The 71,919-nt window shown below is 45.3% G+C and overlaps 1 protein-coding gene and 1 pseudogene across 1 annotated transcript; one reads left to right on the top strand and one right to left on the bottom strand.

Annotated features, from left to right (window-relative positions):
- Window positions 1-13,616: 13,616 nt before the first annotated feature.
- GLB1 (galactosidase beta 1) lies at window positions 13,617-71,471 on the bottom strand. The gene is made up of 17 exons (XM_049766471.1): window positions 71,463-71,471; window positions 71,244-71,413; window positions 66,181-66,331; window positions 64,987-65,047; window positions 62,245-62,339; window positions 53,759-53,939; window positions 46,291-46,349; window positions 41,862-41,983; window positions 41,258-41,298; window positions 37,923-38,035; window positions 32,202-32,276; window positions 29,593-29,682; window positions 27,951-28,061; window positions 25,543-25,674; window positions 22,886-23,137; window positions 14,663-14,875; window positions 13,617-14,065 (listed from the first exon to the last, which is right to left on the bottom strand). The coding sequence occupies exons 1-17, from the start codon at window positions 71,469-71,471 to the stop codon at window positions 14,012-14,014; spliced, it is 1,929 nt and encodes a 642-aa protein (XP_049622428.1). The 3' UTR covers window positions 13,617-14,011.
- Window positions 30,770-30,852, top strand: LOC125998532 (uncharacterized; annotated as a pseudogene).
- Window positions 71,472-71,919: the final 448 nt, after the last annotated feature.

The raw sequence follows: 71,919 nt of genomic DNA, 5'->3' as shown, positions 1-71,919 counted from the left end.
ACAATTTTTCTAAGCTTAGCATTTAGGAGGGAAGCAAACATGTATGTTGTGTGGGGAACGAAGGTAGGTCACCTCCTCAAGAGCATGTTTTCTGCCCTTTGAATTGTCACCCTCTTCTTTATTCTTTGGGTTCTTTATTTTGATATTTTCCCTGACTTCTTAAAAGCAGTGCTTTGTTTATTAACTTTTTTCTTCTTTATTCATCCAAGGGACTAAATATTTCTCTATAATTTTTCTCCACCCTCCTCTCTATATTTTTGACTGTATCTCAAAAGATATCTTTTGGTATTTGGGCTACACCTGGCAGAGCTCTGGTTTTGCTCTCAGGGATCACTTCTTGTGGGCTGAGGAGAAAATAGAATATTTTGTGTGTGTATGTGTGTGTGTGTGTGTGTGTGTGTGTGTGTGTGTGTGTGGTTTTTGGGTCACACCCGGCAGTGCTCAGGGGCTACTCCTGGCTCCATGCTCAGAAATTGCTCCTGGCAGGCACGGGGGACCATATGGGACGCCAGGATTCGAACCGATGACCTTCTGCATGAAAGGCAAAGAAAATAGAGTATTTTCTAAGTGAGGATCAAACACTGTCTGTTCTATCTCTCTGGCTTCATAATCAGCTGTTTTATTTTAATTTTATTTTTTGGGTTTTGGGTCACACCCGGCAGTGCTCAGGGATTACTCCTGGCTCTATGCTCAGAAATCGCTCCTGGCAGGCTCAGGGGACCATATGGGATGCAGGGATTCGAACCACTGTCCTTCTGCATGCAAGGCAAATGTCTTGCCTCCATGATATCTCTCTGTTCCCCCACCCCTGCATAAACAGCTTTTTAAACTGAAGGCAATGTTCTCATTTATCTGTTTTCCCATACCCTCTGCTTTACTATTGCTCCTTAGTCTTCAGAGCCTCTTCTCTAAAAAACATGTTTACGGAGCCCTTCTCTGAGTCTCATCAATAAAACTGTGAATCCCTCCTATGCTGCTTGTCACTTGTTACCGTCCCAAACTGGGCGCCAGGAAATCACTTAGAAACTGTTTACTCACCTCTTCCAATAGCAACCCTTGAAGCTCAGGCCACAGTTTCCATTGTTGTTGCTATACTAGAAACACAATCATTTTTGGGGGGAGGAAGTAGGAGGGTGCAGGTCACACCTGGCAGTACTCAGGGGTTACTTCTGGCTTTGCGCTCAGGAACACTTGTGACAGAGCTTAGAGGACCATATGGGATGCTAGGGATCGAACCTGGAGTGTTTTTTGCAAAGCAAGTCTCCTACCTGCTGCACTATTGTTCTAGCCTGAAACTCAGTCATCTTTTTTTTTTTTTGTCTTTCATATATTTAATCTGTATAACATCAGATACAATGAAATATTTCTTTTTTTAATATAATTTTTTATTTGGTTTTTGGGTCACACCCAGCAATGCTCAGGGGTTACTCCTGGCTGTCTGCTCAGAAATAGCTCCTGGCAGGCACGGGGGACCATCTGGGACACCGGGATTCGAACCAACCACCTTTGGTCCTGGATCGGCTGCTTGCAAGGCAAACGCCGCTGTGCTATCTCTCCGGGCCCATTTTTTAATATAATTTTTATTTTAATTATAGTGGCTTACATATCGTTCACAGTAATATTCCAGGTACATATTTACATTGAGTCAGGGAAATTCCCACCACCGAATTGTCCTCCTCCCATATCCACTCCCATCCTGCCTCCCATATCCTCCACTCTCCCCCCAGGGGCTGCTAGAATGCTTGGTCCCTTCTGTGTCTAGTTTATTACTTAGTGGTCTTATAACTCTTTGGTCTTGGTGCCTCCATTACTGCCCCCTCTAATTGGGAGGTGGGACTAGAAAGCTCAAGTTATGTGGTTTTGTTTGAGGAAGAGAAAAGTAATATAATGGGGTAAAAATCGACTACGCCGACTATGAGCAGAGTCATACAAGAGGCTCTCCTTCTTATTTTGAAAGATGAAGGGGAAAAAAAGAAGGTGAAACACCACAACAGTTCAAAAAAAGGAATCAAATAAGATATCCAGTGAGCAGTACAGCAATAAAAATATGCACCACATAATTGCCATGGTCATGAGATAGAAAATATGACAAGGCGCATAAAGGAAGAAGCGAAAAGAAGAAAGAAAAAGTAAATATATAAATTAAAAAAATGGACAACTACTACAATATCCACCCCAAAACAAAGAAATCGACAAAAACTAGATTTAAAAAAAAAAGGGGGATTATTTAGTGCCTTTTTTTTTTTTTTTGGTTTTTTGGGCCACAACTGTTTGATCCTCAGGGGTTACTCCTGGCTAAGCACTCAGAAGTCGCTGGCTTGGGGGGACCATGTGGGACGCCAGGGATAGAACCGTGGTCCTTCCTTGGCTAGCGCTTGCAAGGCAGACACCTTACCTCTAGCGCCACCTCACCGGCCCCTATTTAGTGCTTTTTGTCTCTCCCCCCACCCTGCATAGGCACAGTAAATATTGGGGTCATCTGAAACGGGAATCCCCTTGGCCTAAGAGATACAGGGTTTCTCCACCCTTGGAATATATTGTCATGGGATTTTCTTTAATTTTTTAATTAATTTTTTATTTTTAATTATGAGAACAAAGATGCAAAGAAAGAGGACAAGGTAAAGTTACAGTGGAAGGACAATCACCCATAAACAGAATTCTCAGTAGTCCTATTGCTGATATCTTAACTTTGAACTTTCAGCCAAAGAACATTAAGAAAAATAAAACAGAACCTATGTACAATTGCTTTGTCCCTCAAGCCCCCAGATTATAGTACATAATATTTCTTAGCAGCACACAAAGCAATCTAAAGCCATAAAACTTATGTAACTCCTTAAACATTGAAGGCAAAGTACTTTTTTACATTTCCATGCACATGCATATTAGTTTAAGTTAACCTCAAAAGTTTAAGTGGTTTGTTTCTCTTAAGGATTAGAGTCAAAGGAGCACAGTAAAAACGGTGTTAGAGTGGCAATTATTGTTTGCATAGGCCCACCAAAATATGAGGGACATGGAACGGAAAAGCTTTGGCCTAAATACAAGGAGACCCTTACCCCTGAAGTTTCCTGGCATAAGACCAACTCTAGGCTCCAGGCAAACTAGTTTGTCCAATCCAGGTCATTGTCTGTAGTGCCAATACACTTATTTTTCACACAGTCTCTGTTGTTTGTATCATGTTTCTGTATTAAAGATCCTGGAATCTGCATATCCTACATTGCAGTCAGGATGGTGCAGAGCGTCCTCTCGTTTCACCTCACAGTTAAAGGGCAATGCAGAGAACCCTGTCCTGTAAGCAGGTCGTCATTGTTGTCAAGTCTTCTTAGTGTTAAGGGAAGTCTCTTTTGAGCAGGTCGATGTCAGAGCCGTGGTGTTGAAATCACTCACTCACAGGCAGGCATCAGGAACCATCAGCTTTATTCATGCCTATTCACCACATGTGTGTGGCCTATTTCATAACCTTTCAAGCATTCAGCCATACTAGGCTACCCTGCATCTTAATTCCTTTCAGCCATCTTCCCTTTGGCCACCATCCTGGTCCAAGACCAAAAGAGGCAGAGACCCAGAAGCCAGAGAGCTCAGCAGGGCCGAAAGGGCCCTAATCCCCTGGCTCCAGGGTTTATCCACCTATTCCAAGACCCCTCCCAGGAATGGGCGGGGTTTTGCAGGTAAGGTTACACCTAATATTCAGTTCCCAAGACCCCTCCCAGAAATGGGTGGGTCTCAGGTAGCTACACCTAGATCCAGGGTCTCAGATAGGTACACTACACCATGGTAGTGTCTTCCTGGTAGAGGATTGCTTCCAGGTGTTGTTATACAAAAATCTTGGATATTTCGTAGATACCTTCCCTGGTTCAGGGGTGAATGGAGGATGCCCATTCTTCTGAGGCCTGTGCCAGGCCATTATATCTATGTTCAGGGTGTAAGGCCCCATTGCACTATGAGATTTGTGTGTTCCGATCTCTAATAGATAAGAACTTATTTGTATGTATAGTATTTCCCCATTTTAATGTGCCTATGCAAACAAGGAACAATGCCACGTGGCATTGTCCGCTCATATGGGGGCCATAAGAACAGTCCAACAATCCCTGTCATGGGATTTTCTTTTTTTTTTTTCTTTTGTGGTTTTTGGGTCACACCCAACAGTGCTCAGGGGTTATTCCTGGCTCCAGGCTCAGAAATTGCTCCTGGCAGGCACGGGGACCATATGGGACGCCGGGATTCGAACCGAAGACCTCCTGCATGAAAGGCAAACACCTTACCTCCATGCTATCTCTCCAGCCCCTGTCATGGAATTTTCTATAGACTTCTGTCAAGTTCATTTACTCTCCCCTTGGTGCTTTTGTGGCATATGGAAGACTTCTGCTCCGATCTGGACGATTAAAACAGACCTCTAGATTTAGAGGTCTGTGCACAGGTCAAGGAATGGAACTTATGATGAAGTCTTTCTTTGTGATTTTAGAAGTTCTGTTTTCTATGTGTCATTTTAATCTGTCTTCTGTGGTTGGTGGTCTTGGTCCTTGCACTGAACCTCTGAGAACCCACACCCCACAAGAAAATCTCAAAAGGCAACGGGGAAACCTATACTTCCATCATAAGTATAAGACCTGTATAACACTACCTCTTTATTTTTTATTTCATTTTACTTAAAATCATTTTTCACTATTCATATGTGAGCAAATATATTATTTTTATTTCTATTTTTATGTTTTTTGGGTGTGTGACTTGTTTCTCTGTTCTTCTCTTTTCACCCCCAAATGCACCTGCAATATAAGGAAGCACCATTTCTTCCTGCAAAGGCACACTAAAAAAGGGGAAATCTCACGTATATAAACAAGCTCTTATCTACTAGGGATAAGAACTCATACTTATTTACAACACAGGGGAATCTCCCACCTTGAAAATATGTCATGTGGATCCATTTTAGACTCTAGGAGATTAGACAGCGACCGTCCAGACTTGAACCCTGAACCCCAGACATAGAAACGACACAGTTCTTCACAACAGCTACAGGAACCAAATCCCATCTGGGACATCCTGAATACTACTCGAACTCCAACATGTGCCACTTCTAATATGATATCCTGACAACAAGGAAATTGGGAACAAATGGACATAAGAACAGGTTATCCTACCTTACCAACGAATGATAAAACAAAATCAGAAGACTTATCACACTGTGGGCTGTGCAAAAGCCAAGAACGTGATCTACAGATGACTGGCTGATAGAACCATGACCGGGCAGTATGTATTCTGGGACCAACAAGAAAGCCCTCGTATAGGATTTGGTCTACGTCCTGCACAACAATCATGACCTCTAATTCCAGAGACCTGACTGAGGCAATTGCAACTGAATGGGTCTTCTGGAAACATAACGAAAGACCATATCCCAGGCTCCATCCGAGGTTCAGCGCAAGGACCAAACTCAGTCATCTTAAAGAGATTAGAGAAATTCTGGTAAAGGGATTGCCATTTATCCTGAATTCCTAACATGTTTTAGATAATCACTAATAAAAGAATGAATGAATAAATAAAAGTTGCTCTGAATTTAACGAAAAGATGAAAACTACAAACACATTTGTAGGCCATCATAGAGGTTAATTTTATGTCTTGGGGACATGCATAGAAGTACTTAGGAGAGATAGCATAAAGGTAGAGTGTTTGCCTTCCATGCAGAAGGATGCTGCTTCGAATCCTGGCATCCCATATGGTCCCCCGAGCCTGCCAGGAGCGATTTCTGAGCGTAGAGCCAGGAGTAACCCCTGAGCACTGCTGGATGTGACCCAAAATCCAAAAACAAAACAAAACAAAAACACACAAAAAAAAACCCACAAAAAAACAAGAAGTGCTCAGGAGGCTATCATCGTTCTGTTCTGGGATGGTCGCTTCTTTTTTTTTTTTTTTTTGTGGTTTTTGGGTCACACCTGGCAGTGCTCAGGGGTTATTTCTGGCTCCAGGCTCAGAAATTGCTCCCGGCAGGCACAGGGGACCATATGGGGCGCCGGGATTCGAACCGATGACCTCCTGCATGAAAGACAAACGCCTTACCTCCATGCTATCTCTCCGGCCCCGGATGGTCACTTCTAATGATGTTTGGGGAAAACATGAAGTGCCAAGAATACAGTCCTGGCCTCCCATATGCAAAACCTGTGTTCAACTCATTGAGCTATCTCCTTGGCCTTCTATTAAACATTGATTGTACTGCTACAATCAATAACGGGTTATTGATTATAGAGATGCAGAACTTGGTATTAGGATTTCCAAAATGAAGAAGCAATAATTCCAAGGTAGAAAAATTAGGGAAACAACAAAAGGATTGAATTCTGTTACTATGGAAAAGAAGAGACAAAAATAATGTTGAAGGACTCTGCTCAGTGAGGAAATAAAATTTGATTTAGACCTGATGAATGATTTTCTTTTTTTGCAGGGGAGGGTCACTGGCAGCGCTCAGAGGTTACTCCAGGCTCTGCACTCAAAAATCGCTCCTGGGCCAAAGAGATAGCACAGTGGTAGGGTGTTTGCCTTTCATGAGGCTGATCCAGGTTGGACCTAGGTTTGATCCCCGGTGTCCCATATGATTCCCCCAAGCCAGGAGTGATTTCTGAGCGCATAGCCAGGAGTAACCCCTGAGCGTCACCGGGTGTGGCTCCAAAACAACAACAATAATAACAACAACAACAACGCCCCTGGCAGGCTCGGGGAACCATATAGGAAACCAAAAATTGAACCACTGTTTGTACTGAGTTGGCTGTGTGCAAGGCAAATGTCCTACCACTGTACTATCTATCTGGCCCCCAGAGTTTCATATTTTATACCAGTTACCATGAAGATATTTATTATGAGCATTGAATTTTTTCATACTAGAGCGAGGAACTGCTTGCTTTCAAAAGTATTGCTTTGTATACCTGAGCCTGGTGGCTCTTCCTTGGCAAATATAAGGTAAAATTCTGGCACTCAGATTAGAAAAATAATCAGATGATTTGGGCCTGGAGAGATAGCACACTATGTGGTGTCAAGGATCAAACACTGGTTGACCACAAAGCACCCTACCCACTGTACTACATCTGTGGCCCTTGATCTTCCTTTCCCTTTATTCTTCTCTGTGCTCCTGAGCAAAATAATTACACATGAAATCTATTACACTGAGTTAAATGAGTCAGAGGTAGAGAGACAGACACTGAATAGTCTCACTCATTTGTGGAATTTAAGAAAAATAAAAGATAGTACAGTAATAATAGCTAGAGACAATAGGGGTAAGGTTGGAAAGGATCAGCCCATGATATGAAGCTTACCACAAAGACTGGTGAATGCAGTTAGAGAAATAACTACACCAGCAACTATTATGCTAATGGTAGTGAGTGAGAGAAATAGAATGCCTGTCTTGAATACAGGCAAGAGGTGGAGGAGGAAGGAAGTGGAGGGGCGTTGGTAGTGGGAAGGTTACACTGGTGGAAGGGGTATATTTTTTGTTTGTTTTTTAAAATAACAAACATGTTTGTAATCATGGTACTTAAATAAATATATTAATAAAAAAAGAATAAAAAATTAGCTGATCAAAAAAAATGTCTAAAGCCCCCCCTCCCCCAAAAAAAGAGTTGCACCTTTAGGGCTGGAGAGAAAGTACAGTGGGTAAGGTAGTTGCCTTGCATCTCACAGACTTAGGTTTGATTTTCAACATTCCATTTGGTCCCCTGAGCACTGCCAGGAGTGATCCCTGAGTGCAGAGCCAGGAGTAAGCCCTGAGCACTGCTAGTTAAGACCCTAAATGAAAACTAAAAGCAAGCAAACAACAACAAATAAAGCACCTTTAATCTTGTTGACTTCTGTACAGACTGTTTGTAGAAATGGATAGAATACAATGACCTCAAAGATGTATTCTTTTTTTTTAATAATTATCTTTATTTAAACACCATGATTACAAACATGATTATAGTTGTATGATTACAGTCATGTAAAGAACACCCCCCTTCACCAGTGCAACATTCCCACCACCAATTTCCCAGATCTCCCTCCTCCCCACCCCCCTAAAGATGTATTCTTTTTTTTTTTTTTTTTTTTTTTTTTTTTTTTTTTTTTGTGGTTTTTGGGTCACACCCGGCAGTGCTCAGGGGTTATTCCTGGCTCCAGGCTCAGAAATTGCTCCTGGCAGGCACGGGAGGACCATATATGGGACGCCGGGATTCGAACCGATGACCTCCTGCATGAGAGGCAAACGCCTTACCTCCATGCTATCTCTCCGGCCCCTAAAGATGTATTCTTGATTATTGGTTTCTCAGTCACAGGATCTTTTTCTTTTTGTCTATTTGTTTTTGGGCCACAAAAACAGCATTACACAGGGGATACTTTTTTTTGTTTTGTTTTTTGAGTCACACCCGGCAGCGCGCTCAGGGGTTTCTCCTGGCTCAGAAATCGTTCAGAAATCACTCCTGGCAGGCTCAGGGGACCCTATGGGATGCCGGGATTCAAACCACGACCTTCTGCATGCAAGGCAAACGCCTTACCTCCATACTATCTCTCCTTATCTCCATGCTATCTCTCTGGCCCCTACAGGGGATACTTCTGGCTATGTACTCAGAAATTACTCCTGACATGCTCAGGGGTGGGAGACCATACGGTATGCAGGGTCAGCCTTGTGCAAGCCCTACCCGCTATACTATCACTGGCCCTAACCAAGAGACTTCTAAAAAGCTCTTCTCTTCTTTTTGGTAGATACAACACACATATCATATTCCAAAAGGCCTTTCAATTGTTGGCCATCTCAATCACAATATAATAAACCATGCAGACTCAGCAAGGTCACCTCAAATTAACTCTCCAGGGACTCTCTGGGATGGTTTCTCAAGTACTTGACCAAGTTTTCTCCTTGGGCCTGACAACTGTGAGCTGGTGTCTACCAAGCATCGCATGAGAAAAACTGTGAGTTCTTGTTACCTGAAGGACTAAAATTGGGGGCCAGTTGGCAGGGCTTGCTTCTTGCTCTCAGGTCCCTCATTGGTCCCGGCAGAACACACCCTACCAGAGCAGGAGCAATAGCACAGCAGTAGGGTGTTTGCCTGGCATGCAGCCAATCCAGGACAGAAGTTGGTTCAAATCCTGGTGTCCTATATGGTCCCCTAAGCCAGGAGCGATTTCTTTTTTTTTTGTGGTTTTTGGGTCACTCCCGGCAGTGCTCAGGGGTTACTCCTGGCTCCATGCTCAGAAATTGCTCCTGGCAGGCACGGGGGACCATATGGGACGCTGGGATTCGAACCGATGACCTCTTGCATGAAAGGCAAACGCCTTACCTCCATGCTATCTCTCCAGCCCCCAGGAGCGATTTCTGAACGCAGAGCCAGGAGTAACCCCTAAGCATCACTGGGTGTGTCCCCAAAACAAAACAAAACAAAACAAACAAACAAACAGAAAGAACACGGTCTACCTGACTGCTCATTTGTGTGGTGGGTGAATTGAACCTATCCCAGAACCTGGCCTGTTGCATCTGGGGAGATGGTGCTTCTGGGGCCAGGAAAATTCAGAAAATGTACCTGAAACTCCCCAGGGAGACTTCTTGGGGTGGGGAAATGCCGAGGGGGTGCAAGTGAAACTGCGTGTGTGTGTGTGTGTGTGTGTGTGTGTGTGTGGTGTGGGGGTGAATTGAGAGTCTGTAGAGACAGCTGGATAACTTCTGGGTCCTGTCACAGACCTCAGGGCTGGAAAGAGGAGGACAAGGCCCCAGCAGACCCAGAATAGCACTGGGTTTCACTTCGGAACTACATAGAGACAAGGCAGCCTTATGTACAGCCAACCCCAGGACTTGAATTAGGCACCATATGTGGTCCCCGAACACTGCCAGGGGTCACTCCGAGCACAGAACCAGGTGTGCCCCTCCCACTCTCAAAAACGTTTTCAAGGCAAGTAATAGAGGCAATTAGAGGTAGTATCTATACAACTCTACATCGATTTTAGAGGTCAGGAAATCATATTGTAAGGATGACACTGGAGAGGCAATATTGACATTGCAGAGGAAGTCCAGAGTTGGAGGGCTGTCAGTGGAGTTCAGGTGGAATACTTTTTGTATAGTTTTGTTTTGTTTGGCCACCACAACCAGTGACACTCAGAGGTTACTCCTGGCTTTTGCCTCAGAAATTGTTCCTAGCAGGCATAGGGACCATATGGGATTCTGGGATTCAAACCACCATCTTTCCTGGATCGGCTGTGTGCAAGGCAAACACCCTACCGATGTGCTATCTCTTTGGCAAAGATTTTTTTGTTTGTTTTTTGGGCCACAGCCGGTAACGATCAGGGGTTACTCCTGGCTATGCGCTCTGAAGTCACTCCTGGCTTGGGGGACCATATGGGACGCTGGGGGATCAAACCACGGTCCGTCCTAGGCTAGCGCTGGCAAGACAGACACCTTACCTCTAGCGCCACCACGCTGGCCCCAGATTTTATTTTTTAACAACAGAGGATGCCCTGGTGTATAGAAAAAAGAGAATCCCAAAAGATTCCTTCATAGGTGTTAAGACAGACTTTGGCTTGCCTGGAGACCCACCAACCTGAAATGTAATTCTATCTTTCACTAAAGCTTGACCTGTTTCTACCTGTAAAATGAACTTCTGTTCCCTGCTGTAGATGTGTCTGGAGGACTGACGGACTGAGAGGAGGTAAGAACAGATGAGATAAAGCCTTCCACACAGGGCCAGCTAGAGATCTTGCACTCGTCTCACAGATGCTGTGGGACTGTGCCTGGGTCCATGCTGCTGTACCAGCATGTCTCTCATTTCTGTCCAAAGCTGATCACTGAGCAGAGTTCTCAAGTATCATTATGAAAGTTTTTGGTAATTGAACGATGGGAAAAGAGTGAGGAAATGAGTCCATAAAGCTCTCCCTAGTCCCTTCTTGACCTGGTGGTAGGTTCAAATATCAAGTGAGGCGGAAGAGCACTGCCATGGCAGGACAGGTGCACCAGGTATGAGCATGTTTGTGCCATGTATGCACTGTGCAACATGTGCCCACTGTATACATGTGATCAGCCTGCTGTGTGGACGGGAGCCATTCCTATATTTACTCATACAAAGTGGTTTTGTTGTTGTTTAGGGTGACATCTGGCAGCGTTCAGGCCTTATTCCTGGCTTTGCACTCGGAACACTCCTGGCAGGGCTCAGAGGACCAAATGAGGATTCTGGGAATTGAACTCAGCATGAAATTTGGGGAATGGCCACATGTAACTCCACCCTGGATTTAGGTGTACTTACCTGAGACCCGCCCTTTTCTGGGAGGGGTCTTGGGAATCGGATATTAGGTGCAACCTTACCTGCAAGACCCCTCCCATTCCGGGGAGTGGTCTTGGAAGGTTATATAAAGCCTTTGACCCAGGGGATTAGGGTCTTTGCCTCTTTTGGTCTTTGACCAGCATGGAGGTCAAAGGGAGATGGCTGAAAGGAGTTAAGACGCAGGGCTAGCTAAGAATGGCTGAATGCTTGAAAGGTTAGGATAGAGACCACACATGTGGTGGATAGGGTATGAATAAAGTTGATGCTTCCTGATGCCTGCCTGTGAGTGAGTTCAATACCCGTCGCTTTCCTGAACCCCAGACCCGCTGGTTAATGGGGGATGAAGCCACGTGGCTGGGGCCTAAGAACAAAGGCCTCCATCCTTCACCATCCATCGCCATCCAGCACCATCTTTAATTATTTAATACAACAGCCACATACAAAGCAAATGCCTTATCAGCTGTACCATCTCTCTATGTCCCTAGTCATGCAATGTGATGTCAAACTTAAGATGATCTGTTTTTTTCTCCCACTGCCTACTAGAAAGGGGTTTTCACATAAATATAGGTCCACGTCATCACTGATAGCAACTTATGTGTCCAGACAAATCTTCTACCACATATCCTCTCCAACTGCCATCATTTAGGATGGAGGCAGGAGCCTTTTGAGTTACATTTATGGGATATTAAGTAGATATCTAGAAACTCAAAAGGAAGTCAAAGGAAGTTCCAAAACCAGCACTCAACTAGGCTGACTTCGACTATTTCCTGTAGTTAGTGAAGAGGCTTGTTAAACATGCACAGGTATAGTTATGCTTGAAGTCAGAATCTGTCATTGAGAGACTGGAGAGATAGCACAGTGATAGGGTGTTTGCCATGTATATAGCTGACCTGGAACAGACCTGAATTCGATTCCCGGCATCCCATATTCCCCCAAACCATGAGCTTGCCAGGAGCGATTTCTGAATGTGGCATAAAAACCATGTATTCATTAATTGTGATCCCTGGTATTTACCAAGTAGGTTGAGAATATATATTGGGGCTGGAGAGATAGCACAGCAGTAGGGCATTTGTCTTGCATGCTACTGAACCCGGAATGGACTCAGATTCGATCCCAAGCATCCCAATGGTTCCTGGAGTCTGCCAGGAGTGATTTTGAGCTCAGAGCTGGGAGTAACCCAACCCCCCCAAAAAGAAACAAAAAACCTGTCATTTAATAACATCAGGTCAGAGATATTACAGAGATTATGGTGTATGTCCTGCAAACAAGCAACCACTCATATGTGGTTCCTGGCATCACATATGGTTCACCCAGCCCTGCCAGGAGTGATCCTTGAGCAGATCCAGGAGAAAGTCCCGAGTCTTCTGGGGGTGACCCAACCCTCCCCCTCACTTCCCCAAAACAGTTAACATTGGAGATTGGGATTGGAGAGTTAGGATAGGAGTTAGCATATAGCATATAGCTAACCTTAATGTAATCAAAGTACCACATGGTTATCCCCAGCACCACTGAGAGTAACTTTCAAACTCAGAGCCAGGAGCAGCGCTGACTGGGTGTTTTCTCAAACTAGAAAACTAGGGCCAAAGCGCCTCGTCGTACAAGGCCAACCCGAACTTGATCCCCAGCACCCCGTATAGTTTCCTGAATGTCAGGAGTAAACCAGTTGTAGCCCCCAAACAAATAAAACAACAAACCAAACCAGTAAGATGATTCACACACAAATTTTATTTACTAAAAAGAAGACATAATTTTTCCAAATAAAATATCAGAGCTTGTACTTCTGTGGAAGCAGACAGAGTTCCACACACTGGCTGGCTCAGACCTGGACAGATGATCTGCGGCTCCGTAAATCCCACCCCCAGCAGAGCTGTGAGGTCTCTGACTAAAGCATAGGAATTGCAAGGAATGTACCAGGATCCTGTGAAGATACCCCTTTGGACCCAGCAGCAATTTTTAGAGGCTATGCAATTGTTTAAATGCCCTTGGAACATTGATTCTCTTCCCACCTAGAAACTTAGGATTTAGGGGCCCAGAGAGATGGCACAACAGCGTTTGCCTTGCAAGCAGCTGATCCAGGACCAAAGGTGGTTGGTTTGAATCCCGGTGTCCCATATGGTCCCCCGTGCCTGCCAGGAGCTATTCCTGAGCAGACAGCCAGGAGTATCCCCTGAGCACCGCTGGGTGTGACCCAAAAAGTAAAAAAACAAACAAAAAAAAAAACAAACTTAGGATTTAGGGGATGATGTGGTGACTGCTCTAGTAACTCAACCACTTCTTCACTTCTTTTTTTTTTACAGAAAGGAAGGCAAAGGCTAGAACATCAGGACTGAATCATCAGGGAATCAGGAACCTGAGGTAGCTGAGCTACTCAGCAGAGATCTTTCCTGCATGTTAATCAAACAATCTGATTGGCAAAGATGAAGATTAAAAGAGGCCTTCGGAAATGCATCGTTCCTCTTTATTGCTGGAGGAGAGAGGGAATATACCACCTATCTTAGGCCACTGGGGGTCAGTTGTTGGGGTAGGAACAGCTCCCCTCACCTCTGAGCAGATCTCCCACGTGTGGGCAAGCTTAAGATGTTGATCCCTATTTGGTGTCTGGAAGTTGAATGTAAAAGGCTGCTCCAGCCTCATGGTTGGGCTTCGTGTTTGGAGCCACAGAGGATGCCTTGGGCTGGCAGCAGCAGACAGGAGGTTCTGCTCTAAGCAGAGCCAGCCGTAGCTGGGGTTTTTCTCAGGGTACAAAGCCAGTCTGTCGCTTCCTAGGGTGCCTGATCAGCTCCGCTGTGCCACTTGCTATCCCGCCGCATCTTTCTCTGTTGAAGAAGGAAAATCATTCATATGGGGAGGAGTTGGACCTGCTTGTAAAGTCCCCGAAGACCAAGAAGGGCAACTGGAAGGCTTTGAGAAACCCCAGTCCCAGTCCTTTGTCTGCCAGGGACCTGCTGTCCTCAAGGCAGGAACATGCCCCATGGTCAGCCCCCCACTTCTTCCCAACTCCTAACACTTTTTCTGGGTGTCATCTGCCCTTCCCAGCAGCTGTTAACCTGGAGTGGAGAGAGGCTGGGAAGAGTCCCTTTCTACAACCAGGACCGGCCAACCCCACTGCAGTTTTCTTCCTGTCTCTGCAAAGGTACCTGTGCCACCACTAGGTCTCCTTCACAGGGAAACCTTAGTCCTTAGTCTGGGGCGAGGGACGAGTCTTGGTTAGCCATATCTGTGAGAGGGTGGGTCAGGGGCCACAGAGATGGTACCACTATTCAGGCAGTTGCTTTGCAAGTGGTCAACCGAATTCATGTTAGTGCAGCATTAGGAGTGGGCCCTGAGCATGTTAGGTGTGGCCCCAAATCCCCCCAATGCCAAAAGCCCAGGAAGAAAAAGAACACAGGGACAAATGTAGGTCTGAGACATACCGTTTCCATGGAGCTGATTACTGGTTTGTCCACAAACTCCACGGTACAGTGCTGCGGGTCATAGTCTCTGCAGGGAGCGCCTTCCAGTTCGAGCAACGTGATGTTATTTGGAGCCGAGGTCACCAGGATGTTCCGAGGCACGAACAAGGTCATCTGAGGGCCCTTAGCTGGCCAGTAGCGGCCGAGGTTAAAGCCGTTGATCCAGACCTGACCCTGGGGAGAGAGAGAAGAAAATATCACCTCTGGCAGCACCACCTTCCCCCAGGCTTGTAGGTCTCCTCCTCAGCAGTTTGCTGAATGACTAGAGAGACCATTTTAGTTTTTGTTTTTGGGCCACACCTGGCAGTGCTCAGGGGCTATTCCTGGCTGTGCTCAGAAATTGCTCTTGGGCCTGGAGAGATAGCACAGCGGCATTTGCCTTGCAAGCAGCGGATCCAGGACCTAAGGTGGTTGGTTCGAATCCTGGTGTCCCATATGGTTCCCCCCCCCCCATGCTTGCGAGGAGCTATTTCTGAGCAGACAGCCAGGAGTCACCCCTGAGCACCATCGGGTGTGGCCCAAAAACAAAACAAAACAAAACAAAAAAGAAATTGCTCTTCGCAGGCTTAGGGGACCACATGGGATGCCGGGCATCAAACCTGGGTCCGTCCTGGGTTGGTGTGCAAGGCAAACGCCCTACCGCCATACTCTCTCTCTGGACCCTTAGAGCTTACTCTTGATTCTGCACTCAGGAATTACTCTTGGTGGTGCTTGGGAGACCCTATGGGATGCTGGAGATTGAACCCATGTTCCATGTTCCATGCTATATGCAAAGCAAATAAATGCTCTACCCACTGTACTATATCTCCAGCTCTCATATGGCATTTTGAATCAGCACAGGGAATCTCTAGTGGGCCAGGCCCTTTCAGAGTGAAACCCCGTGGCCTCTGGGTCTTCCCGGGGCAGCACCTCAAGTGACTGTCCCATAGTCTGACTTTCTCTGACCACAGTGTGACCCCTGGCAGACACACCACCCTCTGCTTTTATCACCACAGTAATACTAACAGTTCCAATCAATGATAGCTTCCCGGAAATGCCTGACCTACTTCTTCGTTAATCAGAAAGAAGCATCAGTCCACCGACAGTTCTCTGGCTAGATCATCTCAAGACCAAACATGTCCAACCTAGACTGCTCTCTGCTATTCTTTCTTTCCTACTCAGTAGCGGAGAGCCCATGTGGAACTTTGAGAATTCTACTTTCCCCATGAAAGTTTCTGCTTTTTGCTAAACTGCTTTGTAGCTTGTATAATCCCTTATTAGCTTCTGTATCTCTTTATCAGCTTCTATACCTATAGGAATGTGCCCTTCAGATAAGAGTTGGAGTTATATAGGGCTATATATATGTATGTACATATATATATTTTTTTTGTTTTGTTTTGTTTTTTGTTTTTTTTTTTTTTGGTCATACCCGGCGGTGCTCAGGGGTTACTCCTGGCTGTCTGCTCAGAAATAGCTCCTGGCAGGCACGGGGGACCATATGGGACACCGGGATTTGAACCAACCACCTTCAGTCCTGGATCAGCTGCTTGCAAAGCAAACGCCACTGTGCTATCTCTCCGGGCCCGTATGTACATATATATGTACAGCATCCATCTAGACCCACCCAGTTACTTTCCTATTAGTACCTGACACGGTTCAAAGAATACGTCTTTTATCCCATTGGGCCCCGCTTAATGTTAAAATTCAGACAGCTTGATTCCATGGTAACTGACCTTGATCTAAGTGTCACCTTTTACCTATCTCTCCCATCCTATACCCACACAGGACGCTCCGACCATCTGGTTGTCTCCTGGCTTGGAGGACCATATGGGATGCCAGGGATTGAACCCAGGTCCGTCCTAGGTCAGCCGCATGCAAGGCAAATGCTCTACCACTGGGCTATGCTATCACTCTGGCCCCTGGATCACTCTTTTTTGACATAATTATAATCGTTTCCCACAGGAGTCCAGGCTTCTAGCTTCTTCATGCTGCAAATCACTTCCCACCAAGAAGTGACCTTCTCAATATAAATTAATTCTTCCATTCACTGTTGAACCATCTCCACCGAGACACTGACTTCATCACCCTCTCCCTCACAATATCTTTCTTGTTCTGGATCTTTTCCTGCTTCTATGGATCATATAACTCAGTCTTATTCTTCAGGTCTTATTCAGTTCTTTTTTTTTTTTTTTTTTTTTTTAGTTTTGGGCTACATCCAGTGATGCTTAGGAGTTACTCCTGGCTATGCACTCAGAAATTGCTCCTGGCTTGGGGGACCATATGGGACACTGGGGATTGAACTGAAGTCCATCCTGGATCAGCCATGTGCAAGGCAAGTGCCTACTGCTGCACTACCACTCCAGCCTCCTTTATTCACTTCTAATCTAGCATTATCCCTGAGGCAGTTTGTATGATACGGTAGTCCAGTGGGGCTGGAGAGCCAGCATGGGGGTGAGAAGATAACTGAGCACAGAGCCAGGAATAAGTTCTGAACCCTACAGAGTGTGGCTCCTTCCAATTTTACTTTTTCTTTTCTTTTTTTGTTACACCCACTAACACTCAGGGGTTACTGCTGGCTATACACTCAGAAATCACTCCTGGCTTGGTGGACCATTTGGGATGCCGGGGGAATTGCGGTTCGTCCTAGGCTAGCGCCAGCAAGGCAGATAACTTACCGCTCCGTGCCACCACTCCAGCTCCCCTCCAATTTTTCTAAGATATTAGGGTTGAAGAGATAGTACAGGGATTAAGGTATTTGCCTTACATGTAGCCACTGGTCCCCAATACCACTGCAAGGGATCAGCATGTACCACTGAGGTGGCCCAAAAATCCTCTGCAATTTTTTGTGTGTGGCCACTCTCAGTGGTACTTGGGGACCATCCAGTGCTGGGCATCAAACCCTGGTTCCAACCTGCAAAGTATGTATTCCAGCCCTCGGAGCTCTCCCTTGGGCCCACATGTGTCTGATATCTTATAGAAATATAATTTGCATAGCATACAACTGGCTCAGCTTTTTCCTACTTCCTGTCTCTTTTTGTTGCTATTATTATAGTCTGGAGGGGGTCATTGGAATGTAACGGCAGTGCCATTGGATGGCATCAGGCTGAATGGAGGAATGTGGGAACAGAGTTCACAGTCTCTCAACTGAGTTACATCCCATATGGTCTCCCAAGTCTGCCAGGAGCAATTTCTGAGTGTAGAGCCAGGAGCAACCCCTGAGCACCACCGGGTGTGGCCCAAAACAAAACAAAACAAAAAGACTATCTGGCAACACAAAATACCAAAGAGCACAGCTGGATAGTACAGTGGATAGGGCATTTGCCTGGCACACAATCAACCTGGGTTCGATCCCCAGTATCCCATATGGTTCCTGAGCCTGCCTGGAGTGATTCCTAACTGCAGAGCCAGTTAACACTTGATCACTGCCAGGTATGGCCCAAGAACCAAGAAAGAATATTGTGTGTGTGTGTGTGTATGTGTGTGTGTGTGTGTGTGTGTGTGTGTGTGTGTGTGTGTGTGTTTTAGGGCCATGCCTGGCAGTTCTCAGGACTTATTTCTGGTTCTGAGCTCAGAAATCATTCCTGGCAATAATGCTCAAAAACTATATGGGATGTTGGGAATAAAACCTGTGTTGGCTGCATGCAAGGCAAATGTCCTACCTGCTGAGCTATTGCTCCAGACTCAAGAATTCAAGAGTAAAATGATAGCCACAATCAGAAATCCAGAGACCTGCACCCTCTGCTTCCCAGGGACCTTTCCAAAGGTTTGAAGTCTAAAAATTGGTTAGAAAAGAAACAGAAGAGGGACACGGAATGATCACACTCATTTGTTGGATTGAAAAAAAATAATATGGTAATAACACTTAAAGACAATAGAGATGAGTGTAACCCCCCAAAAAAAAATCTGATAGTGATTAAAAAAAAAAAGAACAGAAGGGCTATTCATCCCATTCAGACAGACACCTTCTTTCCTGTCCTTTCCAGTGGCTAAAAACACACCCACTTGTCATTCACCCTAGAGGCTTGCTGCAATCTGGTAAGCCGGGGAACCCTAAAATAAGTCTGCTATGAGCAAGGAATACATACATTAAGATCTGTGTAATAGGCAAAGACCAGCCTTCTTCGAAGGTCTCGGCCTGTCACATAAAGAGGGGTAGCAGGGAAAAGGGCAAGGGCAGACATTTATCTGCTAATCTAATGATGTTGGAGAAGAAAAGGGATTAAAACAAAAGAGCAGGTGAGATTTACCATTTACAGGAAGGAATGACTTACTGAGGTTTAAACTTCAACAAGGCATAAAACCAGCTGCTTCCCTTCCTCTAGGTCAGAACAACAGCTATTGAGGTCCTAGGTCTTGCCACTTGGTCCTCAAACAAGATCCTTGGTCTTTGCTGACCCACAGTGTCCAACAGTCCCCCAAATTTTGCACTGATAAATACCCAGACATGAATGGTAGCTGCCCAAGAGGGGTCGAGCTGGACCTCAGGGAAGATGCTGTCAGGAGACATGAAACAGCAGATGAGCATGTCTGAAACAGGAATGAGGAAAAGGGCAGACCTGAAGGACTTTCTTGTCCTAGACTGCCTCTTCCTCTCCCTCCTAACTATCCCTTTGTTTCACTTGTCTTTATGTTTTGTGTGTGTGTGTGTGTGTGTGTGTGTGTGTTGGTTTTTGGGTCACACCCGGCGGTGCTCAGAGGTTACTCCTGGCTGTCTGCAGGCACGGGGGACCATATGGGACACCGGGATTCGAACCAACCACCTTTGGTCCTGGATCGGCTGCTTGCAAGGCAAACAGCGCTGTGCTATCTCTCCGGGCCCCCTTTGTTTCACTTGTCAATGCCTGTGTCTCACTTCCCCATGGCATTCTTTTCATTGTACCACTGGGTTTTTGACTCTTAGCAGGAGCTTGATGTATGGGTTGGGAATGAATAGGTTCATCCAAGGTCATCCAAGGTCAAGGCTGGCTGGGGAAGGATTTCTAGAATGGGATGTGGGGGGTGGTTCAAGGTTGATGCCCCACTCAAGACTACCCGGGGCTAAGAAGCTCTTTTTCCTGTGTGCATTCTGCACACAGCAGGATCTGGGGAAAGATGAAATCCAGAGAGCCCAAACCCTAAGGCTGAGTTGGAGCTATTTCCCAGACAGGAGTTTGCCCTTTCCAGCAGTCCTCAATGAACAATGGCTTTTGGGTCAGGGCCTTCCCTCTCCTGTTTCATTCCTGCTCTTGGGCAAGGTACTGATTCCATGTTCTGGTAATCTGCACCAACAATCTCCTCTTCCAGGCCTGAGCTAGTCTGTCTCAGACTGGGGCAGACCTGGGGTCCAGGGAGCCCCACCACAGACATTTGCAATCATACAGGAACCTCTTTCTGCCCATCTTCAGCTGGAGCATGATGAGAGATTTTACTATAGGTGTTTCTTGTGGTGAGTGCAGAGGCAGTGACTCGAGTTCTGAGTAGGATGAAAAATGGAGGGAGTCCTTTATGATCAATATCCGGTGACCTCCTTTGACCTGCAAAGCCCAGCATGTCCCCTACCCACCTCTCTCCTCTGACGTATTCTCTATATATTCTGTTCTTTAGGTCTGCTTTGAGCCCCAGCCCTTCTCTTCATTCCTGTTTCAGGCGTGCTCTTCTGCTGTTTCATGTCTCCTGACAGCAGCTTCCCTGAAGACCCAGTCTGACCCCTTTTGGGCAACTACAATTCATGTCTGCTTGGCCCTGAATCTAAAGTCTTCAGTCAGACCCAGTATCCCAACCTGAGGACTCACATCCTTCTCCTACTTTTTTTCTGTGGGGATGGTTAGCCATATAGTCTGGACCCCGAGGGAAGGACATGATAGGAATAATATGGAAACGTATGCCTCTCAGGAAGGTGCAAACTCAAAGGGTAAAAACAAAGTGTTGCCCTAATGCCTTGAACCATGGTGATGCCAAGTCTCTGGGAGGGAGGCATGAAGAGGGCTCAGAGGAGACAGGATTAGCCATTTCTAAAATTAAGGGCTTACAGAAGTTCTATCTAGAAGGAGGGATGCCAGATATGGCAATACAGTGGCCAGGTGCACTGAGTGAGCCAATGAAAGGGTGTGAAGAAAGGAAGCCTAAATCTCTGTGAGGTCAAGAAGGAGACTGGGAAAAGGAAGGTGTGTGTGTGTGTGTGTGTGTGTGTGTGTGTGTGTGTGTGTGTGTGTGTGAAACAAGGGGACAAGAATGAACCACCAACCAGTGCAGGAAGATGGGATGTGGTGGGGTGAAGCGTTATTATTATTTTTTTATTTTTTTATTTTTTTAGGGTTAGAGCCTGAGCTATCACTTCTGGGCTATAAATGGTAATAGGACAGAAAAACTGACAAAATGCAGCAGGAAGACCTGTGAGAATAAGATCTTCTGGAGGAAGAAGGTGGGGAGGAGAATCAGAGTTAAGACTCCCTCACCGGAAGTGAGGGTGGAGGTGGAGAGATAAGTTTGACAGGAAGCTGAGGAAAAGGAGCTATACCTGCTAGCAGCCTAGGAGGGGAGCTGTGAGCAGAGAAGGTGGGAGGAGGGTAAAGTGGCAGCAGAAGAGTGGCTTAGGATGGAAGGGCAGCTGGGGAAAGGGGAAGAGAGAGAACAAGAACTGCCAGACAAGTCAGGGATTCTGGGACTGAAGTCAGTGAGGCTCTGATGAAAGCACCAGAGATCCCCTGGCATGCTTTGTAGCTGGTAAACCAACGAAGGCTAATGGTGGACCTATCAAAAAATATGAAATGAGCTGGAAGAGACAGCTCAAAAGGGCTGAAGGATGAGCACCTCTGAGTGTGACTCCTGAACAACACCAGGGATACCCCAAGGAGACAGTATGTATGGGTAAGACCAGAGACGTGGTACAGTGGCTCTTGCGTCACATTTAGCTGACCCATATTTGAGTCCAGATGCCATCTCTGGTCCCTCGAGTACTGCCAGGAGTAATTCCTGAACAGAGCAGGTAGAACCCCAAATGCAAACTCAAACCAAATAGAGTGGAAGGGCAAAAGGATGAGTGGATTGAAATAGTATAGTAGTGGATAGTATAGTGGATATAGCAGGTGGTTAGTATAGTAGGTGGCTCCTGTGTGAGTGGCCTGGAGATGACACAAGGGCACAGGTGGGAGGTTGGAGTGAGATAACTGTATGAATGTCAACTCTACTATAAGTGCAACTCTAATAAAAAATATGAGGGAAGCAGAGATAGTACAGCAGGTAGGGTGTTTGCCTCTCATGTGGGCTTGTATATCTTGTGAGTGTGAGCAGTATGTTGTTGGGAATTTACACTTTGATGATAATTAATAGTCTTGACCTACTGCTCTTTTTGGGGGGAGAGTCACACCTGGCAGTGATCAGGGGTTACTACCAGTTCTGCACTCAGAAATCACTCCTGGCATGCTCAGGGGGCCATATGGGATTCTGGGATTTGAACCAACATCTGTCCTGGGTCGGCTGTGTGCAAGGCAAATGCCCTATCGCTGTGCTCTCTCCAGCCCTTTTTGCAAGCCATTTAGCCATTCCTCTATCTCGGTTGGTGGATTACATTAAGTTATTTTGCTCTGTGTGTGTGTGTGTGTGTGTGTGTGTGTGTGTGTGTGTGTGTGTGTATGTTGGGGTCACACCCAGTGGTGCTCAGGGCTTACCCAAATATACTAAATCCAGCCTCCCATTTATTAAGCTATTTGTCTTCCTATTATTTAGTTGTAAAAAATTTCTTTGTATATTCTAGATATAAGTATTTCATTGATATCTTATTTGAAAACTATTCTCCTAGCCTGTGACTTGGGTTTTCATTTTCTTAATAATGCCTTTCAAAGAACAAACATTTTAAAAGTTTTGATTAAGTCCAATTTATTAATTATTTTCCCTTCAAGAACTATGGTCAGGATGGGCCAGAGTGATAGCCCAGTGGTAGGGCGTTTGCCTTGCACGTGATGACCTGGGATGGACCCAGGTTCGATCCCAGGCATCCCATATGATACCCCAAGCCTGCCAGGAGCAATTTCTAAGCTCAGAGCCAGGAGTGATCCCTGAGCGCCACTGGGTGTGGCCAAAACAAAACAAACAAACAAAAAAAAAAACACAGAGGGGAACCTCTAAGACAGACCCATGGCTGGGGAACAGGATTTTTCTTATTTTTTCACATGCATTGAAATTAGATGTGCAAGGCTGGCCCTGAACCTTCTGCATGAAGACACTTACTTTGGTCCATCCTGGAAACAGCATATAGGTGTCCTGGGGCAGATCTGGGATACCTGTGGGGATGGAAAAGTTTCCCACGTAGAAGGTTGGGAGCATGTAGGTAGATGAATGGGCAGAGGCTCTGAGATGACGGCCACTGTCATGGTCCTCCCAGCCCCCCAGGTGGCTGCGCACTGCCTCCTCTGTGTCCAGTGGGAAGATGGTCCAGTTCATGAGGACACTGGAGCCGAGTGTCAAGTTCTGGACCAGACCCTGTGGAACAGATGCAAAGCGATGAGCTGGGGCTGGGATAGGGAGGCAAGGAATAGTCTTCCTAGGTCGCCTTCCTGCACAAGATTGAAGGGCAGATGCAGCGTTCATGGTAATGGAGATGTGAACCAGGAATTGTTTTGTTTATTTGTTTGTTTTTGTTTTATTTTGGTTTTTGGGCCAGGAGATACTTCTGGCTCTGAACTCAGAAGTTGCTCCTGGCAGGCTTGTGGGACCGTACGGGATGCCGGGGATCAAACCCAGGTCTGTGCCAGGTTGGCTGCGTACAAGGCAAATGCCTTACCGCTGAACCAGGAATTGTAAGAGTCTATGTACTAGGCTTAAAGGAAGAGGCTCCTGGGAAGAGGCCCATTCCCAACTCAGCATTCTCTCTGTTTCTCAGGACAGGATGGCCCCATAGCAGGCCAGAGTTCTCCCTATACAGGCAAAGAATTGACTTTTTTTTGTTTGTTTGTTTGTTTGTTTTTGGGTCACACCTGGCAGCGCTCAGGGGTCCCTCCTGGCTGTAAGCTCAGAAATTGCTCCTGGCAGGCTCGGGGGACCATATAGGATGCCGGGATTCAAACCACCGTCCTTCTGTATGTGAGGCAAATGCCCTACCTCCATGCTATCTCTCCAGCCCCAAGAGTTGACTTAAAAGAGCTTTTATTTGGGAGTGTTGCAAGTGGTTTTCAGGAGGTCCCAGGGACCACTGGTGATTCTCAGCAAACCAGGCCTGAAGTTCAATGCTATGACCTGAGCATATGATGTTGTTTGGGCCTTGTGCTGGCCCAGTAGGACAAACATCAGCAGGAAGGCCACTAACCTAGCTGGAATACATGACTATGCTGGGAACATCGGAGCTGGAGGCCAGGTAGGCCTGCACAGACACTGCCTAAGAGTGTGTCTGAGCTGCCACTCAGGGAGGCAGGGAGTAGCCCCGATATCTGTCCTGTCCTACATGTGATGGCCCCCAATTCCCTTGGGGCAGCCTTATTCCCAAGATCAGAAGACAAGCTCCATGTGGCAGAGCAGGTGTCTCAGCATCTTGTACCCCATGGAACATCTCGCAGAGAGAAGGGGCTTAAGGAACATTTACTAAATACAGTTCAAAAATGTGCTTGAGAAAAATCGACCAACAGAAGTTGGAGGAACCCAGGTAGGGAAAAGCTACTTACATTCCAGATGTCATGAACTGTCCCATACCCATAAAAGAACAGCCTAGGGCTGGGCACTGAAGTGCCTGACACAAAGCACGTGGATTTTTTTTTTTTCTTTTTCTTTTCTGGCTTTTTTGGGCCATACCCAGTGCTTTTCAGGGTCTACTCCACTCAGAAATTACTCCTGACAGTGCTCAGGTGGTGAGATGGAATGCTGGGGATTGAAACTCGGGTCGGTTGCATTCAAGGCAAACACCTTCCCCAGTGCTATTGCTCTGGCCTGCAGGTAGGGGTTTCCAGCAAAGGAAAAACATCGTGAGTTGCTTCCTCTCTCTAGCGTCTCTGCAGAAGGATGGTAAACAAACCCAAGGAAACATGCTTAAAAAGCTCAACTCCTGAGTTTCATCATCTGCAGAGGAAAACAGATCTTCAAAACAACCCAGCCACCTGGCTTCGAAACAAATCAAGGTAGATTAATTAAAATCTGACAAAGAACGTGTAGTCTGAAAAACTGCTTCTAGGACTGGAAAGGCAGCTTAAAGGGTTTTGTGTTGGATCCTTATTCAATCTTTGGTACCACATGGGCTCCTGAGCATTGCCTGGACTAACCTCTGAGCACTAAGCCAGTAGTAACTCCCAAACACAGGATGGCCCCTAAAAAATGAATTTCTGGGGTTGGAGATATAACACAGTGGTAGGGCGATTGCCTTGCATGTGGCCAACCTGGGGGAACTCGAGTTCAATCCCCAGCATCCCATATGGTCCCCTGAGCTTGCCAGGAGCAATTTCTGAGTGCAAAGCCAGAAGTAAACCCTGAATGCCTTTGGGATTACCAAAAACAAACAAACAAACAAACCCAACCAAAAAATACCCCAAACCCCATATTGCTTCTAGGAGGTGATAGCTGAGGGGCTACAGGTACCCATACAAAGAACTGGTTTCAGTCCTTGGTGCTGCATAATGCCCTGAATTTCTCTGAGTTTAGTCCTTGTGGCCCCAGAACACCCCTGGGCCGCCCTGTCGACCTGAACAATGAGCTATATAGCCCAGTTGGCCAAGTATGGGACACCTATCCACTAATTGGGAGACCCTTCAGCTCCCCAATAACATTACATAAAATGTAATTACATAAAATTACATAAATTACATGACATAAAATAGTGGCTCCTGGATCCATATGAAGTCATGAAAACCTCCTTGGACAGCTGAGATGTGGACTCTTCCTCCCAACAGTCTGGCTGGTCTTACCTTAAAATCGTTGATCCCTGAGCCATAGTTTATCCGCCCCATATTCTCCACCAGAATATCCAGCGTGGCTCCTGCATTCCCTGTTATGTTCAGAGTCCACACACCAATTCGCTCCAGGATTCCTTGGGGGGTCTGTGGATTCCATGGCAAGTGAGAAGGAGTTTGGGTAAGGAAAGCGGTAGAGTGAAGCAGGCACAGTCCACCAATACATGTGCCCCCTACCTGCCAGCAAGCGCCCCCAGTTCTTGGGAGGGAAAGCTCACCCCCCCCCAGCCAAGTGGTCAGGCTTCTCTCTCTATCATCGCTTGCTAGGAGGAACAGCTTTGAGCAAGGACAGGTCTCAGCTGCTGTCCTGTGCTTTTACTTCTCATAGAAAGGGAATGGAGGGGAAATTCCAGCAGAGTCCCTATTTCAGGAACTGCTTGTTGTTGTCCCAGCACAAAATCACTTCTGATCAACATGGAGATAACAAATGAAGTCGGAATCTGTTCTATGCTTGGAAAAGGTTCAACAATCATTGTTGGTTAAAGGAATCCAACAGCACCCCAGAAACCACTGTCAAGAGCTCAGTTCGCAGGATGTCTCCAAAATCTGCTCCTATGGCAACTTGATCCACTCAAGAAAAGTTTTTTTTTTTGGTTTTTGGGCCACACCCGGCGGTGCTCAGGGGTTCCTCCTGGCTGTCTGCTCAGAAATAGCTCCTGGCAGGCACGGGGGACCATATGGGACACCGGGATTCGAACCAACCACCTTTGGTCCTGGATCGGCTGCTTGCAAGGCAAACACCGCTGTGCTATCTCTCCGGGCCCCAATTTTTTAAAATCTGTAAGCACCATAATTACAAGCATGATTGTAGTTGGGTTTCAGTCATAAACAGAACATCCCCACTTCACCAGTGCAACATTCCCACCACTGATGTGTGTTCTGTTTGCTTTCATTTCTAAGAAAGGTAAATGTGAACTGAATCTGTATTTTCTTTATGGTTTTGGGGGTCACGCTCCACAGTGTTCAGAGCTCACTCCTGATTCTGCACTCAGGAATCCCTCCTGGCAGTACCTGGCGGACCAGTACCTGGTATTCAATCAATACCAGGGATTGAACTGGTTTGGTGGTATGCAAGGCTGGTCCATTCTACTATTGATCTGGTCTCATGCCTCTATTTTTTTTTTTTTTTGGTTTTGGGGCCACACCTGGCAGCACTCAGGGGTTACTCCTGGCTCTATGCTCAGAAATCGCTCCTGGCAGGCTCGGGAGACCATATGGGATGCCGGGATTTGAACCACCGTTCTTCTGCATGCAAGGTAAATGTCCATGCCATCTCTCTCTCTCTCTTTTTTTTTTTTTGGTTTTTCGGGCTACACCCGTTTGATGCTCAGGGGTTACTGTTGGCTAAGCGCTCAGAAATTGCCCCTGGTTTGGGGGACCATATGGGGGATCCGCGGTCCTTTCCTTGGCTAGCGCTTGCAAGGTAGACACCTTACCTCTAGCGCCATCTTGCCAGCCCCTCCATGCCATCTCTTGGCCCCACTCTATTTTCTTTTTTGATTTTGGACCACGAATAGCTGTGCTCAAGATCTCTCTCTCTCTCTCTCTCTCTCTCTCTCTCTCTCTCTCTCCCCCCCCCTCCCCCCTCCCTCCCCGGTTTTATGGCCACATGTGGTGGTGCTCAGGAGTTACACCTGGCTCTTCACTTAGGAATTACTCCTGGCAGGCTCAGGGACCATAAGGGATGCCGAGGACTGAACCCAGGTCAGCCTTATACAAGTCAAGTGCCCTACTCACAGATATTATAGCTTTGGTCCTTCAAGATCACTCTTATAGTGCTCAGGGGACCATATAGGGTACCAAGAATCAAACCTGGATCAGCATTGTGCAAGGCAAGAGCCCGACCTGCTGTACTATCTTTCTGGATCATCCCCTTTTTAGTTTTTGGGTCATACCCAGCTGAGTTCAGTACTTACTCCTGGCTCTGCACTCAGGGATCACTCTTGGCAGGGGATGGGGACCATATGGGTTTCTAGGAATCAGACCCAGGTTAGTGTGCAGAAGGCAAGAGCCCTGTTGGCCCCATGTCTGTAGTTCTTATGAATTAAATTTCTCGAGGTCTTTTAACTCTCAAGGGAGGCAGAATGAAGCGAGTCATATTTCTGGTGGGTGCAAAAACCCGTTCATAAGGAGCATAGGGAACACTATTGACATGTGTGGTCAGCCGGAAAAGATGGCAATAGATGGAGATCTAGAAAAGTGGGACCTGGTGTGGGTTAAGAGAAGTCTGGGGTCTGCCAGGAGAACTGAGGACAGGGGACAGGTGCAGGACTCCAGGGGAGGGACCGAATCAGGAGAAACACAGGCAATCAAGCTCCCACTTCAGACAACCTTTGCCAGCATGTGTCGTGTGCAATGCTTACCCCATCCACTGCTATGTAGGCCCGATCATGGACTCCGCCTGTTGTGCTGAGGGGTGTTGGGTCACTGTAGTTTTGGGGCAGGGTTGTTCGATAGAGCATGAATCCAAAATACTGGTTAGGAAGAAAACAAGAAAAAAAGAAATCACTCCTGTGGTCCGACAACTCAACAAAGAGGTACAAAAAGTACAGAGCAATGGATATATAAGTGGTTGTGGGCCAGTTATCAAAGGAAAAGCCCTCTAGAAGGGACACCTTCTAGAACTCAAGTCACAATATTTTCTGAACCCGTCCAAGGTAGGAAGCTTGTCACAAATAATGGGGAGTTCAGTTAGGGCAGAGAAGAGACCACTATGATAATGAGTTGGAAATGAATCACTCTTGACAACAACTGCATGCTGAAAGGAGATAAATTTAGTGATATCCATGATACCCTTTCAGTAACAATACTGCAAACCAGAGGCAGCCAGGGGGAGGACTGGAGGGAAACTGGGAACATTGATGGAGGGAAGTATGTACTGGTGAAGGGTATTGGATGTTGTATGACTGAAACTCAATCATGAACAACTTTGTAATTGTATCTAGGGGTGATGCAATTAAAGAATCTATTTAAAAATACAACAATATGGGTCGGAGAGATAGCACAGTGTTAAGGCATTTGCCCTGCAAACAGTTGATCCAGGACCAAAGGTGGTTCGAATCCCAGTATCCCATATGGTTCCCCGTGCCAGGCGCAAATTTTTTTTTTGTTTTTTGTTTTTTGTTTTTGGGCCACACCCGGCAGCAGTGCTCAGGGGTTACTCCTGGCTGTCTGCTCAGAAATAACTCCTGGCAGGCACGGGGGACCATATGGGACACCGGGATTCGAACCAACCACCTTAGGTCCTGGATCAGCTGCTTGCAAGGCAAACACCGCTGTACTATCTCTCCGCGCCCGCCAGGCGCAATTTCTAAGCACAGAGCCAGAAGTAACCCCTGAGCACTGCCAGGTGTGGCCCCCAAAACAAAACCAACACCCCCCAAAATAATAGGGTCAGAGTGGTGTCACAAGCGGTAGGGCATTTGTCTTGCCTGCACTAACCTAGGACTGACCACGGTTCGATCCCCCGGAGTCCCATATAGTCCCCCAAGCCAGGGATGATTTCTGAGCACATATCCAGGAGTAACCTCTGAGCGTCACCAGGTGTGGCCCCAAACCAAAAACAAACAAACAAAAAAGAAATAAAGGGGCCGGGTAGGTGGCGCTGGAGGTAAAGTGTCTGCCTTGCAAGCGCTAGCCAAGGAAGGACCGCGGTTCGATCCCCCGGCGTCCCATATGGTCCCCCCAAGCCAGGGGTGATCTCTGAGCACATAGCCAGGAGTAACCCCTGAGCGTCAAACGGGTGTGGCCCAAAAAACAAACAAACAAAAAAGGGCCCGGAGAGATAGCACAGCGGCGTTTGCCTTGCAAGCAGCCAATCCAGGACCAAAGGTGGTTGGTTTGAATCCTGGTGTCCCATATGGTCCCCAGTGCCTGCCAGGAGCAGACACTGAGAAGACAGCCAGGAGTCACCCCTGAGCACCATCGGGTGTGGCCCAAAAACCAAAAAAAAAAAAAAAAAAAAAAAAAGAAATAAAAGGTAAAGCTTTACCTTTGAAGACTTACCTGTTTCACCTGGTTAAATGTCAAGGGATAAAGGTTTTTGGTGGGCCCGCCAGGGCACAGAACACCCAGAGCATCCTCCACAGTCGTCAACTGAAAAGAAACAAAAGCAGCATTTGCAGTGTGAACAGGGGACACTGTCACTTGTAAATTATCCAACACAGTGCACAGGACTAAATTTGCAAATAAACTTGGTTTTTGTTTTTTGTTTTTTTTTTTTTTTTGGTTTTTGGGCCACACCCGGTGATGCTCAGGGGTTACTCCTGGCTATGCGCTCAGAAGTCGCTCCTGGCTTGGGGGACCATATGGGACGCCGGGGGATCGAACCGTCATCCGTCCTAGGCTAGTGCAGGTAAGGCAGACACCTTACCTTTAGCGCCACCGCCCGGCCCCATAAACTTGAATTGTTAAGAATTCATTCAATGATGCTTTTGATCCTGTTTATCCATTGAACACTTATTGAAAAATAAATGCTGGGCATTTGAAAAGAAGTTTCAAACAGAACAATGCAGAAACAACCTCTTAAGAGACAAGAGTAAAGAGCAGTAGGATGAATGCAAGCATAGCCTCAGAAGTCTTCTCTGGGAAGACTTCCTCATAATGTGTCCTCCTAGGACCTGTCTTAGACATTTCCAGCATCTTCCAGTTGTTTTCTTTGGCCTTTCTCACCACCTGTCATCTCCTTCAGGGCAGGTCTGGACTATAATCACCTCTAAAGCCCAGCTCACTTTCACTTACTAGTTTGTTCTTTCAATCTACACGATCGTATAGCTTTCTTGTAATTATCCTAAAATTATGGAAGTTTAGTTAACAATGAAAATCCATTTTGTTCACACAATGTTCCCTCAAAGTTAATAGCACAGGGGGCCGGAGCGGTGATGCAAGCGGTAGGGTGTTTGCCTTGCACTCGGCTGACCTAGGATGGACCGCGGCTTGATCCCCGACGTCCCCTATGTCCCCCAAGCCAGGAGTGATTTCTGAGTGGATGGCCAGGAGTAACCCCTGAGCATCACTGGGTGTGCCCCCCCCAAAAAAAAATCCAAAAGAAAAAAAAAAGACTACTTGGCTCTAGCATATTGTTGTCTTTAATATTTGTTAAATATCTTTAACATTTAACATTTATTTTATTTGTATTTATTTATTTGTAGTTATTTTTTGTTGCATAAAAATGGATTTTTCAAACTTTGCACAGTGGCAGTACCGTAGCCAATGAGGTTTATCCAAGGCATGATTATTGCTAATTGAAAATGGATTTTTCAAAAAGTGTCTGCCATAGGGGCTGGAGCAAATAGCCCAGTGGGGAGGGGAGGGCATTTGCCTTGCATTCGGCCGATCCTGGTTCAATGCCCAGCATCCCATATGGTTCCCCCAAGCCTTCCAGGAGTAATTCCTGAGTGCAGAGCTATAAGTAACCCCTGGTACCATCAGGTGTGGCCCCAAACCAAAAAATAAATAAATAAGTAAATAAATAAGAGAATCTGCCATAGAGGCAGTCTGAGGGGGTAGGGTGGGGAAGGTCATTGGGGAATTTGGAGGTGGAAAATGAATGCTGATAAAGGGCTGAGTGTTGGGACACTGTATGCCAAAAACCCAACTATCACAACTTTTTAACTCTATAGCTCATGGTGATTTGGAAAGAAAAAACAAAGGATTTCTCAGCTCTAAGCTAAACTAACTAATTAACCAACCAATCAGCCTATCCTCTGATTAGCTGTAGCAATTAACTGCACCCTTCTCGAACATAAGCCACATTTTGTCTAAATCTAAAGATTTCTTTCAGGCAGGCAGAACATTCTTTGTAGAATGTATTTCAATTCTGATGCTAGGTAGAAATATTACAAGACACAGCCAGCAGTCAGGCCTTTATGAACAGAAAAATCACACAATCATGGCTCACATCAAGATAAAAAATCGCTATGCTATTTTAGACTATCAAGATTCTTCAGAAATATCTACATGTTCATGTTTTTTTTGTTTTCTTGCAAGATAACACATGTAGGAGTTAAGGATTCTAAAAGGGGAAAACCTGAAGACAGAGATGATCAAAACAAACTGTGGCTTATGTCACTTCTGACTATTACATGAAACCTCTCTCTCTCTCTCTTTGTTCTTTTCCTAGAAGAAACTGTCCTGAGCTTCTATTTGTGATTAATTTCTAGCTTTTCCTCTGTGCTGTCCCATTACCATAGAAGCTACTGCCCACAAAAATTAGGACATGATTGTAAGATAGAGGAGACTAGATGATTTAGGGCAAAGATTTATCTAAATGCCAATGCTTACGGGAACCCCCTAAGAAAGGTTAATTCTGGAAAAGAAACTCATCAGTCATAACCAGATGGCATGTTAATCCCTCAATGGCTCCTTATAACTGTTTTATAACGGTCACAAGACAACTGGAACGATCCAAGAATGTCTCCTTTCAACACATCCCCCTTTGCTTACCTGCCACCACGCATGGCCCATCCTCTCACCTTGCCTGTGCCTTTTCCAGAAACACCGACTCCTCCAGTATCACAGGAGGATAACAGAATAAGTCCCCAGAAGTGGCACTTGTACTCATGGCTGCCACTTCCCACTCCCACCCCCCAACTCTTCCACTCTTCTTCTCTTACCTTCTTCATTAGAATTCTCCCATAGGCAAATTTTGGTGTAGAGGGAGGGATGAAACCATCTGGCAATTTTTCATACTATAAATGACATTTGAAAAAGAAAAGAAAAAAAGTCTGTCAAAGCTGAAGAAACATTAAAAGGGTGAAACACACACACACACACACACACACACACACAACGATACAAGTGATGGTTTTTTTTTTTTTTTTTTTGCAGGGGGTTGGGTAGGGGAGGTCGTGCCAATAATAGAAATAAGGACCCTACCTGCAAGTGTTTTAGCACTGAGCCATCTCCCCAGACCCCCCTAAAACTGACTATAGGGAACAACTTTCTCTAAAAGGAGATCTGTTGATTTTTTCCTTCTAAATGCATGACATTTTGTGTTTGTTCTTTTTGTTTTGTTTTGTTTTTGGGCCACACCCGGTAACGCTCAGGGGTTACTCCTGGCTATGCGCTCAGAATTTGCTCCTGGCTTGGGGGACCACATGGGACGCCGGGGGATCGAACCACGGTCCGTCCAAGGCGAGCGCAGGCAAGGCAGGCACCTTACCTCTAGCGCCACCGCCCAGCCCCCTGTGTTTGTTCTTTTTGTTTGTTTGCTTGCTGTGTTTTGGGATCACACCCAGTGGCGTTCAGGAGTTACTCCTAATTTTGTGCTCAGAACTCACTCCTGGCAGGCTAGGGGGACCATAAGGGATGCCGGGATTTGAACATGGGTCTGTCCTGTGTTGGCTGTTTGTAAGGCAAATGCCCTGCCACTGTGATATAGCTTCAGCCCCTGGAACCACTCTGTTCTAAATCAAATAATTTAAAACATAGTAAAAACAAACAGACAGAATGCTGGAGCCACAGTACAGCGGGTAGGACTTTTGTCTTCCATGTGGCTGATCTGGGTTTCATCCTCAACATCCCATATGGTCTCCGGAGCACAGCCAGGAGCGATCCCTGAGTGCAGGGCCAGGAATAAGCCCCGAGCACCACCAGGTGTGGTGTAGTTCCTCCCTTCCTCAGGTGGAAAATCTTAGCTTAGTTGTACTATCTAGATATCTCCCGTTTTTAGTCAATGTGATTCTATCACCATTTTCACTTTCTCAACTGACTAACTTTATAGTTGTAGATAATAACCTATATTTCAATTCTTTGTTCATCACTTAAGGTTTTATTGTTTTTGTTTGTTTGTTTGTTTTTGTTTTTGGACCACACCTAGTGGCATTCAGAAATCACTCCTGGCAGGGTCAGGAGACCAAATGGGATGCCGGGAACCACGGTCCATTCTGGATCGGCTGCGTGCAAGGCAGACCCTCTGCCGCTGTGCTATTGGTCTGGCTCCATAATTCCAAACTTTTAAAATCCTTTATTCTGGTGGGGATGGGATCTGGAAGCCATTAGTGGTGCTCAGGAACCACTCCTGGTAGGGTTTGTGGATCATATGCAATGTTGGGAATTGGCTGCATGCAAAGCAAACACACCCCTGTACTATTTCTGTGGCATCTATTTGAGCTTTCTTCTTGTTGTTTCCATTTTTGTCGTAGGGGGTACATCTGATGGTGCTCAGGGACTATTTCTGGCTCTATGCTAAGGAATAATCCCTGGAAAAGCTCAGCAGGCCACATGCAGTACTGGGGATCAAGTGACTGTAAGGCAAGTACTTTACTCATCTCTCTGGTTGTGAGTAGTGTACCCCCTGACCCCCATTATGGTATCAGGGACTAAACCAAGGTCTTAAGCCTGCTTTGTCTCTGAGCATGTGACAACCCATTAAGCCCTCTCTTTACTCCATATACTGAGTTAAGTTTCACATAAGAGGGGGCCAGAGAGAGAGGACAATGGGTAGGTGTTTGCCTTGCATGCAGCTGACACAGGTTTGATCCTGAGCATCCCATATGGTCCCCTGAGTCTGCCAGGAGTGACCCCTGAGCTAAACTATTAAAAAAATTGATCTTCTAACCATCCCTTGGGTTATTATGGGGGCTACAGAGATAGTTCAGGGGCTATGGCTCTTGCCAACAACTCAAGCAATTTGAGTCATGGTACTGCATGTGGTTGGTTCCCTGTCACATACACTGCAGGCAGGAAGCCTGGGATTGAATCCTGGCACTGCATGGTCTCTAGAACACTATTGGGAGTGACTTCTCAAGCACAGAACCAGGAGTTAGCACTCCAGCTCAGCATGACTTCTGTGATCCCACACCAAAACCAAAATAAAAAAAACTCCACAAAACCAAAACCACTTCCTGGGGCCCCAATCTCAGGGGGAACAGTACATTTTAAAAAAGTGAAAAAAAGGTCTTATGAGGGGCCAGAGCAATAGTACAGGAGGTAGGTCCCTTGCCTTGTACACAGGTTCAATCCCTGGTATCCCAAAATAGGTCCCCAGGAGTGATTCTAGCATGCAGAGCCAGGAGTAGCCCCTGACCATGCCAGAAGTGGCCTCCAACAAAACAAAACAAAAAGTTTTAAGAGCATGTAAAGTGCCCCTCTCTGGAATGGGTAGAGAGAACACTGCCCTTCGGTTTCATGTTCATCCTCGAGGTCAAAGTGTTAACCGTAGCTGGCTGAGTTTTGCCCACACCAAAGAGATCGTTTTAGAAAGCACCAATCTGAAGAGCTTTGTCATGCCTTTCAGTCATTTGCAAAGGGCTGTCTACGGTCCTGGCTGTTGTAGTCTGCAGGGAAATTACTCTTCAGGAAAGTTTTGTCTCTCACCTTCAACCTCTTACAGTGAATCAAAGAACTGACTCAGCTCACTTTTATTTTTTAATGTCTGAGCTCAAGGAATCAGCACTCAGGAGGGGTGGAGAGAGAGGTTCTGATGATTCCATTTTTTTCCTTCCACATAAGCAAAAATTCTGAATATCACTTTAGTTAGTGATTAGCAAACTAAATGTCTACAACGTCTCAAAAGAAACAGGCCTAGAGGCCAGAAAGTACTGTGGTTAGGGCACTTGCCTTACATGAGATGGACCCGGGTTCAATGCCCGGTATCATATGTGGTCCCCCAATCCCTCCAGGAATGATCCCTGAGAATAGAAAGTAGTAAGCACTGAGAACTGCCTGGTGTGACCCCCAAAATAAAAACAGGGGCCTGGGTGAGAGATAGCACGGCGATATGGCAATTGCCTTGCATGAGACTGACCTGGGATGGACCCGGGTTCAATCCCTGGCATCCCATATGATCTTCCAAGTCTGCCAGGAGTAATTTTTGAGTGCAGAGTCAGGAGTAAATCCCTGAGCACCACCAGGTGTAGCCCAAAAACCAAAAACCAAAAAAACAAAAAACAAAAACAAAACAGAACCAAAAAAAAAACCCACCCACAAAAAGCAAAACACAAAGAAAATAACCCCCAACCAATGTGCCCCTCCCTCCACCTTCCTGTGTAAGAAATAGTCCACATTCAACATACTTTTTCTTTCCTAAATTTCAAAAATGACAAAGAACAGAGTGGTAGTGGGAATGATGACCACAGATTAACCTGCTATATATCTGCTAAAAACTGTCCAATTACATTCATTTCTTTTTTGTTCCTTTTGGGCCACAGCCGGAAATGCTCAGGGGTTACTGCTAGCTCTGCACTCGGGAATTATTCCTAATGGTGCTCAGGGGACCATATGAGATGCCTAGGATCAAGCTCAGATTGGCACATGCAAGGCTATACCTGCTATACCATCTTTCTGGCCCAAATTACATTAATTTTTGAAGACCTTCAGTAGATCTCTTTTCCTACTGGTTAGGCATTTGAAATCCTAGGGGTTTGTGTCTGGGTTGTCTCTCAGGGGTTATTCCTGGCTCTGCACTCAGAAATTGCTCCTAGCAGGCTCAGGGGACCATGTGAGATGCTAGGATCAAACCTGGAAACCCGGATCTGTCCCAGGTTGGCTGCGTGCAAGGCAAATGTTCTGCCACTGCACTATCGCTTCAGCCCCTAGCTTCTCATTCTTTTTTTCTTCTCTTTTATGGGGGGGGTTTGGGGACCACACCCAGTGATGCTCAGGAGTTATTCTTCGCTATGTGCTCAGAAATGGCTGGGGGACCATATGGGATGTCAGGGATCAAACTGAGGTCTATCCTGAAGCAGCTGTTTACAAGGCCTTACCCAGCTATTGCTCTGGCCCCTAGCTTCTCATTCTTTTTTTTTTTTTTTTTTTTTTTGTGGAGATTTTTTATTCTCATTACACCTCTACATCTACACATCGCATTTTTTTAATTAAGCATCTGTGGATAGCCACTTGGCTATTATAAACCATATTATAAATAAGGGAGTACATATATCTACCTGAATTTATGTAATGTATTTCTTCTTTTCTTCAAGGCTGTTTTCCTTTTTAGGTAGTAGAGATATAATCCCCTTAATTGCATAAGCTTTCTGGAAGATTTTGTACCCTACATTTGACTGTTTCACGGTACCTGACTCACTGTGAACAATGACATACCATTTCCTGCTCTGTTGTGGCTTGAGGGCCTGATCTGCCTTTCTGCCTTTCACATGCTCTAACTTCAGAATTAGGCACAAGAGTTTGAGCTTCAGTGGGGAGGGGCCGAGAGACAGTGCAGCAGTCAGGGCACATGCTAGGTTTGATTCCTGGCACCACATAGCCTCCTGAGCATTGTTGGGTGGCCCTGATCCTCATACTGACTTGGTTGACTGACTTTGTTTTTGCTTTTGTTTTGTTTTGGGGCCACACCACTCAGGGGTTACTCCTGGCTCTGCACTCAGAAATTGCTCCTGGCAGGCTCAGGGGGGCCATATGGAATGCCAGGAATCAAACCTGTGTCGGCTGCGTGCAAGGCAAATGCCCTACTGCTATGCTATTGCTCAGATCTTGGTGAGGTTTTCTTGTTTGTTTGTTTGTTTTGTTTTGTTTTTACTTCAAACTTAGGTGACTAGGCAGAAAAACCATGGCTTATTATTAAAAAAAAATAAATCCACAGCAGATCCAGGAAACCCCACCTGGGTTTTAGATGCTATAGTAGGTAGCAATGCTAGCTCAAGTCTGAGTTCAGGCTGCATAAATAGAATGCAGAATGTAGCTTTTCTCCAGAGAGATCTATTCATAGAACATTTTCTTATCAGCTGTAAGTCCTGGGGGTCAAAGATGGTCAGATACAGGTGGATAAGGATGATCTGAACCTTTATTGATGTTCTTTTAACTTAATTATATGATTTATTTTGGTCTTTGGGCCACTGCTGGCAGTGCTCAGGGATTACTTTTGCCTCTATGTTCAGGGATCACTCTTGGAAGTGCTTAGGGGACCATACGGGATGCCAGTACTGGGGAGTGAACCCATGTTTGGCTTCACACGGAACTCTCTATCTGGCCCCACTCATGTTCTTTTTTTTTTTTGGGGGGGGGGTCACACCCGGCAGTGCTCCGGAGTTACTCCTGGCTCTATGCTCAGAAATCACTCCTGGCAGGCTTGAGGGATCATATGGGATGCCAGGATTCAAACCACCATCCTTCTGCATGCAAGGCAAACCCCTACCTCCATGCTATCTCTCCGGCTCTCATGTTCTTTTTAATCTTACAAGATACGGCGGGGCTGTCATGCCAGTTCTACAAGGGAATAAACCAGGCTCATGCGCTACAGCTGCGCTAAGGCCCATTTGCTCCCTTCCTATACTTTTGAATACCTAGGCTCCAGGAAGTTGTCTACAAGGTGCAGCAAGAGAAAGGCGGGTGCTACTTCGCTCCACACCAGCCCTTATGACCCACAAAAGACTCACCTTTCCAATCACATCTCGCACAGCAAAATACTTGTCAGTGAGGTCCCCTGCCTCGCTCAGCGGGGCATCATAGTCATAGCTGGTGGGTTGGGCTTGGTAGGGCATGTTGGCGCCTAAGAGACAGAGAGCACAGCACTAGTTACTACGAAAGGTGCATTTTTTGAGACTCATGGGCTTGGTTGGCACTGTGGAGGGAGAGAAGAAAGAAAACACATGAATGAGTAGGTAAGTGATAGAGATGGCTTTAGAGAAATGACATTCTTCCTACCTACTGGTGGTGCCTGGCCAAGTTTCTGAGCATCTACACAGCCTTTTCTTCATCTCTGTGCTCAGCCTAAGTTTATAGCTGCAAGGCTAGCTGGGATCACTGCTCCTAGATCAACTCTCCCACAAACCTGCCCCATGTCTCATATCATATCACACTATTCCCCTCTGGTAATCTGGCAGCCTAGGACCTTCCTGGAATGTCAAATAGTATGGATACGAGGTCAGCAGTGGAGACACGCACCAGGTCTACAGAGTGACTGGGAACCATGGTGGTGGTGGTGGTGGTGATGGTGATGGCTACCCAGCTAAACTGGGAAGAGATCTCACCATCCCACAGTGATTTTCATGTAACATTCATGCCTTTGTAATGTCTGCAAAGACATGAGCCTCTAAGGGGGTCTTCCAAATGCCCTTTCAGGACCATCTCCTAACAGGGGCTGTAGGCAATACTTCTCATGCCTGTCTGGTGTTGCGAGTGTTCTAACCTTGGCCAAAACTCTAGGAAAACTCCTAGCTAGTTCCAGATAACAGGATGGATCTGAATGAATGAATAGCCAATGGGCTACCCAGTACTGACCAATGTGGAGAAATGACAGTTGGGTTTCCTTGCTTCATAGGATCTTTTCTCAAACCTATATTATTTTAGAATTGGCAAAGTTTTCTTTTTGGGTGAGGAGGACAAAACCTAACAGTGCTCAAGGCTTACTCCTGATTCTGTGCTTAGGGAATACGCTTAGTGGGCTTAGGGGATCATATACAGTGCTTGGCCATGTACAAGGCAAGAGCTTTCCCTGTTGGTTCTCTCCGAGGTCACTGCTAACACTGCTTCACAGCCCAGTTTTTTCCTCTACCCAGCCTGTACCCACTCACAGGGGCTACTCTGGGAACTCCCCAGTACAATTTCCATAGGGTAATCTCAGAGTCTGTTCCCCAGGGAACACGGCCTGTAAAAGAGACAGATATGTAATGCCAATGCTATTGAAAGAGAAGGATGAGAGAAGCAAAGGACCCAGTGTTCATTTGAGGACAGAGTCTACACTGAAGGCTCCTCACTTGTCATAGATGATGTTCAAGGCCAAGTGGAATATTAGAGACAATTCTGTGCCAGTAGTTAGATCACTGAGCCATGCATAGGAGGCACGGTGGTGATGGTAGAGGCACCTGGTTAAACCCAGATTCCTATCCAGCCTCAAGAAACTAAGTCGGCAGGTCTTGGGTAGGGCACAGCTCTTTCTAGCTGGCTGCAAGAATATGGTGCTAAACTATCTTATATCAATAATCACATTTGATCCATTTTTTACATACATGAAGTACAAAATCTGATAGAGTTCCCTCCAGGATCCATTAAACAGTTTCCTGGACACAGCTCCCAAGTGATGGAATTCCCTTGCATGATCTTATTAGTGGGGATGCAGACAGATAAGCCAAGTATCAGGAACTTACTCAACTCTTTCCCATTAGTTCTCTACACAGAACCTACATTTTCCAAGACCTGATTTTTTCATTGGCCCAGTGCTCCTCCCTCTTTCCTCCTTACTAATCAGGGCCAGCAGTGGGCCACACAAAATCCAATTGCCTATAGAGACAAACAAACCAAAACACACCACTGGCTCTGAGAGGCAAAGAAAACCAAACCACACCCCATGCTGCAAAGATCTCCCCCTCTCAGTTCAGTATGGCAGTGCTGAGGCCACCCCAGGTGTATCTTTAGTTTCATTCACTGCACTTCTGACTGCATGGCCCTGGCTGCTGGGTGTGACTCCAAAACTAAAAATAAACAAACAAAAGACTATATGAACAAGTAACTATGGCTAGAACCTGTGACTGAAACCTACCAAGTAGCCTGAATTATTTAAAACAAAAAGGCTGCTAAGTACACAAGTTATACCCATAACTATATCTTCTTTCTGTTTTTTTTTGTTTTTTGTTTTTTGTTTTTGGGTCACACTCGGCAGCGCTCAGGGCTACTCCTGTTCTACACTCAGAAATTGCTCCTGGCAGGTTCAGGGGAGCATATGGGATGCCGGGATTTGAATCACCGTTGTTCTGTATGCAAGGCAAATGCCCTACCTTCATGCTATCTCTCCGGCCCTAAAATGTCTTTCTTTTATTATTATTATTATTTTTAATTTTGTGTCATACCTGGTGGCACTCAAGGGTTACTCCTGATTTTGTGCTTAGAAATCGCTCTTGGCAAGCTCAGGAAACTACATGGGATGCCAGGGATTGGACAACCACCCCCCTCTTGGGTTGATTGCGTGCAAGGCAAACACTCTATAGCTGTGCTATCTCTCTGTCCCCTCCCCCTTATTAAAAAGTCTTAAGAATAATATTCTAATTATATCTGCACCATACTCTAATATGAGTTAAAGTGCTAGATTATTAGGGTTTTTTTCTTTCTTTCTTTTTTTTTTTTTTTTTGGGCCACACCCGCGGTGCTCAGGAGTTACTCCTGGCTGTCTGGTCAGAAATAGCTCCTGGCAGGCACGGGGACCATATGGGACACTGGGATTCGAACCAACCACCTTTGGTCCTGAATCGAGGGTTTTTTCTTATTATTTTCCTTTTTCTTCTTCTGTGTGTGGTATGTGTTTTATGAGCCACACCTGTGGGTGCTCAGTGATATTGGTGATGCTTGAGAGAAGAGGTGTGGTTCTGCAGATCAAACAAGGGTTGGTCATATGCAAGGCAAGTGCCTTAACTTCTCTTCTATCATTCTGGTCCCTCTTTTATTTTTTCTTGGGGGGGATCACATCTGGCAGTTTTCAGGGACTATTTTTAAATATTTCTTGCTCTGTGCTCAGAATTGCTGCTGGTAGTGCTCATGGATTTTAGTGCAGTGTTGGGAGCTGAACCTGACACCGATAAGCAAAGAAAACACTCCTGCCCATTGAGCTTTCTTGTGGGCCCTTAAAATTTTTTTAATTCTAAAGGCAATTCTTAGATAGTAGAAAATTTAGAAGACAAACAAAAGCTTAAAATAAAAAACTGTCCACAGGCATTCTCCCCACAACATTAAGCACCAGAAGAATTCTAGCATAAGCTTCCACAGACATTGTTGTTCTTACCATTCCAATAGGCAAAATTGGTCCCACCTATAAACATGTACCTACAAGGAAACGAGATAGTATGTCAGGGTCCGAATTGACATCCAAAACAGCACTGAGAGTCAGAGACCACCTCTGATAATGCAAGATGCAAAAGAGAGTTTATTTGGCTGAGGTCCGACCTCATCCAACTAAGGGGGTCATGGCAAGGACCCTGAGTCAAATCTTCAAGCAGTTTATATAGAAATCACAAGTAGTAACAGTACAATAATTAAGTTGTATAGATGTCTTAATCACTGATTTTTCTGGTCCAACTTTAGTTGTCTAGGGATACTCTGATTCGAACCCTGGCTGTCAAGGGATACTCTAATTCATACTTTGGTTGTCAAGGGAGCCTTTCAGATAGAAAATTCCAAGTTCACTCAACCTCCTAGTTGGAAGTTGGTTCCTGGAAGGCACCAACTTTGGTTTTCTTTCTGAGTTAATTCTCTCTGCCTTACCTAAACTTTTAACTTGTCTCAAGAACTACTTCACTGGGATAAGTGTTAGAACCCAAGTGGCTTTGGTTCTTACAAGTGAGCCCACAGCTATGGCGGACCCCCTCTCCTCCAAAATCGGAACTCACAAATTCACATTCGCTCCTTGAGCCAGTATATCAGAGAGAGAGGAGGTCACAGCGCTGGTATGGACTGTTGAGTGAGCTTGGCCCCAGTGGTCTAGCCAGCCAGTGTAGAACTCAGAATTGATCTGTAAAGAGAAAGAGATGTAGACCTTGGCTAAACTTAAACCTTTTTAGGCTTTGCTTCCCTGTAGGTGGCAACGTAGGTTCCCTCCCCCCTCCCCAAGGGCCATACAGAGCTATATAACCTACATACAGAGCTAGGGAGCAAAGAGGACTCTGGAAAATGGTATTGCCCAAACTCAGTTCTCAGGTACCAGTTGTTTCCTTAAACAACCCAGATGCTCTTCACCAGATGAATGGCTAAAGAAACTGTGCTACGTATACACAATAGAATGTTATGCAGCCATCAGGTGCTGAAGAGATGAAGTCATGAAGTTTTCCTATACATGGATGGACATTGAAACTAGTATGCTGAATGAAATAAGTCTGAGGGAGAAAGATAGACACAGGGGCCCAGAGAGATAGCACAGCGGTGTTTGCCTTGCAAGCAGTCGATCCAGGACCAAAGGTGGTTGGTTCGAATCCCGGTGTCCCATATGGTCCCCCGTGCCTGCCAGGAGCTATTTCTGAGCAGACAGCCAGGAGTAACCCCTGAGCACTGCCGGGTGTGGCCCAAAAACCAAAAAAAAAAAAAAAAAAAAAAAAGAAAAAAAAAGAAAGATAGACACAAGTTTCACTCATCTATGGGATTTAAAAAAAATAAGAAATTATTGTGATAATACCCAGAGACAATAGAGATGAGGGCTGGAAGGATTGGCCCACGTTATGAAGCTTACCATAAAGAATAGAGAGTGCACTAACTACTCTCATGACAATCATGACAATGGTAGTGAGTGAGAGAAGTAGAATGCTTGTCTTGAATAAGGCAGGGGTGGGGGAGGTGGGAGATGGGGGACATTGGTGGTGGGAATGTTGTACTCATGAAGGGGGGAGTTCTTTTAGTGACTGAAACCCAACTACAAACATGTTTGAAATCATGGTGCTTAAATAAAGTTATTATTTAAAAAATAAAGACAGTTTCCTAAAAAGCTGATCTTTGTTAACCAGTTCCCCAGTTAAGTATAGTGGGAAGGTGGGAAAGTTTGTTGAACAGAGGAATTGTTCTTTTTTTCTTTCTTTTTCTTTCTTTCTTTCTTTCTTTCTTTCTTTCTTTCTTTCTTTCTTTCTTTCTTTCTTTCTTTCTTTCTTTCTTTCTTTCTTTCTTTCTTCCTTCCTTCCTTCCTTCCTTCCTTCCTTCCTTCCTTCCTTCCTTCCTTCCTTCCTTCTTTCTTTCTTTCTTTCTTTCTTTCTCTTTCTTTCTTCCTTCCTTCCTTCCTTCCTTCCTTCCTTCTTTCTTTCTTTCTTTCTTTCTTTCTTTCTTTCATTCTTTCTTTCTTTCTTTCTTTCTTTCTTTCTTTCTTTCTTTCTTTCTTTCTTTCTTTCTTTCTTTCTTTCTTTCTTTCTTCCTTCTTCCTTCTCTCTTCTTTCTTTCTTTCTCTCTTTCTCTTTCTCTCTCTCTTTCTTTCTTTCTCTCCTCTCTTTCTCTCTCTCTTTCTTTCTTTCTTTCTTTCCTTTCTTTCATTTTCTTTCTTTCTTTCTTTCTTTCTTTCTTTCTTTCTTTCTTTCTTTCTTCTTTCCTTTTCTTTCTCTCTTTCTCTTCTTTCTCTCTTCTTTCTCTCTTCTCTCTTTCTCTCTCTCTTCTCTCTTTCTCTCTCTCTTTCTCTCCTTCTCTTTCTCTCTCTCTCTATTCTTTCTTTCTTTCTTCTTTCTTTCTTTCTTTCTTTCTTTCTCTCTTTCTTTTTTTGCATGGTGGTGGTGGGGGAATAGTCTATTTGCAGATATACTGAGGACTTACTTCTGGCTCTGTGCTTAGAGATCACTCCTGGAGGAGCTTGGGGGACCATCCAGGGTGCTGAGGATTGAGCCCAGGCCAGCCACATGCAAGACAAGTGCCTTAATCCTTGCACTTAACTCTTCGGCCCAACCAAAGGAATTGGATGACATAAAAGCTTTTATTAAACAATCAGCTCCAAATCCCCCTTTGTTTGAATCCAGATTTACCAGATGTCAAGTTCATTTCAAGTGAGTCCACCTGAACAGGTCCTCTGCCCAGCAGCACCAGGCATGTCCTATTTCTTTTGGGTATCACCCTACCAAGTCCTTGGCCTAGAAAAGGTAAGGTCAGGGGCCGGTGAGGTGGTGCAAGAGGTAAGGTGTCTGCCTTGCAAGCGCTAGCCAAGGAAGGACTGCGGTTCGATCCTCCTGCATCCCATAGGGTCCCCCCAAGCCAGGGGCAATTTCTGAGCACTTAGCCAGGAGTAACCCCTGAGCATCAAATGGGTGTGGCCCGAAAAAACAAAAACAAAAAAAAAAGAAAACAAAAAAAAAAGAAAAGAAAAGGTCATTTTGAGGGGCTCAAACATAGTTCCCCTGAGTAAGGTGAGCTCTGTAGTGCTGGTTTAGAAAATGCTGTTCTTTTTCTTTTTTTTTGGGGGGGGGACACCCAAATGGTGACCTAGGGGCCACTCCCAGTGATTTTCAGCCACTGGGTCAGGCAGTTAGGTGAGCTGCCCTGGAAGTGCTTGGTGGCCTCCAGGGCTGTATCTGATAATGTTCAGGGGACCACGAACTGCCAATGATCAAACTGCTCAAGTAAGACACAAGTCTTTTTTTTTTTTTTTTTTTTTTTGGTTTTTGGGCCACACCTGGCGGCAGTGCTCAGGGGTTACTCCTGGCTGTCTGCTCAGAAATAGCTCCTGGCAGGCACGGGGGACCATATAGGACACAGGGATTCGAACCAACCACCTTTGGTCCTGGATCGGCTGCTTGCAAGGCAAAAGCCGCTGTGCTATCTCTCTGGGCCCCAAGACACAAGTCTTGACCCCTGAACTCTCTTCCTGTTCCCCTTTAACCTTAAAAACATTTTTATTTTAATTATAATTGAGGAATCATGGTTTCTAAAAGCTATGCTTTTGGTGTACAAATCACTGCACCTTCAACATCACCAAAGTGTCAAACCTTACGCTATTGTCCTTAAGTCACTGAGTTGATGTCTTCCTCCCCACCAATGGCTTGGTAATCTCAGCTCTGTGGTGAAAGACTAAGAGTTTGTTATCATTAGATACAGTCTGTTTCCTGCATCGTTTCTTTATTTACCACATAGCACCAGCCTATTATCTCTGTCTACCTTTCAATCCACCCCAAGCACCACTAAGCATTGCTCAGCGAGGTCTTTGGGTACTTATCCTCCCTCTTTTTTATTTAGCTTAATTTATTCTTCACTTATACTTATACTTAACTTATACCCCCTACATTGGAGCAAAAGCCAAGATTTCATCTCTTCTTTGAGATATACAGTATTCTATCTTGCATATGCACCATGTTTTGTTTTGGTTTTGGGGCCACCTCGGTGGAACTTGGGTTATTTCTGGTTCTACACTCAAGAATAAACCAAGATTGCTTTTTTTTTTTTTGGTTTTGTTTTGTTTTTGGGTCACACCCAGCAGCACTCAGGGGTTACTCCTGACTCTAAGCTCAGAAATCGCTCCTGGCAGGCTCAGGGGACCATATAGGGTGCTGTGATTTGAACCACCAAGCTGCTGCATGCAAGGCAAACACCTTACCTCCATGCTATCTCTCTGGCCCCACACCAAGATTCCTTTATCCACTCATCTGCTATTGGACATTTGGGTTGTTGTTCTATCTGGGCTATTGTGCTGCAATGAGCACAAGATATTCATCACTTTTCAAGTTCTTGTCTTTGTGTTTTTGGTACAGATGCCAAAGAATGTGTTGGGTCATTGGTAGCTCCATTTTTTTTTTTTTTTTTGGTTTTTGGGCCACACCCGGCGGTGCTCAGGGGTTACTCCTGGCTGTCGGCTCAGAAATAGCTCCTGGCAGGCACGTGGGACCATATGGGACACCGGGATTCGAACCAACCACCTTTGGTCCTGGATCGGCTGTTTGCAAGGCAAACACCACTGTGCTATCTCTCTGGCCCGGTAGCTCAATTTTTAACTTTTTGAAAATTCTCCAAAATTCTTTTCCATAGAGGCTGAACCAGATGATATTTCCAACAATCATGACTGAGGGTTGGCTTTTTATTTATTTATTTTGAGGGTTGTTTATTTTTTTTAACTACATTTCAATAGCACTGGTTCTTTCCAGGCTTTCTGATAGATGCCATTCTCAGTGGTGTGAGTTCAGAGCTCCTGGTCCTCATGGGCTTGAGGGACTGTGTGCTCCTATTCCATCCCAGTTGTTGATCCCAGAGTGGAACCATAAAGCCGACCTTAAGAATGAGCCCAACCCTGCCACCACAAGTTCCCAAAAGCCATGATAAAGCAGGCCAGTTCAAGCCAATAGTCTAATTTAGACATCATTCCAAACTTACCAAGGGACCTTTGGGCTCACTCTTCCTCTGTTGTAGGAAAGCGTTTGTGATGTTATCACCTGAAAATGATAAAGGGGAGAAAAAAGGTCAGTGACCAGAATGACAAGAAATCGAATAAAGAAAGACCTTCAGAGGTGGGTGCCCAAGGCCCAGGCCCTTTTACACACCCCCACGGGCCAAATTAGCTATGGGGGAACTTAGACTGTTCTTTAGAATATGTGTGTGAATCAGACAACCTTCGCTACTTGTCTGAGCAGGTCCCCAGGATCCATACTGAATATATATCACAAGTTTGGCTGCTTCATCTGTGTTTCCCTGGAGTCTAGAATTTTGTCCCATGTTTATTTTGTTTGATTTCTGATTTTTGGTTTCTGCGTCACATCTTGTGGTGCTTTGGGATTACTCTTTTCTTTTCTTTCTTTTTTCTTTTTGGTTTTTGGGTCACACCTGGCAGCGCTGAGGGGTTCCTCCTGGCTCTACACTTAGAAATCACTCCTGGCAGGCTCGGGGGACCATATAGGATGTTGTGGTTTGAACCACTGTCCTTCTGCATGCAAGGTAAACGCTCTACCTCCATGCTACCTCTCTGGCCCCACTCTTGACTCTGTGCTCAATCATCAATCCTCATGGTGCTGGGGTTTGAACCCAGGATGCAAGGTATGCCTTAACCCTGGTACTATCTCTCCAGCCTGTGTATTCTATGTTCTTCTCTCTGCAAGCGCCTTACTCACTGTACTATCTCTCTAGCTCCTGGTTGTTGATCCTTCCTCCAGGATGGGCCTATCTTGAAAACACTTCCTCTGGAGCTGGAGAGATAGCACAGCAGGAAGGCATTTGCCTTGCACATAGCCAACTCAGGACAAATGTAGGTTCAATTCCTGGCACCCCATATGGTGCCCCAGGGGTGATGTCTGAGTGCAGAGCCAGGAGTAATCCCTGAGTGCCACAGGGTGTGACCCTAAAACACACACACACACACACACACACACACACACACACACACACACACGAAAAAGGAAACCCTTCCTGGTAGTCTCTATAGTACCACACTCAGGAAAGTGTCACAAATTGTTGTTGCTCAAAGAGATGAAGGTGATTTCCCTGCTTGAGGCCCTCAATAAATATGCATACTCTGAATTTTCAGTTTGATTTGGGCTTCTTCAGCCATTCCAAGTCTCTTGCTCTCAATTCATCCTCCTGAAGTTTTCCATTCAGACACTTAGGTTTGGCCTGGCTTCCCAGGTTTTCCGTTCTTCCTTTTCGTGTGAGCAAAAGGAAGATTAAAGAGGGCTTGCCTCTACCTGTGAAGGAGACGTCAGAAAAAGCATCTCTCTGAAGAGCACAGGGGACAACATGATACCAAACCTCACAGCCAGGACCCACAATGGAGATTCCGGAGCAACAATAACCCAGCCAGGACATTGAAAAACAAACCCTGGCTGAACTCGGAATGAGGCTTGGCAAGAGAACTAATGCTTTGTATGTGTGAGGCCTAAGGTTAGATCTCCGGTTCTGCAAACTACCAAAATAACAATAGCAACAGCAACAACAACAACAAAAATATCACAAAGAGACATAAAAACAAATAAATGAAATAAGGCTGGAAACAGGTTCATTGGGCTGCAGAGACCTTGGGTCCTTCCCAGCACTTAAGCATGGAGCTGGGAGCAGCCCCTGAGTACAGATGGGCATGGCCCATGAAAGCAAACAAAAATAAATGAATATAACACAAAGGAAAGGAAGTTGGAGCCAGAGTGATAGGACATTAGATTTGGTATATCTTGTATATAGCCAACCCAGGTTTGATCCCTGGCATCCCATATAAAGCCCCTGTGCCCCACCAGGAGTGATTCCTGAGCACAGAGCCAGTAGTTAGTTCTGACCACTGCTAGGTATGGCAAAATAAATAAATAAATAAAAGTGACAAAGGAAAAAAACAGTGCTCTAAGTCCCGGCCCATAAGGACACTGGTGATTTGTCCTGTAAGCCCCAGTGGTAGATGCTGTTACTCTAGGTGCTAACAGTCCAATAATCTTCAATAATTTTTTTTTGGTGGGGGGGGGGGTCACACCCAGCGTTGCTCAGGGGTTACTCCTGGCTGTCTGCTCAGAAATAGCTCCTGGCAGGCACGGGGGACCATATGGGACACCGGGATTCGAACCAACCACCTTTGGTCCTGGATCGGCTGCTTGCAAGGCAAACGCCACTGTGCTATCTCTCTGGGCCCAATCTTCAATAAATTTTTATGCACAGACAAATGTGGTGCATTTGCCCGACTGTGGTGGATGTATGTCAGAGCAAGTAGCAGCTAGCACGATGCTTCCTGTGTAGCTCTCTGGAGATGAGTGATTTCCTCACCAAATGCCCTGAGCAAGCAAAAGTGCAATTCTAGACATACTCAGTTCACATCAAGTCGGTTAAGTGCTTGGGGGACTATGAAGTGTGGGGGACTGAACCTGGGACTCCCACATGCAAATTGTGTGTCCAACTCTTTGAGACTATCTCTGGCTCCAGTTCTACTCCTCGTTTGGTGATGTGGAAGAAATTCTGCAAATATTTCTTCTACGCATCCCTCCAAATACTAACCATCTGGTAATGGGTCTTTATCCTACTAAAAAAGCTGGATCTTTTTATGGGGAAGGGTGGCTGGGAGGTTTTTTTGTTTTGATTTTTTTTTTGGTTTTGTTTTTGTTTTTGGGCCACACCCGACAGTGCTCAGGGGTTACTCCTGGCTGTCTGCTCAGAAATAGCTCCTGGCAGGCACGGGGGACCCTATGGGACACCGGGATTCGAACCAACCACCTTTGGTCCTGCATCGGCTGCTTGCAAGGCAAACACCGCTGTGCTATCTTTCCGGGCCCTTGTTTTGATATTTCAATCTTTTAGAGAAGTTGAGAGAATAGAACCAAAAAAAAATTTTTTTTGGCTTTTGGGCCACATCCGGCAGTGTTCAGGGCCTGCTCCTGGCTTCATATTCAGGAATTACTCAGTGAGTTTGGGAAGGGATGTTGGAGACTAAATTCAGTCAGCCAAGTGCCAGGCATATGCCCTACCCACTGTACTATCACTCTGGCCCTAAAACAAAAAAAATAAAACATTTGTAAGTGTTAAGGTATTCAGGGGATTACAATCAATCAATCAATCAATGTATCTTTCTCCTTTTTTGGGGGGCGGGATCACATCCAGCGCTCAGGGATTACTCCTGGCTCTACGCTAAGAAATCGCTCCTGGCAGGCTGGGAGGGGGGGGGGGGACGACCATAAGGGATGCTGGGATTTGAACCAATGACCTTCTGCAAGAAAGGCAAACACCTGACCTCCATGCTATCTCTCCAGCCCCCAGGCCTCCTTTTTAATCTCTCTCTTTCCTCTTTCTCTCTCTCATCCCCCTGGGCAGACTTCAGATGTATAGCAGTAAAGACAACTTTATTTATACTTCTCTACTTCTTTTCTCTCTCCTTTCTCTTCTCTCTCTCTCTCTCTCTCTCTCTCTCTCTCTCTCTCTCTCTCTCTCTCTCTCTCTCTCTCTCTCATTGCTTAGGCTAAGTTGTGGTTTGGTTACATTGTGGAATAGTCCTTTCTTGCAGATGGCCCTGTTGTCAAGATTTTACCCATGTTTATTAGTCCCTCATTATGTGGGACTATCTATTTATAAAGTATATATAATATATAAGTATATATTTATATATAAAATAATATAAAATATATAGTACTTTCCTCTTAGACATTTGGGAGTAAACTGAAGACACGGTGGCCTTTTTTTGCCTCTAAATGCTTGAGTGCAGATTCTGGCACCCATCACAAAGAACAAGAACCATCAGTGCTGGTGGGGATGTGGAGAGAAAGGCACTCTTATTCACTGCTGGTGGGAATGCCGTCTAGTTCAGCCTTTATGGAAAACAATATGGAGATTCCTCCAAAAACTGGAAGTTGAACTCCCATATGATCCAGTTATTCCACTCCTAGGGATATACCCTCGAAACACAAAAATGAAATACAAAAATCCCTTCCTCACACCTATATTCACTGCAGCGCTATTTACAATAGCCAGACTCTGGAAACAACCAAGATGTCCTTCAACAGATGAATGACTTAAGAAACTGTGTTACATATACACAATGGAATATTATACAGCTGTCAGGAGAGATGAAGTCATGAAATTTTTCTATACATGGATGGATATGGAAACTATTGTGCTGAGTGAAATAAGTCAGAGGGAGAGAGAGTGAGACACAGAATCGTCTCACTCATCTATGGGTTTTAAGAAAAATTAAAGACATTACTGTAATAAGGCCTAGAGACAATAGGGTTAAGGGCTGGAAGGGCTGGAAGTACTGGCTCACAATTTAAAGTTCACCACAAAGAGTGGTAAAACACCTTTAGGGAAATAACTACACTAACAACTAGCATGACAATGTTAAAGAATGAGAGAAGTAGAATGCCTGTCATGAATACAGGCAAGGGGAGGGAAAGAGGGGGCACTGGTGGTGGGAATGTTACATTGGTGAAGGGGGTATTCTCTTTATAACTGAAACTCAACTACATGCTTGTAATTATGCTTAAATAAAGATTTATATTAAAAAAAAACTGGGCCCGGACAGATAGCACAGGGTGTTTGCCTTGCAAGCAGCTGATCCAGGACCAAAGGTGGTTGGTTCGAATCCTGGTGTCCCATATGGTCCCCCGTGCCTGCCAGGAGCGATTTCTGAGCAGACAGCCAGGAGAAACCCCTGAGCACCGCCGGGTGTGACCCCCCAAAAAACAAAACAAAACAAAAAAACAAAAAAAACAAAAAAAAATGCTTGAGTGGTTTTCCCTGAGAGCATGAAACAGACAACACACAGTGATAAAAGTCAGGAAATGTACAGGGACTTAATATTATTCCTTAACTACAGACTTGATTCAAAGATTCTTAGTTGGCCTTTTTTTTTTTTTTTTTTTGGTTTTTCGGGCCACACCCTGGCTAAGTGCTCAGAAATTGCCCCTGGCTTGGGGGGACCATATGGGTTGCCAGGGCATCGAACCGCGGTCCTTCCTTGGCTAGCGCTTGCAAGGCAGACACCTTACCTCTAGCGCCACCTCGCTGGCCCCATTAGTTGGCCTTTTAATCTGTTTTTGTTTGTTTTCTTTTGGGCCACACCTGTCAGTGCTGCATGGGCTCCTGATGGTGTTCAGGGAACCCTGTAGTATTAAGTGTGGAACCGAGGTCTTCTGGATCAAAACATGTGTTCCATCTCTTTGCCCCATAATACTGCTACTAAGAGCAAAAAGAAAGAAAAGAAGAAGGTCCAGGTCTGTGACTCAATGTGACTCAATTGTCTTACGTGTGTTAAAGCTGGGTTCTATCTCCAACAGTTCAAAAATAAAGTAATATTTCAGGGTTGGAGAGATAGCACAGTGGTAGGGCATTTGCCTTGCAAGCGGCCCACTCAGGACCAACATTGGCTCGAATCCTGGCATTCCAGATGGTTCCTGGTGCCTGCCAAGAGCAATTTCTGAACACAGAGCCAGGAGTAACCCCCGAGTGCTGCCAGGTGTAGCCCCAAAATAAAACAAACAAAAACAAAAATAAAGTAATATTTCAATGAAAAGAAAAAAAAAGTCCAAGAGTGAGACCATATAGAACACCTTAATGAAGAGAAAACAGCAACAAATGGATGTAAGGGCAGGTTGCCCTACCTCACCACCTAACAGTGAGATGAAATCAGAAGACGTTCTGTCCTAAGGTCTGTGCAAAAACCAGATCTCTAATCACAGAAGACTGACTAGGACAATTGTGACTGAACAGAACTTCTCCTGGGACCATAAAAGAAGGATTTTATCCTAGGTCTAGGCTTCATTTTAGGATCTGTGCTAAAACCAAGATCTCTAACTACAGTATGCTTCTTAGACCAAGGGAATTTCCTTTCTAATTTCCCCAAAGTTTACTGAGTCTATGCAAAAAAAAAAAAAAAAAAAGCTTGTTACATCTGTCCTCCCCCTTTTCCTCTTCTTTTAAATGTATATCTTCTATATAGGGCTTCCACCTTTATAACTTTATTTTGTTTTTGGGTTATACTCGGTGATGCTCAGAGGTTACTTCTGGCTTTGTGCTCAGAAATTGCTCCTGGCAGGCACTGGGAACCATATGGAATACTGGGACTCAAACAACTGTCTGTCCTAAATCAGCTGCGTGCAAGGCAAATGCCCTACTGGTGTGCGTAGGCTGCACAACTTAGAACTTAGAACTTGAATCATTTTGTGTTATCTCATAGTTCTATGTCTTCCTACAAACTGAGAAAAGAAAAAACAAAATGGATGGGACCCAGGGACCAAGTGTCTCAGGAACATTGAGTGGGAAAAAAAAAGGTCAGATCTAAACAGCCAAGCCAAAGTCAATGACAACAGAATCAAGAGACCCAAACTATAACTAAGCTAAACACAAAATCAACCTGTTACACTGGTAGACCAGGGGAAGGAGGTTAACACTGGCGGTGAGAATGGCTCTAATTCACTGTCATTATAAGCCTGAAATACAATTATGAAAGACTTGTACTTCACAATGGTCTCAATTAAAAAAAAAAAAAAAAAAAAAAAAGGACAATGGGGCCGAAGCAGTGGCGCAGTGGTAGGGCGTTTGCCTTGCACACGGCTGACCCAGGATGGACCACGGTTCGATCACCTGGCATCCCATATGGTTCCCCGAGTCAGGAGTGATTTCTGAGTACATAGCCAGGAGTAACCCCTGAGAGACACCAGGTGTAGCCCAAAAAAATAAAAAAAAAATAAAAAGATAGTACAGAAATTAAGGCACTTACATTACACATAGGCCAACCTTAGCTCATCACTGGCACTGCATATAGTCAGTCCCCTGAGCACTTCCAGGAGTGATCCCTGAGCACTGGTGGGTATGGTCCAAGAACAAAAAAGCAATCAAACAAACAAAAACAAAAAGGGTAATGCTCTGGGGACTGAGAATGAAGCTTCTGAACAAATCAGCTTATAATAACTTTGCAAAGGAAGAGTCTTTGATCAATAGTTCCATTTTTACCTGTCACTGTGGAAAGGCAAATTGGAGACATCTCGTTAAATATGCTCATTGAAACAGATTTAAAACAGGCAAAGATAGTATAGCTGGTTGGGTGTTTGTCTTGCATGTGGCCAACCCTAGTTCAATCCCCAGCACCCAATATGGTCTCCTGAGTCCTGCCAGAAGTAATCCCTGAGTGCAAAGCCCTGAGCATTGCTTGGTGAGGCCCAACATCTCCCTAGATAATCAAACAAAAACAGCTTAAAACCGGGTCAGTGGTAGATCACATCTATTATCTCTCCAGCCCAAAACCACATGCATCTTGTATGTGGGAGGGATGTGTTCAATCCCTAGAACTGCAAGTAAATGTAAACTGCTGTTCAGAAGAACTGAATGAAAAAGTCCCTGGAAAAGCTCCTTGAAGGCCCTCGCTGGGTTTTCTATTACTCCAAATACCAACCTGTTCCAAAGTCAACTGTGGCAAACATCCCCTGTAGCGCCCCGCACTGCAGAAACTTTTCACTTGCACCATCAGTGGTGAAGAGAACCACGTCCTCACCCAGGTAGTACCGGAAGCGTTTTAGCAGAAAACGCAAGTAATCATAATCACAAGCAAAATAGCTGCCATACTCATTTTCTACCTGCAAAATGAAGATCAGGAAGAAAAAAAGTCAGGAGATTCCCAGGCTGTGAACCTAAAGAAAATGTGAGTTTCAACAGTGTCTGCTGAGACAAGGGTTAGTCCTGGTTAAAAATATCTCCTATACTCAGCTCAGTCCTCAAAATTCATTTCTCAAAGTGGCTCAAATTACCCCCACCCAGAAATTAGCCAAAGAAAACAAAAATGATCCAGTTTTCAGAGTGTAGAATTTCTCCCCTACCATGGATGACTTAAATGTTACCTAAAGAAGATCTTCCCCTGGCAGAAATATTAGAAACTGGAGAAAAATAAAACAAAACAAAACTAAACTAAAATATACCCTGTTAACTCAATTATTCATAGATAACTAGCTGTAAACATTTTGGCAGTCTTCCTGAGCCTAAATATACTCCCTAAATATACACGGATAATATATATAGTCATTGTTATGACAATATTATAGTCATAGGTGATAATAAAAATAATTATGGGGGCCGGGAAGATGGCGCTAGAGGTAAGGTGTCTGCCTTGCAAGCGCTAGCGTAGGACGGATCGCGGTGTCCCATATGGTCCCCCCCAAGCCAGGGGCGATTTCTGAGCGCATAGCCAGGAGTAACCCCTGAGCGTCAAATGGGTGTGGCCCAAAAACCAAAACCAAAAAAAAAAAATAATAATAATTATGTACTTTTTGCACCATAAGACACACCTTCCCCCCAAAGATGTGTCTTATGGAGCAAATACTGCCTGGAGCTGAAGTCTGAGTACAGGGGAGGAGAGCATCTAAAAACTATGTGCGTCTTATGATCAGGTGCATTTTATAGAGCTAAAAGTATGGTCCATTAAAAATAAAAATTTTACATAATATATAAATCTTTATAATTTATATAAACTAGAACATAACATTTATATAAATATAATGTCTTATTTTTATATAAAATATGAATATAATTGTATATGAAATATGAAATTAAAATACAAAATAATAATCATTATAGGCTCTCCTATAGTCCTCAAAATGGGATGTCATGCCATATGAACCAGCTAGAACATTATTTTCCCCTGGCTATGTTAAACAAAATGCCTGTAGAAAAATGCTGGATATAGGTGATTTGTATTACCGCCATGATTTCAACCAAGAGTGATTTTTTACCCCCCCCTCAGGGACACATGGCAATGTCTGGAGGTATATGCAAGGATCACAGCTGGAGCAGGTGTGCTACTGGCATCTAATGGATAGAGGCTGGGAGGTGCTGCTGAAGATTCCAACTAATAATGATCAGTCTCTACAAGTGCCAATCTTCAATGATGCTGAAGGCAGGAAACCCTTCTGTGATGCATAAGGCATTCTCAAGAGTATCTTCAAGGAGGTTGCCCCAACTCAGAGAACAAAGAATAATATTCTGCTATGCATGAGGCACAAGGAAATGTCCTGAACATAGCAGATATAAAGTTTATCTCAGGTATTAATATTTCATGGGAGGTAGTTAGGAACAAAATGTTTAAGACTCTTCAGAGGGTAACAGTGGGGAAACAATTTAAGCAACATTGCTTTAAAGCGAGCAAATGGTTGTCCTTCTGCTCCACCCAACAAACCCAACAATCCTCGAGCTATGGTGTGAAAAGCAGGGAGACGTTAAAAATGCCATACTGGCCAAGATAGCACAGAGGTTCGAGCACATGCTGGGGAAGCTTAGATCCCTAGCACCCCAGGAGCAACTACTAAGTGTGACCCCACTGAGTGTGACTAGATGGCCTGGGTAATCTGCAGCACTGAATCCTGGGGCCCTTGCCTTGAACCCACAGTCTGGTTTGTGGGAAATCACCAGTGAGGTCCCACAGCTTCTTGAGAGTCTCTTGGGAGATCCCCTACCCCATCCTCCAAAAAGGAAAAAATATTACATAGAGCAGAATACCGTATTTTTGAATACAGGCAATTCAAAACAGTGTATAAAAAACATCAAGGACAGATACATCCATGGGTAGCAAGAAGTCGAGATGGTCTGAAAGCCAGGACAGGAGGAAGAGATGGAATGTGACTTAGGACGTCAGCAAAGTGATGAGGGTCCCCTCCCATCCCTTACCCTATATCCTGCTGTGAACAGTAGTTATGTGGGTGTTTCTCATTTCTTTTATGGCTTGTTTTGAGGGGCACTTTTAGGCCACATCTTTGCTACTCAGGGGATACTTCTGGTAGTTCTAAGGACCAAAAGGTGGCCAGTCATTTGCAAGGCAAGCCCCTTAACACCTATCTCTCCACCTCCCCTCCACTGTTCTGATGCCTAACATCCTAGTATACGGCATATTTATAAAGGTGCTATGCCATTTTAGAGAAACATTTAAAAATAATCAAAACTTACATTTCAATCCATACATTATACAAAACAGAATCTTGTGACCCTAGAGACACTGAGTCTTTAAATAAAAGTACTGGGGGCCAGAGTGACAGCACAGTGGTGGGGCGTTTGCCTTGCATGCGGCCCACCCAGGATGAACCCATGTTAGATCTCTGGCATCCCATACAGTCCCCCGATCTGCCAGGAGTAATTTCTGAGCGCAGAGCCAGGAGTAACACCTGAGCGCTGCTGGATGTGGCCCAAAAACCAAATAAAACAAAATAAAAATAAAAGCACAGGAAACTAGGAGGAGCTGGTGTGTGGCCAGGTGTTAGTACAAGTGCAAGGCCCTGGCTCCCACACCAGTAGAGGGGTCAAAGAAATAGGAGAGGGGGCCCGGAGAGATAGCACAGTGGCATTTGCCTTGCAAGCAGCCGATCCAGGACCAAAGGTGGTTGGTTCAAATCCCGGTGTCCCATATGGTCCCCCGTGCCTGCCAGGAGCTATTTCTGAGCAGACAGCCCGGAGTAACCCCTGAGCAACGCCGGGTGTGGCCCAAAAACAAAAAAACAAAAACAAAAAAAAAGAAACAGGAGAGGAGCTCAAGGCCTTTGCCTTGCATCCTGCTGACCCCAGCTCGAATCCCAGCACCACACCATCACCATCAGGGCCCACTTCTGAACACAGAGCAAGGAATAGCCCCTGACCACCTCCAGGTATGTCCCTTCTTCTCTACCTTTGTCCCCCCAAATCAAATCATGAAAATATCCGAAATGAATATACATCCTTTTTTAAGGTTTTGAGAAAAGGGAAGAATAATCTCAGTATTTGGGGCCAGGGAGATGGTTCAAAGGAGCACATGCTAATGTATAGGAACTCCAGTTTTGGTCCCTGACAGCCCTCTGCAGTGACAACTGGGGCCAGAGAGAGCATAGCAGGAAAGAAGCCTGCCCTGCACATGGCGGCACACCTGTTGGTTGTGACCCCCCAAAAAAACGAAAAAGAAAAAAAAAGAGGAGTAAATGAGGAGGAAGAAAAGGTGAAAGGGAGGAGGATGAGAAGGAGGAAGATGAGGAGGAGGAAGAAGTAGCAGCAGCAACAGCATTAGTAGTAGTAATTCCTTTGCAAAGGAGAACTAGAGAGATAGTGCAGGGGTTAAGACCTTGCATCTGACCATGACATCTAAAACCATAGTTTGAATCCCTGGCACCACATAAGGCCCCCTGAGTACTGTCAGCGGTCACTTATGAGTACAGAGACAGAAATAATCCCTAAGCACTGCCAGTTATGTCTTTGACACCCCTGCTCACCAAAAGGGAAAGGGGGGGCATCAACATTTTTCCAGAAGCTCAGAGCTATGGCTATGGACACCAGTGTCACAGACCATGGTCCAGGTGACAATATCACTGCTGCCAGTTCTCCTGCTCCTTCACACGACCCCACCAAAAGAGTTTCTCATCTGTCAGGCACTTCCCAGACCCCTCATTGTGCCCGCCTCCTTGGGTTGTTGGTGTTGAGAATTAACTGAGTCAATGCCTGATTTTACAGATTAATTTATCCCAAAGCCAGCACCAAAAACCTGTGCCAAGGGATGTATCCAAGTCCTTTGTATTGCCAACTGTGAGGGGAAATAAAGGGCAAGTGGAAGGAGGGTCAGAGAAGAAGGACTGAAAGACCAAGACTGGACACTTCTTAATAAAGAGCCAGAGAGTAAATTTGTTGTTGTTTATTTGTTTGTTTTGGAGCCACACCTGGCAATGCTCAGGGAATCACTTGGGATGCCAGGGATGGAACCTGGGTCAATCATGGTAAGAAAGCATCCTACCCGCTATACCGCTATATCTGGCCCCAAGATTAAACATTATAGGCTTTTGGGTCATGTGTCTGACTCATAACTCAGGTTATATCAGAGACCCAAGCAACCAGGTACTGTAAACACAACAAGGCATAGCGCTGATAATGGGCTTCCTATGAGGTCACCATCTGCAGAGCTGCAGTCCAAAGATATCATCCTGCTTCTTTTTTTTTTTGTGTGTGTGTGGTTTTTGGGTCACACCCGGCAGTGCTCAGGGGTTATTCCTGGCTCCAGGCTCAGAAATTGCTCCTCGCAGGCACGGGGGACCATATGGGACACCGGGATTCGAACCGATGACCTCCTGCATGAAAGGCAAATGCCTTACCTCCATGCTATCTCTCCAGCCCCCATCCTGCTTCTTTTTTGGTGGGAGGTCACACCAGGTGGATCTTAGGTGTTACTCCTGGCTGTGTGCTCAGAAATCGCTCCTGGCAGTCACGGGAGACCATATGGGATGCTGGGATTCGAACCACTGTGTCCTGGATTGACAGCGTGCAAGGCACACACCCTACTGCTGTGCTATCTCTCTGGCCCCTCATCTTGCTTCTTAATGAAGCCACAAAACACTTTAACAATCGCTGCTCTTCTGCAATATGGGGTACAAACAGGGCTATTATCCCTTGGAAAATATTTCAGTCATTGATAGAGCAATTAATGGGTGGATTAATATAAAAAGATAAAGCAAACTAAAAAAATAAAATAGAGCAAATTAAGCCTACGCTTAATTATGTTCACCCTGGATACAATCAGTAAGCATTTGCCACTTTATTTATTTAAAGTGCAGCCTTGGCACAACTGATCTAAGTGTCCACTTAAGGGGAAAAATATCTGAGTACATGTGACTGAATCATTAGAATGAATCAAGGTGGACATCCAGCAGCTCTATTGTATCGAGCGTCCCAAAGACCTTCACAAGAATCATTCTGGTTGCTGACACATAACATACTTCAACCATGGCTTCTTTTTTTTTTTGGGGGGGGTCACACCCGGCGGTGCTCAGGGGTTCCTCCTGGCTGTCTGCTCAGAAATAGCTCCTGGCAGGCACGGGGGACCATATAGGACACCGGGATTCGAACCAACCACCTTTGGTCCTGGATCGGCTGCTTGCAAGGCAAATGCCGCTGTGCTATCTCTCTGGGCCCCTCAACCATGGCTTCTTAAAAACTCTCTGGGCACCCCCAAAGCCCATGATCATATGAAACTGAGCAAAGTCAGCATGTTCCTATACTAGAATTAAGAGAAAATCCAGGAGCATTAGTTCCATAGACTGGCTCTATCTCCTTTAGTCCCTTGACTTCTGCTCATTGTCAGAATCATCTGGTAGGCAGACAAATGATGAGTGTACAAGGTGTTCTTGTAGGGTAGGGTTCTTGACTGCCAGGCAGATGTGTGAGGAGCAAAGGAATTAGAGGTAGAATAAAGCTGATACCTATTACAAGACCTGACAGGCACTGACTGATGGTACTAGATTCCAGCATGAAGGCCCAAAGGAAGTTGGGCAACCATGAATTGTATACATATTAAATATAACTATAAATTAAAGCAATAATTAAAAGAAAAATAAAATGAAAAAAGACAAATAACAGACACCTAAGTAAATAAAATAAATTAAAATAGATTGAAACCTATTAAATTATGTAACTAATATGAACAAAAATAAAAAATATAAATTCAATAATAAATAAATAAATAAAGAATAAAATAGAATAGAAAAAAATAAATATAAAATTTAATTAACATTAAAAGAAAAGTATATTAGGGGCCAGAGAGATAGCATAGAGGTAAGGCCTTTGCCTTGCATGCAGAAGGACGGTGGTTCGAATCCCGGCATCCCATATGGTCCCCTGAGCCTGCCAGGAGCGATTTATGAGCACAGAGCCAGGAGTAACTCCGGAGTGACAACAGGTGTGGCCCAAAAACAAAACAAAACAAAACAAATAATAACAATAACTTGAGTCAGAGAGACAGCACAAGGGTTAAGACCCTTGGAACTGTGTGTGGTAGTGTAAGTTCTGTCAGGAATGTCTGATTCCTGCACTTAGAGACAAGAGTAAGTGTTTTGTTTTTGTTTTTGTTTTTTTGTTTTGGGGCCACAACCGCCGTTGCTCAGGGGTTACTCCTGGCTGTCTGCTCAGAAATAGCTCCTGGCAGGCACGGGGGACCATATGGGACACCGGGATTCGAACCAACCACCTTTGGTCCTGGATCGGCTAATTGCAAGGCAAACGCCGCTGTGCTATCTCTCCGGGCCCAAGAGTAAGTGTTGAGCATCTGGATGTTGCCCAAATACCAAAAATAAATATAATACAAACCACAGTTCAGGGGTAGTTCTTGATGGAGCTTGTAGGGCCTTGCAATTAAATATTGCATGAGAATTAAATATAAAGCTTTCCACATCTAAGACAAGTGCTTTATCTGAGTCATATTCCTGGGGAACAAATTTTACTAACATTTCTAAAATAAAATGAATCAAATCAAATAAAAAAGATAAAATAAAAATATAAAAATAAAAATAAAATCTCAATAATTAAAATCAAAATGAATTAAAAATAAATAATTATACTAAATAATAAAGTTATAATAAGTTAATTAAAGGGATCTGAGAAATAGTATTGGAGTTAAGGTATATGGCCCGCATATGGTTGACTCAGGTTTGATCCTTTATCATTTTTTTTTTTCGAGCCACACCTGTTTGATGCTCAGGGGCTACTCTTGGCTAAGTGCTCAGAAATTGCCCCTGGCTTGGGGGGACCATATGGGATGCCGAGGGATGGAACCGCAGTCCTTCCTTGGCTAGCGCTTGCAAGGCTGACACCTTACCTCTAGAGCCATCTCGCCAGCCCCAGGTTTAATCCTTGATGCCACATATCAACCCTGCTAGGAGTTATCCCAGACCACAGAATCAAGAGTAAGCCCTGAGGGGCTGGATCAATAGCACACTGTTAGGGCGTTTGCTTTGCACATTGCCAAGCTTGAATGGACCCAGCTTCGATTCCTGGCAGCCCATATAGTCCCCCGAGCCTGCCAAGGGCGATTTCGAAGTACAGAGCCAGGAGTAACTTCTGAGTGCCTTGGGTGTGGCCCCAAAACCAAAACAAACAAACAAACAAACAAATAAAAATAAAAGAGTAAGCCCTGAGCACCACTGGGTAAACCCAAACCATAAATTATTAGAAATGAAATCATATAAAAATTAAATCATGGTGGGGCCGGAGAGATAGCATGGAGGTAAGGCGTTTGCCTTTCATGCAGGTCATCGGTTCGAATCCCTGTGTCCCATATGGTCACCCATGTTTGCCAGGAGCAATTTCTGAGCATGGAACCAGGAGTAAACCCTGAGCACTGCTGGGTGAGACCCAAAAAAAAACAACAACAACAAAAAAATTAAATCATGGGGCCGGTGAGGTGGCGCTAGAGGTAAGGTGTCTGCCTTGCAAGCGCTAGCCAAGGAAAGATCGCGACCGCGGTTCGATCCCCCAGTGTCCCATATGGTCCCCCCAAGCCAGGGGCAATTTCTGAGTGCTTAGCCAAGAGTAACCCCTGAGCATCAAACGGGTGTGCCCCGAAAAACCAAAAAAAAAAAGAAAAAAGAAAGAAATCATTTAATTTAATTAGTAAAAATACAAAGTGACATAAATAAAATTAAAAGAGACAAACGTGAAACAAAATAATTAAGCCAAATAAAATTAAAATGTAGAATGAGGAACTGAAACAGACTTGCAGGGCGTACAAAAGTGTTGGGCATTCAAAAGTAAAATGTGTGAGCTGGAACAACAGTAGAGCAGGTAGGGCACTTGCCTAGCACATGGCTGACTTGGGTTTGATCACCAGCATCCCATTAGATCCCTCGATCCCGCCATGACTAATTCCTGAGTGCAGATCCGGGAGTGAGCCCTGAGCACTGCTGGTGTGGCCCCAAGATTTGGGGTGGCTCTAGTGGCCCCCAGCACTGCTGGCCTGATCAGTACAACCCCCAGCCTGAAGATATGGCCTGTATATGCGGAGTACTGCCAGCAGAGGGCCTAGTTAGCCCACGTCTGCATCACCCTTTCTATACTAAGGATGGACAAGAGCCTAGAAGATCACCCATCTCCATACATGTTTGTCGTCATGGTTACCTGAACAGTTATAATAGGGCCTCCGTTCTGGTAGAGAAGAGGCTTCATCTTGGGCAGAAGGACTCCCAACCACTTGTCCACAGCCTCAATATAATCTGGAAAGAAGATTCATACCATCACATGTACAGCACAGACTTTTTAGTACAAGCACACAACACAGCTTTGTTACGTGGGGGCTGACAATAGAACAGGGGGATAGCCCATTCACCAGCCACCTGTCATAGAGCACCTGCCATCTGCACTAAAAGTCTGATGAAACATGTCCTTTAGGATACCGTCACTTGGATGAGTTCTGAGTGGACAAGGCCCAGTGTGCTGACATGCATCCCAGCAGGCAGAAGGCATCATGCCAAGGTTTCTTTAATGAGAAAATCAGTTAAATGGTGTGCCCTTCTCTGTCACAATAGAGTCTGTTTTCCTTTTATAATTAAATTCTTTTTTTATTTTTATTTATTTATTTATTTTGGTTTCTGGGCCACACCCAGTGGCACTCAGAAGTTACTCCCGGCTCTGTGCTCAGAAATCACTCCTGGCAGGCTCAGGGGACCATCTGGGATGCCGGGATTGAACCTGGGTCTGTCCAGGGTCTGCCGCATGGAAGGTAAACGCCCTACTATTGTGCTATCATTTATTATATTAATTTATATATATATTATATATATATATATATTATATATATATATTATATTAATTTATAATAAAATACATCTATTGTTGGGCCTCAAAGATAGCACAGGGTTTAAGGCACTTGCCTTGCATGTAGCCAATCCTTGTTCAATTCTGGGTATCCTGAGTATTGCTGGGAGTGACCCTCAAGCACAGAGCTGACAGTCCCTGAGCACCATCACATATAGCCCCAGACTCTCCAAATTAATTAAGAAATGAATCGGTAACATCAAATATATACGCTGTCAAATTGGTAGACTAGAATACAGACAAACTTCATAAGGTTGCAGTGCGGATTAAATGAGATGATATATGTGAAAACACAAAGAGTATAATTTTTTGATGCAAATACATTTAAGAAAAACAAAATGGGGGCTGGAAAGATAGCACAGCGGTAGGGTGTTTGCCTTGCACACAGCCCATCCAGAATGGATGGTGGTTCAAATCCCGGCATCCCATATGGTTTCCTGTGCCTGCCAGGAGTGTGGTTTCTGAGCACATATCCAGGAGTAACCCTTGAGCGCCACCAGGTGTATCTCCCCTCCCCCCCAAACACAGTTAAGGGATGCAGGCATGACTCAGTGGCAAAACAAAACAAAACAACAACAATAACATCAGCAACAACACCAAAACAACCAACAAAAAAAACCTTCCTTGCAGGTTGAGGTCACAAGTTTAGATGCCAGGATTGGTCACATGCAATAAATATGGTCCTAGCAGCTCTGTTGTATGGGACCCACAACAGAGCACATACACTCTGGTACAAGGCTGTCTGGTGTATGTCCAAGCACCACACTTGAGCATGAGTAAGCACTATGGTAGGAGAATGACTTCTGGTGACACATGGGTTAGCGTTACCACTAAGGCATGTGACCCCCCTGTCACTGCCACAGAAGCAGTGGGGAGAAAAAGGAGAAAAGACAGACATAAATAAAAAAAAATCAAAAGCAGAGTTAACTGCTCCCTTCCAGCTGATAAGTTTCTAGTTAAAGTAGTAGCTACTTATTTAGAAAGGCAAGAAAAACATCTTTTAAAAAAATTAATATATTTATAAGCACCCTGAAGAAAAAACTTATCATTTAAACTATGGTGCAAGAGTGATAGCACAGCAGTAGGGCATTTGCCTTGTGCTCGGCTGACTCGGGATAGACTTGGGTTCAATCTCAGCATCTCATATGGTTCCCCGAGCCTGCCAGGAGTGATTTCTGAGCGTAGAGCCAGGAGTAACCCCTGAGCGCAGCCGGGTGTGGCCCCAAAACAAAAATAAATAAAAGCACTCTGTAAAAAAGATAAAAAGACAAAAGGTGCTGCAGGGGCCGGAGTGGTGGTGCAAGCGGTAAGGCATTTGCCTTGCATGCAGCTAATCTATCATAGACCATGGTTGGATCCCCTGGTGTCCCATATGATCCCCCAAGCCAGGAGTGATTTCTGAGTGCATAGCCAGGAGTAACCCCTGAGTGTCACTGGATGTGGTCCAAAAAGCAAAGAAAAAAACAAAAACAAAACAAGGGGGCTGGAGATATAACATGAAGGTAGGGTGTTTGCTTTGCATGCAGAAGGTCGGTGGTTTGAATCCTGGCATCCCATATGGTCCCCCAAGCCTGCCAGGAGCCATTTCTGAGCATAGAGCCAGGAGTAACCCCTGAGCGTTGCCAAGTGTGACCTAAAAAAATAAATAAATAAAACCGCACAAAAAAACAAAAGATGCTGCAGCCATTGGGCAATCGATCCAGTGACACCGTTCCAGAAACCACTTCTGCTATTTTGAGAGCCAGGAACATGCCACGACTTTGTAACACAGGAACACTGCAGGAGAACACAGCTTTTACATCAGTCAAACAGATGCAAAGAGACCAGCTTGACAGCAAGATCTCATGGAGCTGATCCAGAAGCCTTATTTCCTACATAGACAATGTGTAGCCCTTTGGTGATGACTGATACTCAGACTTTCGTGACACGTACTTCCAGAGAAGTAGCCCGGCCCTCAAAAATGCCTTTCCTGTTCAGATGACTTTACCTTGCAGGCACATTATCTCAGCTTTCCTAAATTATCTCCATACATCAATAGCCTCTTACCTGGGTCAGTGGAACGTAGCACAATACTTTTTTTGTCTAACAGCCAAGCAGGTAATCCTCCCTAGAGCAAGACAGAGAAGGTCATTATAATGTTCACTTCAGGGGAAACAGAATGGAGATCGAAAGGGTCAGCAAAGAGCTGGCTCGGTATTTTTTGTTTGTTTCTGGGCCATACCCATGCTGCTCAGGGTTTACTCCTGACTTTGCACTCAGAAATTACTTCTGTTAGGTGCAGGTGACCATATGGGATGGCGGGGATCAAATCCGGATTGGTTGCTTGCAGGGCAAATGCCCTACCGGCTGTGCTATCATCAGTCTGGCCCTGGTGGCATGTTTTAAATGTGGGAGCTCTAAAGTAGAACATCAGCCCTGTTTGGCTTCCTGATTACTGCTGGGAGTAACCTGCGAGCACAGAGCAGGACAAAAGTCCCTGTACTTTACCAGGTAAGCTCTGAAAACCAAAATCAGAAAAACAAACAGAGAGCAACTACTATTATCCGTCAGGGAAAAAAAATGAAAAGTTCCTCGAAGAAAATATCTTTGAGATGGGCTGCACTTTGAGAGAAGTTACAAGTTATGACATAATAAAGAGAAAACCACTGTATAGGGATGGATTGTTTTGAAGTTCAAAGTAATTTTTTGGTGGGGAGGGCAGGGGTTAGTACCAGGTATAGGACTCAGGGAGGATCTACATGGAGAAACCAAAGTTTTATATGGACCGTTATGGTTAATTTCCAATTACTTTTCAATTACATTTAACTTCCAATGAATTTCCAATTAATGTGGACACAGTCCACATCGTTAGTGCTTTTACTTGCATTAGAATCAAGAATGCTGGTTAGAGCCCGGAGAGATAGCACAGCGGCGTTTGCCTTGCAAGCAGCCGATCCAGGACCTAAGGTGGTTGGTTCGAATCCCGGTGTCCCATATGGTCCCCCGTGCCTGCCAGGAGCTATTTCTGAGCAGACAGCCAGGAGTAAGCCCTGAGCACCGCCGGGTGTGGCCCAAAAACCAAAAAAAAAAAAAAAAAAAAAAAAAAAGAATGCTGGTTAGGGGTTAGAATTCTCCAGTAGGATGTGCAGATGTAGAGACTCATCGAGCTGATTTCATTCACTTTCCCACAACCCTGTTTGCCTGCCTGCCCACCCTGACATGCACACAGCAGGCCGGAGGGGCCAGTCCTACCACACTTACCATATCCCATTCAGCACAGACGTAGGGTCCAGGTCTAAGAATGACCAACAGATCCAGTTCCTGAGCCAACCGAATGAAATATTCTACATCCTGGTCCCCAGAGAACTGGTAGTTTCCTGGCAAAGGCTCGTGAAAGTTCCAGGGTATATACCTGCCAAGAGACATAGTGTTTTCTGGGTCATTTGCAGCAGTATGGGGGAAGCAGACAATTGAGGACTTTGACTAATGTGTGTGGGCTGGATATGGGGGAGAGTGTTGAAGTAAAGTGGCCTGATACTTGAAACTAAAGGCAAAAGGAAACTGCATTAAATTTTGGGGAGCCATATCCGGCAGTGCTCAGGGAACACTCGAGATAGTACTTTTGATTCAAGCCCCTTTACCCTTAGACTATCCCTCTGGTCCACATTCACTGTTTTTGTTTTGTTTCTTGGGCCACACCCTGTGGTGCTCAGGGTTACTCCTGGCTCTGCTGGAATCAAACCAAGGTTGATAGTATATAAGGTAAGTGTCTTTTTGTTTTGTTTTGGGGCCACACCTAGCAATGCTCATGGGTTAGTTACTCCTTGATCTGCACTCAGAAAACACTCCTGGCAGGCCATGTGGATTGGCAAAGATAAAACCCGAGTCTGTCCTGGGTTGCTGCACGCAAGACAAATGCCCTATCGCTGTGCTATTGCTCTGGCCACAATGTGAGTGTCTTTTTTTGGGGGGTGGGGGTGGGGGTTGCACATGGCAGTGCTTAGAGGTTACTCCTGGCTCTGCACTCAGAAGCCGCTCCTGGCAGGCTCAGGGACCATAAGGGATGCTGGGATTCGAACTTGGGTCCATCCTGTATTGGCCATTGGCTGCGTGCAAAGCAAACACCTTATCACTGGGCTATTGCTCAGGCCCCAAGGTAAGTGTCTTAATCCTTGTACTAGCTCCTGCATTTCCTTTTTATTTTATTTAATTTCTTTAGGGGGAGGGGGGTTATATGCAGCAGTATTTAGGGACTTCTGGTTCACTGCCTGGAGGTCACTCCCAGTGGTGTTCTGGAAACTGCAGTGTGGGAAATCAAACCCAGCGCTCCTTCATGTAAAGCATACACTTGCCTGTAGCCCTGCATTTCCTTTTTACAAATGAATCGTTGCTAGGCCGAAGCAATAGTAAAGCAGCTAGGGTGCTAGCCTTGCATGCGCCAGTTCCTGACACAGTGTCTGATTCCTTGAGTTCACCAGAAGTGACCCCTGAGTGCAGAGCTAGGAGTAAGCCCTAAATTACTCAGGGTGTGGCCCAAAGACAGAAAGCCCTTCTGGAAGTGTTAGTTTTGTATTGGGGCCACATGGTGCCTCTGCATGCAAAGGTGTGTTCTCTGTCCCTTTGACTCATCTCCTGGGCCCTTGCATTTTTCTCAGTGTTAAGAGTGGGGCTCTTTTCAGTGGGGGCACCCAAGGCTGCTCTCATTCGGCAGGAAATATTTTCCTGGTTTTTGAGTCTGTGTGTATATTGTGTTTATTGCTACTGGAACTGTCATGGCTCCTGGGCTTGGAGACTCAAAACTTCACATGTGTAATCTAGAGCTTATCCACATCCTGAGACTTGCCAGTTTTTGATGTCGTTGTTTTGGGGTCACACCTACGGTGCTCAGGGCTTTCTCCTGGATCTGGACTCAGGGATTATTTGTAGCAGGTTTGGGGTGTCATATAGGGTGCCAGGGATAGAACCTGGGTTAATTGTATGCAAGACAAGAGACCTATCTGCTGTATTATCACGTCAGTGTGCAAAACCCCTGCCTTTCTTTGGCTCCTATATGAAGTGACGGACATTAACTAAACTTCTGTGGTCAACATTTCCCCTGTTTCTAAGTCAAATCATCATATGACAAGTGTAACTGCTGTCTCATTCAGTTGAGGCTTCTTTCACTCTGACGGAAATAGATTCAGGCCCAGAGATAAATTCAGTCTCCACAGAATAGGAAAATCTTTTAAGACAGCGTAAACTTCAAAAGAGTGAGTGTTGGGGGCTGGAGTGGGAGCATAGCGGCAGGGCATTTGCCTCGGATGCTGCCGAGCCAGGACACAGCCAGGTTCGATCCTCGACATCCCATATTGTACTCCAAGCCTGCCAGGAGCGATTTCTGAGCACAGAGCCAGGAGTAACCTCTGATCACTGCTGTGTGTGGCTCAAAAAATAAAATAAAACTAAAGGAGTAAGTGTGGGACAATAGTCTTAAGGTAAAGGTGCTTGCCTTGTTTCTGGCACTGCAGGGTCTGTCTCTTTTCCCCCATCACTACTAGAAGGAACCCCTAAGCATGGAGATGTAATGATACCTAACAATCAAGTGAACAAACAAAACAAAAGCATACACCACAAACAAAATCAAGGAAAAAAATAATAGAATCATATGAATAATAATCACATGTAAAATTTAAATATACTTCTATATGACTTAGGAAAAATGAAAGCATTAGTGTTCAAGTAATGAGTCATAATTTTTGGTGGGGAGAGAAGATTGGCAATGAGGCTGAAACCTAGGGCCTCATGATTGTGATGCGTGCTCTTCAGTACTTAGCCATATCACCAGCCTCTGAAAGATACTTTTAAAAAATTGTTGTTGTTCCCAAAACAAAACCAAAACCAAAAAAAATTGTTGTTATTTTTTTCGTTTGCACTGCTGAGAATCAAATCCAGGGCTTCATATGTGCAAGGCAAGTGTGAAAAATTCTTTTTCTTATTTTAATTTTTTGGGCCATAGCCAGCAGTGCTCAGGGATGACTCCTGGCTCTGCACACAGGAATTGCTCCTGGGGGTTCTTGGAGACTAGATATGATACTGGGTTGGCTATGAGCAAGGTAAACACCCTATTTGTTATACTATCTCTCCAGTCCCTGAAAAAATCTTTTTTGGGGAGTGGTGGGGTGTTTGGGCCACCCTTGGTGATACTTAGTGGTTACTTCTTGCTCTGTACTTAGGAATCGCTCCTGGTTGTGCTTAGGGGTTGAACCCAGGCTGGCCATTTGCAAGGCAAATGCCCTCTCCGCTGCTCTGACCCCAAAATATATTTTTTAACTAAAAATATTAAAAGGGAAGGCTGACATTTATGGTGTCCTTCTGATATGAAATATTGCTGGGAACTGTGCAGGAGAAACAAACGGCTTCCTGGCTGCAAAAAACACATGACACATTTGTCAGGGTGAGATTTCACAAAGATCTCTCTGATAATTCCCTGGTTTGAGAGTTCCCTGTAACAGTTTTCAGTGCCCAGAACCTAGTACTAGAATTGCAGACTGGTCTCAGTGGTTTTAGAAGAGAAAAATGGGGCCGGAAAGATAGCATGGAAGTGGGGCGTTTGCCTTGCATGCAGAAGAACGGTGATTCGAATCCCAGCATCCCATATGGTCCCTCGTGCCTGCCAGGAGTGATTTCTGAGTGTGAGTCAGGAGTAACCCCCGAGCATCACCGGGTATGACCCCAAAACAAAAAAAAAAAAAGGAAGAACAACAACAAGTGCGACTGTCCCCAGAGTCTACAGGATGTTATACTTTCTTTGAAATACTATCAGCAATCCACAATCAGCTACAAAACCCAGAGTGGCCAGCCACCCAAACTTTCTCCTCTGCTAGTCCCCTGACAATGGCAGATGAGAACGGAGACAACCATGGGGGTAACTGGAGCACCCTGAGCTGTGGAACCACTTCAGTACAACTCGAACAGACTGAGCTCCTGGCTTATTCTGCAAGAGCTGCCAGTCTTAGAGAAAACCCTTATCTTCAGTCTCCTTGGAGGCTGTATCCATAGGTCAACAGACAATGGGTGGACTCATCGCAGGGGTCTAGGGCAATATGGGGCAGGATTCAATACTCCACCCCACATGGTCCTGGGTACCCCACTGGGAGTGACACCCACCCAAGCACAGACCCGAGAGAGGTAGCACAGTGACCCCTAGGGTGCAAAATAGAAATCACTGAAAACAAAAGCAGGTACTGAAGCCCCAGCAGAGTGCTGGGGCAAACGCTAGTCTCCTGGCTGGAGCAGGCTGGCAGACCCTCCCAATCCCAAAGAACCGCCTGACTCATGTGAGGGGCCTGCAGTCACTGCTCTCACTGCTACTTCCCTTTCTTCTTTTCATGATGAAATGCCTTTAATGGCTTCTGGTGGACAGAGTTCAAGATTGGTAAAAATTGGAGCAATAGGGGCCAGGCGGTGGCGCTAAAGGTAAGGTGCCTGCCTTGCCTGCGCTAGCCTTGGACGGACCGCGGTTCCATCCCCCGGTGTCCCATATGGTCCCCCAAGCCAGGAGCAACTTCTGAGCACATAGCCAGGAGTAACCCCTGAGCGTTACCGGGTGTGGCCCAAAAATCAAAAAAAAAAAAAAAAATTGGAGCAATAGCACCATGGGTAGGGCATTTACTCTGCATGTGGCCGACCTGGGATGGACCCAGGTTCAATCCCCAGCATCTCATATGGTCCCGAGACTGCAGGGTTGATTTCTGAGTGCAGGGCCAGGAGTAACCTCTGAGCACCACTGGGTATGGCCCAAAAAGAAAAAAAAAAATAGGTAAAAATTGGGGCAATTGAGCCCGGAGAGATAGCACGGCGGTGTTTGCCTTGCAAGCAGCCGATCCAGGACCAAAGGTGGTTGGTTCGAATCCTGGTGTCCCATATGGTCCCCCGTTGCCTGCCAGGAGCTATTTCTGAGCAGACAGCCAGGAGTATCCCCTGAGCACCGCCGGGTGTGGCCACAAAACCATAAATAAAATAAAATAAAATAAAAATTGGGGCAATCATCCAAAGTAGAAGGGCCAATCCAATTCATAGGTTCCTCTTAAAAGGTGGGAGTCAGGTTCTTTTCTATTCCTATACCTGAATCTCTGCCTGTCTAGGGACCTGAATTATAGTACTTGCCTTGCACATGGCTGACGTGCTAGAGTCTTCTGAAGCCCGCTGACTGATTCGTGAGTGCAGAGGCTGGAGTAATCCCTGAGCACTGTTGGGTGTGACTCACAGAATAAAAGCCAAAAATAATCTACCGGAGAAATATAGCTGTGTCCCATCTGGTCCACTTGTCATGCCCCCCAACTTACGTCTGGATGGCATTCAGCCCCGCCATCTTCATCTTCAGTAGACGGTCCTTCCAGTAGAAGCGGGGCACCCGTGAGTAGTGGATGCTGCCCGAGATGTAGCGGAAGGGCTGGCCATCCTTGAGGAAGCGGTTGTGCTCGTAGTCGATCTTGAAAGTCTTCTGCGGGGCATTCTGTGGAGTGAAGATGGCCCCTGTAAGCACTGCACCAACTGCAACTCACAAGTAGCATCTTTGGCCAGCCTTGGCCAGGGACTCCCTGGCTCGAGTGGCAGTGATGGGCTGAGGGGAGGTTGGTTTCTGGGCTACTTAGGTTAAGGACAGTGTTGGGTTCGACTGGGTTTAACTTAAGAGCTTAGCACTGATCTGGTCACCCATGATTGGCACACAGAAGCAATATTCCTAGAGGAAAAAAATACTTAAGAGAACAGCATGCATGCATGCACGCACCCACAACCCCCCCACACACCCTAGGACTATGATCTTAGTACTGTATACCTCAACAGCAATACCTCCGGGACTGTAAGTTCTGTTAAGAAAATTCTCAGTAAAAATGCCTTCTGCACACCTATATACATTGTAGTGCTATTTACAACAGCCAGAATCTGAAAACAACCCAGATGCCCAACAACAGAAGAGTGGCTAAAGAAACCGTGGTACCAAAACATCCAGGTTTGTCT

The sequence above is a fragment of the Suncus etruscus genome, chromosome 20 (genome assembly GCF_024139225.1).
Source record: "Suncus etruscus isolate mSunEtr1 chromosome 20, mSunEtr1.pri.cur, whole genome shotgun sequence".
Classification (NCBI taxonomy): domain Eukaryota; kingdom Metazoa; phylum Chordata; class Mammalia; order Eulipotyphla; family Soricidae; genus Suncus; species Suncus etruscus.
Note: the sequence above shows the minus strand (reverse complement) of the source record. Positions and strands in the feature narration are given on the sequence as shown.

Bases quoted from the DNA above. Each gene is read 5' to 3' on its own strand.
- GLB1 (XM_049766471.1), bottom strand. The intron at 41,299-41,861 runs GTGAGTTCCGAT...GTTTCCTTGTAG, and splicing joins CAAGGAGCGAATGTGAATTT to GTACATGTTTATAGGTGGGA. The intron at 38,036-41,257 runs GTAAGAACAACA...TCTGTCTCTTAG, and splicing joins CAATTTTGCCTATTGGAATG to GCGCCAACATGCCCTACCAA.